The 72089-nt window shown below is 36.6% G+C and overlaps 1 protein-coding gene across 2 annotated transcripts; it reads right to left on the bottom strand.

Moving 5' to 3' along the window:
* Nucleotides 1-34471: 34471 nt before the first annotated feature.
* Nucleotides 34472-38885, bottom strand: LOC131154085 (ENHANCER OF AG-4 protein 2-like). 2 transcript variants are annotated; one of them, XM_058106589.1, is made up of 3 exons: nt 38505-38840; nt 37056-37132; nt 34472-35379 (listed from the first exon to the last, which is right to left on the bottom strand). In XM_058106589.1, exons 1-3 carry the CDS (start codon nt 38613-38615, stop codon nt 34815-34817), a joined length of 753 nt encoding a protein of 250 aa, XP_057962572.1. In that variant the 5' UTR covers nt 38616-38840; the 3' UTR covers nt 34472-34814. The 2 variants fall into 2 exon arrangements, 1 of the variants encoding a protein (XP_057962572.1); XR_009136325.1 differs by having other exon boundaries at nt 34717-35359; nt 38505-38885.
* Between the last annotated feature and the right edge of the window lie 33204 nt (nt 38886-72089).

Raw genomic sequence — 72089 nt, 5'->3', positions numbered from 1 at the left:
TGAACCTTTGTAAAACATGGCTAATGTACTCTAATTGAGATAACTACAATGTTCCTTGTTGCTTATCTCTAGAGATCCATATCCCAAGAATCTGCTTTGCAGGACCTAAGTCTTTCATATCAAATTCCTCTGACAATTGTTGCTTCAATTTTATGATCTCTTCTATATTTGATCTTGCGACTAGCATATTATCAACATATAACAGTAGAATAATATAGCTAGCACGATACCTTTTGAAGTAGCAATAGTGGTCGGCATTACACTTCTGAAAAATGTTCCTTTACATACAGTTGTCGAATTTCTTGTACCACTGTCTAGGAGCTTGTTTGAGACTATACAAACTCTTCTTCAATTTGCATACAAGATTCTCTTTACTTTTTACTAAGAAACCTTCTAACTGTTGCATATAAATTTTCTCATCAAGATCACCATGAAGAAATGCCGTCTTCACGTCCAACTGCTCAAGATGTAAACCCCCTGAGGCAATAATACTCAGAACAGATCTAATTGTTGTCAATTTGACAACTGGTGTAAAGATGTCAGTGTAGTCAATTCCTTCCTTTTGCTCGAAGCCTTTAACTACCAATTGAGCCTTGTATCTCCTGGATCCATCATGCTCTTATTTGATCCTGTAAACCTATTTGTTGTGAAGAGTCTTCTTACCATTAGGCAACTTAACTAGTTCCCATGTTTTGTTGGAGGTAAGGGACTTCATCTCGTCCTTCATCGCAAGCTCCCACTCGCTCGCTTCTCCTACTTGACATGCTTCAACATGGCATTCAGGTTCTCCTCCATATGTAAGAAGTAAATGGTTCATATACCTTGTGTTTGGTACGTGCTGCCGTGAAGATTTTCTAAGCTCTGGTGCTGGAGTAGGAGGTGATGGTGCAATAATATGCTCCACATGTTCCTCTCCCTGAGGAATCTCAATATTCTGCTGAGGATTCTTAGTGTTCTGTTGACGTGTCCTTACACCTTCTAAAACATCGTCCATATCTACAAAGGTCGTTTTAGACTTTGTAGATTCTGTTGTGTGTCCATCTTTGTACATCACCTTTTCATCAAAAATCACATCTTTGCTTCTGATCACCTTTTTGTTTTCCTCATCCCAAATGCGATATCCATATTCATCTCCACCATAACCAATGAAAGTGCATTTTCGGGATTTCGGATCCAGCTTATTCCTGACATGATCATTGATATGTACATATGCAATACAACCAAAAACTTTCAAATGTGAAAGTCTTACCTCTTTGTTACTCCAAACTTCTTCTAGTAGACTATAGTCCAATGATACTGATGGACTCCTATTAATCAAATAAGCTGCTGTGTTGATTGCTTGCCCAAAACATCTTTGGCAAGCCTGACTGCATACGCATGCTTCTAGATTTTTCTGTCAACGTTCTGTTCATCCGCTCGGCTATGCCGTTGTGTTGATGCATACCTGGCGCAGTTCTTTCCATTCCGATACCATGCTCATAGCAGAATTTCTTGAACTCGGTGTCAATATACTCACCACCGTTATCTGTTCTCAGCTTCCTGATTTTCAAACTAGTTTCGTCTTCTACCATCACTTTCCAAATTTTAAAAGCATAAAAAACATCTGATTTATACTTCAGGAAGTAAACTCATACCTTCCGTGAATGATCATCGATAAACGTGACGAAGTAATGCTTTCCACCTATGGACAAAACGGTTGTTGGTCACCATACATCTGAATGGACTAGCTCAAGTCTTTCCTTCTTTGGGGTACTGGTGTTTGTCTAGAAATTGATTCTCTTCTGTTTCCCAAATATGCAATCCTCACATGTGTCAATCTTCACCGACTGTGAATCACTCAACATACCCTTTGAGTGCGTCACCCTGAGTCCCTTCTCACTCAGGTGTCCGAGTCGTTGATGCTATAAGTTGCTATCATCATTTCCTATAGCAACTGTAATAGACATACATGCATCAGAAGTTACATAAAGAGTACCACTTTTCTAACCTCGAGCAATTGTCAATGCACCCTTCGAAATCTTCCATTCATCACCAATGAAAGATGTGTTATATCCTTTATCTGCCAATTGACCAACTGAGATCAAATGCTTCCTCAGGTCTGGAATATACCTGACACCTCTCAGTTTCCATACTGACCCATTCATTTTGATCTTCACTGTCCCTTTGCCGGCAATGTTGCAAGGTTGATCATTGCTTAGATATACTTTACCAAAATTACCTAATGTATACTCATCTAGGCAATCTCTGCTACAAGTGGCATGGAATGAAGCTCCAAAGTCTAACACCCAAGACTCCTTTTTGCTCTCCAAAGAGCAGATCAACAAATCATCATTTTATGAAGCAACATTGGCTTCTGTCTTTGCCCTCGTGTCGTATTCTTTCTTCTGACTTCTATATTGGTTCTTGTAATGACCAATTTTTCTACAGTTCCAAGACTCAATAATTTTTGTGCTCTGGGAACCTGTGTCCTAAGAACTTCTGGGATTTCTGAATTTAGATCGTTTGGGCCTAGATCTGCCGCGGTTGTTTGATCATCCATGTATGTTTTCTCTGTCTCGACTTTCCATGTTCAAGGCTGAACTCGAAGTGGAGTCGTGGTTCAACTGCATTCTGATTTCCTCCATTAAAATCATGCTGACGACCTCATCGTATACAAGCTTTGATTTTCCTACAGAACTACTGATGGGAGCAACAACACCATTCCAACTTTTGGGCAACTAACTGAGAATCAGTAGGGCACGAATCTCATTATCAAACGTTATCCCGACTGAGGCGAGTTGATCCGACAACTCGTTGAAATTATTCAAATGTCTGCTAAAACTTTCACCTGCAGATATGCTCATGGTAAATAGTATTTTCATGAAATGTACCTTGTTTGTGGCTGAAGGCTGCTTGTACATATTAGAGAGCACATCCACCAGAGACTTGGCAGATGATATATGCTTGATATTGAATGTCACAGACTTTGACAACATCATTCTGATGGCTCCGAGAGCTTTACGATCAAGCAACTCCCACTCGTCCTCATTCATAGATGCTGGCTTATCCTTCAATAGTAAGTGTAATTCCTTCCCAAACAAATAATCTTCTATCTGCATCTTCCAAAAACCAAAATTGTTGCCATTGAACATTTCGATTTTTGAGCTCTTTTCATTCAACATCTTGATTCGATGATTTAGAGATGGAATTAACTCAAATGGATAGCACGATTGGATCTAGAACGATCGAAAACCTTATATATGGTTCAAGTCGCTCGAAAAACGGACCTAAAATGACTCCGAAAAGCTCGGTCAAAGTTAAGGTCAAACTAGTCAACTATGCTGAAGTGGCAGTGGGTCCACCTACTGACGTGGCAGTGGGGTCCCTCGATAGATGTGGCGGTTGACTCAACGCCATTGACGTGGCTAGGTTTTGAAGCTGCGGATCGGATCCGGGTCGAGGACTGGGTCTGGTGGTGATCCGATTTGAGTGAGTCACCGATTCGAATCGCCGGGTCAGAGTCGGGTTTTTGGGTCGGGTTGAGGCGGTCTGGGCGAGGAAGAAGCATAGCAATGCGTGGGGCACGTGAGCACCAGGTCATCGGCGTGTGGCGAGGCGTCTTGCTCTGGCGAGGCATGTGAAGGCGCGTGCAGCTTCGTCTGAGTTCTTTTCGAGCTCCGAATTGCGTGGTTGGCTTCATCTCGGCGAGCTGAATGTGATGGTGGCCTCAAAACTCAGTTTCGAGCCACTAGATTATGCTCTATTTTTGGTGTACCACTCTGATCTTGCTTTCTGCTCCAACTAGGCTCTAATACCACTTGTTAGGACCCTGTGAGTAATCAGAAAAATATGACATTAGAAATTTAACGTGGTTCGGCCAAGATCGACGTACGTCGATGGAGCACACCACAAATTCACTATTCGCCGGAAAAATACAACTCTCTCTTCCTCTCACTCTCTTCCTCCTATCTTTCTTCTCTCTGCTCTCTGAGCTTCTCTTGTACATCTCTCAACTCCACAACTCCTCTATTTATAGGGTGTTGGAATCAATTACAAATTTACTACAATAAATTACAAATGGGAGGTTTCATCCATCAAGATAAATGGAGATAAAATACAAATCGTGTTTCTAACTCTTCATGCGTCTCTAGCTTCTGGCTCCAGCTATATCTCCTCTCTCCAACTACAATAGTTGTCCCACTAGGTGATGCAACATTGTCCTTGAGCTCACCTAGATGCTTTCTAGTCTTGGTAGTGATGGACGCAGTCCCTAAAACAGTCTAAGAAGTAAGACCCAGTGCAATTTCTCTTGGCAAGCCGCCTGTTGCTTGTTCTACCCCTCAGGCCATTGATAACATCAAACAATTTCTCATCAGCTCTCTATATCTTGTCAATAGCTCCAAATAAACTAGATATTTGTTCTCCATCTTCTACTGTTGCAACTACTCCCAAGTTCATGATTGAAGTTGCCGCACCAACAATAGCAAGCGTATTTGGCATTACCCTAACAAATCTGCTATGACGAATCCATTACTGCAAAACTTTAAATTTAACCTATGCAACAATTGTCACCAAAGTTGCTTCTTTGAAAGTAGAGGCCTCAACTGCAAGACAGCATCCTTAACAACTTGACGGAATTCTAGTCAGAGGTAGAGGCTGTCATGGCCACTCCTACAGCTACTTCCACAGTAGATTAGATTGAGGGATGCTGTTTAAGCTAGAAAAAATTTATGCTGGAAATCTATTGGAATTTAAAGCCATATTAAGCATGATTATAAAAAGAACATGATTAGAGACTAGAATATCTTGAGTTTAAAGCCATCTTAAGCATCGCAAGCTTGAACACAAAACTGAAGCCTCTTGAGTGTAGCAAGCTAGAGCAAAACACAATAGCCTCCAACCTATCTTTAACCAAGTGAATTGAATATATCTCATACTAGTACACTAGATACAAATCTTCAATGCTCACATTAGATTACACTTAAATGTGCAACTATTAGAGATGTACCATGAAAATTTTACAATCTTTGTGTTGACTCACTTGTAGGATGCATGCTCTGCCTCTAGCTCTTAAGCTTTTTGACTAGTCTTACTTGTGGGTTAGGTCTTCAATTTTGGACACGCTCAATTACCAAATACAACATGCATGGTTTGCCTTTGGCTGTGGCGATTGGACTTGGAAGTCGTATATATTACAATGAGTTCTTGTGTTGCATATGCTTTATTCATAGAGTATGCTTAGCTGATGAGTGAAAATCATTGAAATTCTTGGGTGAAATGCTTATTTTTTCTATCATTGTGAGTCCATATATGAATTGGTGAAGTGCCTATACCATTGCTTAGGTTATTATAGGTTTGAATAATATATATGGATTGCACAAAAACCTTTAGGTGATATTGCCAAAATTTTGGTAGCTCATGGTTAATAAAATTAGTTTAAATGCCATGAATTTTATTCATTTGAGTTGACATTTTGCAGTTCATTTATAAAAAAATTGATAATTATTTATTTAAAATTAAATGAATCATTACAAAACTTTGATGCCTTATTTTATTTGTTATTTTTTTTTTCAAGCCTTTGACAAAGTGGATGATGGAATCATTCTTGACTTCCGAATTTATAGCAACTTTTTTTATTTACTTTTATGACAAAAATCCTTTATGAGTTAACTTTTTAGACTATGGAATTAGCTTATGTATGACTTTTTTAATTGATAGAAATTTTGAATATTTAATGCTTTCTTTAGTCACTGACTTTAATATTAGTTATATTATATGCTTTCATTAATTATATGTTTGTTTATCATATTTAATAGATAAATGGGTATAAATAATGCTGTAAATAGCATTAAATTTTTCAACACACATAACTTTTTGTTAACATAAGATGAAATGGTTCTTGTAATTTTTTTTATGGAGGATTTTTTTTTTTTGCAAAAAAGATGATGATAATTAATTTCAGGGATGTTTACATTTACAAAAACTTCCCTTGTAAAATTTGGTATCTTTGGCGGCAAGTACTAATTTTTTAGCAAAAAAGTTGCTTGTATCATGAGTATTAGCAATAAATATAAGTTATTTGCTATGATTTTTTCACAAGTAGCAACTTTTTTGGGACATATGTTGGTTGTCTTGTATAAATATGTTGTTTACCTTCCTACTTAAAAGTTATAAACTTGTAGTTCTACGTTTAGAGGAGGTGGAATAACTTATATTTAGGAGTATGAATAACTTCTTGCCTCGGTTTTATATTTTTATAGCTTTTAATGAAGTTTAATGTATTATATTTAATTTAAAAGCACACAATTTAAATTAACTCTTAAGGATAATATTAGGTAGGAGTTAAATGGTGGAGAATTCCAAAAAATGGGAGTAAAATGTCGTATTTCAAATACTAGCCACAATTTTTGCCTTCTTGAGAGATATGGCTTTATCACAGGACCTAGGTTCATAACATACAATTTGACACTATGATGACATATAGTGTACTTGCTTAAGTTAATATCACACACAAACACAAATTTATTGGTTAAGTTCAGCATGTATAGTAATTGAAACAAAATTCATAAGTCAACAATATTTATACGAGCAATACCTCCTAACCTTTTCTTTTATTCAAAGACAAGAATTACATCCTTTAACATGTCCAGGAATATTATGCATGGATTCCCCTGTATCCCATGCAATCGACATGTTATGTTAATACACAATTAACAATCCCTAATTGCTTAGATTTTGCAATCGACAATCCTAATTGCTTAGGTTGTGTTGGACGCAGCCAACAACTATGGTTTGATTCCATCTAAACTGCCTTAATGGATCAAGTAATAAATCGTTTATGTTTTTGTTATTATATTTTACCTCGTTATACCATTTCTCTCTAATTCGTGGATTGTTATTTCATTCTTAGTCATCGTTAATAGACAATTGTAAGCGTAAGAGACGGGTGGACTGCGACAGGGTAAGTCAAGAATACTTAATAGCGGTGAAAATTTTTCTCGAATTTGCATTTGCTAATGAGGCATGCGATAATTTATGTCCTTGCAAAAAAAAAATGTGTGCGTCACCATCAAAGAAACTGATAGGAATCGTATGAACATCTTGTGGTCAATAGTATTATGCTAGGATACAATCCTTGATTTTGCCTTGGGGAGTCAATCCCCACATTTGTTTCTACTCAAAATGCTCGTATGGAAGATGAGACATACAATGACGATGATATGGTGGGGGATGTTAATGATGCATTTGGCATGTTTAGGCATGCCATGAATATGGGAGCTGATGAAGGGATTGCAATAGAGCCAAATATAGAGGTGTTTACTACACAGCATCATTTATAACAACCTCCTCCAAAAGTAGAGAAGTTTAATAAGCTGATGCAAGATTATAACAAAGAACTATATCCAGGGTGTCATAATTTTTCCAAACTTTCATTCATATTGCATCTTTATCATACAAAGTGCATTTTTGGGTGATGCAATGAATCCTTTGGGGCGCTGCTTAACATCCTAAAAGAAGCATTCCCAAAGGTGAGACATTGTCATCTTCCTTCAATGCAACAAAGAAGATTGTTAAGGAGTTGGAACTTAATTATGAAAAGATTCATTGTTGTCCAAATGATTGTATGCTATTTAGGAAGGAAAAAGGTAATGATGATGTTTGCTCAATATGTGGGGCTTCTCGGTGGATGAATAGTGAAAATAGTTTGTAAGATCTTGGATCTAGTTCAAAGAAAAGAAAGAAGAAAAGAATTCCTTCGAAGGTGTCGAGGTACTTTCCTTTAAAAGCCAAGGCTCCAAAGTCTATTCATGTAATCTAAAACATCGGAATTGATGAGATGACGTGTTAAAGACTGAAGAAGGAGGGCGTCATGAGGCATCCAACATATCTAGAGCATGGGAGAGTTTTGAAAACCAATATCTAAACTTTGGTAAAGACTCTCGCAATATTAGATTGTAGCTTGCTAGTGATGGATTTAATCCATTTAGGATGATGCAAAGTGTTCATAGCACATGGCCAGTGATTTTAATGCCATAGAATTTCCTACCATGGTTGTCCATAAAATGACCGTAGTTTATACTTTCTTTGCTCATCCCTAGACCGAAAGGTCCTCGAAATAATATTAATGTGCACTTGCAACCTCTTATAGAGGAGTTGAATGAATTATGAGAGGTAGGAGCAAATGCATATGTGCCTCAATTAGAGATAATTTTCAAATGCATGCTAACTCACTCTAAAAATGAGTAGCGCAAAGGCTGTCCCAAGTAGAGGAGTTACGTCGTGTAATAATTAGCCCAAAAATGTCAGATCATCTCCTCAGAGAATGCAGTTCGATTTCAAACTCGTGTAAAACACAGAAAGAAGAAAACAAGAAAATATTTTACTAAACATGGTTCAGATTCAAAATCTTGGGGTTTTCGAAAATTCGTGATGAAATTAAATGACACGAAATCTAAAATGTGAATCTAACACGCATAAAACGACCAAACATGTAGAGACCCAGAAAAATTGAATTATAGAAAATGATAAAGAAAGGAAGAATGGGAAAAATTATAAAAGGGAAACAGTAGGCTTCGTCGACGAATCCCCTGTTTTCGTTGACGAAGGTCTTTCAGTGGTTCGTCGACGAAGTGCAAACATCGTCGACAAAGAGATCCCGAATGAAAGAAATTTCAGAATTTGGGTTTGTCGACGAAGTCCTTCTTTTGTCAACGAATGTTCTTCAGTAGCTTGTCGACGAAGACGTCATCTAGTCGATGAGGGTGGCCGAGTATAAATTGAATTTTTCCTTTCTTATTCATTAAGCAATCGAAACCCTCACTCTCTCTCTCTATCTCTCTCTCTCTCTCTCTCTCTCTCTCTCAAAAATGTCATTCCTCACCTTCTCTCTTCAATTTCTTGTCATTCGTCACTTGATTCGACGATCGGAAGCCGCTATGAGGATTTAGGGGAAATTCTCTACAAGTCTAGTGGAGTGGATTTTCAAACGGGGTCTTTTCAGGCTTTACCCCAAAGTTGAGGTAAGGGTAGAAATGAACTGTTTGGTTAGTATATGATTATTTAAAAGGGGTGTATGGGCTTAGGGAGGTCTAATAGTTGTTGATATTGGGTTTGATTTGATAAGCTAGGGTTTTGGATCAAGGTTCGGGTGAGCGTCCCTGCTGGTGTAATTTTTTGAAACCAGGTAAGGGGAACAGATTAAGTCAGTAGTTTTTATGAATTTATTGGTTTAAATGGAAAATATATGTATTTATAAATGTATATGATTATCATGTAAGTTTTTAAAAGAAATGTCAATCGTTTGAACTATGATTTTGAGCTTAGGGATGTATATATATTATTTGTGAAAATGAAATGTTGAAAGTAATGAATTTTTCTAGATAATTGTGAAGGATATTAAATGTGAATTTTCAGTAATTTGAACGATGAACATAGGTTGGCTTTTGTTATTTTAAAGGATATGATTATGCGTATTATTTAAATGGCGCGACATGAGTAAAATGAAAATACTGTGATGAATTGAGATATATTTATGAGATGTTGGGAATACTGAAATGTGATGAGAATATATATTGCATGTGTATTGTTAATCAAAACAGGATATGAATGTTAAATTGTAATGTATGATTTGAGAACTTCGATGGACCATGGTAAGGCACAGTACCGTTGGATATGTTTTTTTGGTAGAGATTAGTGCGCCCACACGTCTTAGAGAGAGTGTGGAGATAGGATAGTCAATTGTGCTGTGTAAGGTAGAGATTTCTCCTAGAGTCTAGACCAGTGTGGGAAAGTCAATCGGACTTACAGATTGAAGAGGTTGTTTTTCTGATTTAGCTCTGGTGGGTCAATTAGGGTTAAGTCTAACCTTCGGACCACACAACTCATCATGGGGGGAAGCATGACAATGATCATCCATCCGGTAGTGAGTTCTAAATGTATAATTGTTTAAATTAACCAATGAATTATATGACATGAGATTCACGTGATGTGAACTATACATGAGATTCACGTAATGTGAACTATATACGAGATTCACGTGATATGAAATATACATGAGATTCACATAATGCGAACAATACACGAGATTCCCGTGATGTGAACTAGAAACGGAATTATATGACATGAGATTCACGTGATGTGAACTATGAAAATGAATTATAAGATATGAAATACTGAGAACACGAAAAGATAAGTATTACAGATATAATAGATGTGGAGTAAGTATAAATGTATTGTATATTATAGTATCATATTTAATTCGGGCGAGGACTTGCTGAGAAAGGCGAGTGCCTTGATAGGTATCAGATGTAACAATATCAGACTGCATAACGTAATAGGGCAGAGGAAAGCTACTTGTATGAGCGGGTAATCTTCCCTATTCTCGGGAACTTCTGCCAGTAAACTTTTGTGTGAATGTGTGTGTGTACGAGATAAACTATCCACCTGAGGGCTTACTGAGTAAAGTAAGTGTCCTAATATGCTTCAGTTGTAGCCATGAGTTGCATAAGATATCAGAGTATAGGGGTGTTACTTGTATGAGCGGGTAATCACCCAAAACCTTGGGAACTCGATATGGAATTTTATCTTTTTCAAGACCTTTGCGTGATCGAGCTTAGTGAGCTCGGGGACTGGTGTAGCATTTTTGAAAGAGAGCGAGAGTATAAACTTTGGTTATAATTTTTAGGGTTGTAATATATTTATATTTTCATAGTTCTAAATATTTGTGAATACTAGTTGTTTGAAGAATACCTTTTGAGACTTTAGATAGATGTAGAAACTCTGGTATATTTTTAAGGAGTTGATATTATTTCTGCTACGTAATTGATGTGAGAATATCAGATATAGGTAAATGGAATACGTGGCATCCAGGCCCCACTCAGTGGGTTTGGGACGTCACAAGGTGGTATCAGAGATATATTTCAAATAACACTCCAGACCCTAATTCGGGTTCGGGGTGTTACAATTTGGTATCAGAGAATTAGGTTTGGGTTTTGCAGACTTAGGTATGATTAATACCAGAGTATAGGAACAAATGGCAATGAAGATAAGAAATGGGTAGGCTAGGTGTTGAGAGTTGTAGAATTTTGTCTTGTAACTTGGAGGCGAAAGTACGTCATGGCTTTCTGTGATTTTTTTGAAGCAGTCGATGGTTTCAGACAAACCACAACAAACCTTAGATGATTCTGTTTTTGAACTGTGAGACTGGTCCTTAAGTTGAAAATTTGGATGTATTTTGGATTTTAGTTTAATGATTGTGTTGAGAAGGTTATGATAATGAAATTCTTATCTTTTTTTTGTCCTACTTTCAGGATGGATCCAAGGGGTGAGGATGTAGAGGCCGAAGGAAGGAATGATTCAGAGACTTCTAGTCAAGAGGATATTGATACCTCCATGATGTTGCGGTGTAATGCCCCGAACCCGAAAACCAGGCTTGGTGCGTTATACTTGATTAATCGTGCTTTATGGCGCCCCGAACCCGCTTTACGGGACCCAGGTGCTACGTCATTCATTTTCCTGTACCTGTTATTCCATTAATATTTACACAGCGAAAAACATAATTACAATCCTTAATTAGTATAATACCAAGTTTTTTATATCTATCTATAATCCAACATAAATCATACATCCACCTGTATCCACATATATACATAACTCCAAAATATACACCACAACTTCCAGTATTCACATTCATTCATTTCTTAGATGACTTAAAACATAAAACATGAAACATAAATTTATACAACCCGAAATATCATCAAAATTATACCATTTCCTTTTTTTATAACCCAAAAATGTTGTAATAACCTCGAGTTCTCTTAGTTCGATCTTATGGAGGTCCTGAAAAAGATAAATTTGTATTCGGGTGAGACACAGCTCAGTAAGGGAAGAAACAATATATATTAAATCAGCGTGTGCCCCACATGAGTTTTGTATATAACATATAAAATTTACATTTACATTTAATCATAATTTATAAAATTCTTTCCTGTACCTGATCAAACATATGCAAGGTATTTTACCAACGAGATTTCCTAAGAATAGGGGTTATTAACCGCCCATACACATAACACCCCCCTGCTCTAATACTTTCTCGAAGGTCACAACTAAAACATACCAGGGCACTCATCTTACTCAGCAAGCCCTCAGGTGAATTAGGAATCTTGTACTCACACAATTCATACAAAAGTTTACTAGTAAAGGCTCCCGAGAATAAGGAATGTTCCCGCTCATACAAGTAGTTTTCCTCTGCTCTAGTACGTTATGCAGCATAATGCTACATCTGATACCTACTAGGACACTTGCCTTTCTCAGCAAGTCCTCAGGTGAAGAGTTTGCCCCGCCCATATAAATACATATCATAATAACGTGAATATTGATACTGCAATATACAATTCATTCTTACTTTACTTGCTATCTGTTATCTCTTCATATACATCTTTTTATGTTATGAGTAGTTTATATTACATAGTTCACTTTCATAGTTCACATTACATAAAACTCATATAAAGTCCACATTGCAAGGATCTCATATAAAGTCCAACCTACGTGCATCTCATGTCAAGTCCAACCTACGTGGATATCATATAATAGTCCACATTACGTGGGTCTCATGTAAAGTCCACATTACGTGGGTCTCATGTAAAGTCCACATCATGCGGATCTCATGTTAAGTCCACATTACGTGGGTCTCATGTAAAGTCCACATCACGTGAGTCTCATGTAAAGTCCACATTACGTGGGTCTCATGTCATATACATCATTTGTAACAGTTCACATTGCGTGGATCTCATGTAAAGTCCACATCACGTGGATCTCATGTCATATCAAACAATACACATGCAATATATATTTTTTTCACATTTTAGTATTCCCAACATCTCATAAATGTACATATCATAATTCACCACATATTTTCCATTTTACTCATGTCACACAATTTAGCAGTATGTATCAAATATATTTTGTAAAATAAGTTAACCCTCATTTATTATTCTTATACTGAAGTTATACCTTTAATTCCTTACGTAATTATTTTGAAAAATCTTTTACTTTCATCAGTCCATTTTCACAAATACATATCTAATAAAACAGCCATAGGCTCAGAAATCATAATTTAAACGATTGACATTTAAACACATACAAAAACATATACATGTATATTCATAACATATTTCATTCTCCAATTAATGCATAAAAATCTGGTTTAAAATATATTCCCCCTTACGCATTTCTTGAACTATGCCAACAGGAATCCCCAAAAGATGCCTGTGACGCTCACCCGGACTCTAGTTCAAAAAACTTAGTTTAATTAAATAAACCCCAAACAAACTACTATTTCTACATTTTCTCAACTCATAAATCTTAAATAATCCCTTACAAAACTTAAAACTGAGAATCTTAACCCATACCTCAACTTAGGAGCATTTTCCGAAAAGTTCAGTTTAGAAAACTGCTCTGCTAGACGTGTAGAGAATCTTCCCTAGAACACCGTAGCGGTCTCCGATCGTTGATTCGAGCTGAATCTGGGCTGGAAAGCTAGAGAGAAGGCAGAGAGACGTTTTAAAGAGAGAAAGAATGGAGGAAAATGTAATTTCTTTGCCAATAAGCTTCCCTAAACCCTTTTATACTTGACTTTACCACGTGGCCTCGTTGACGAGTAGAGAGAATTCGTCGATGAGTCACAGAAGGAACTTTGTCGACGAGGAGATTCATTCGTCGACGAGTCTTAAAACTTGAAATTTGCTCATTCGAGATCTTCTTGTCGACGAGGAACTGAACTTCATTGATAATCTTTAGTAGAACACTAGTCGAGGAGGACATGAAACTTGTCAACGAGGTCTGTTGTTCCTTCTTCCAAAATTTTCCCCCTTTCCCTTTATTCCTTATTTATCCATTCCATCTATCATTTCCTAATTATTTAATCATTGAAAATTTTTTTTGGGTCGTTACATGCAGGGTATAGCCCGATACGTCAAGGCGGAAATAAGGAAGGATCCTAAAGAGCAGAATTTTCCAGCCGTAGATCAAAGCTGTTGCATTAAGGAGTTTATGAGGTTGAACCGTCTGACTTTTGAGGGAGGACCTAATCCAGTGATTGCAAAGAACCGGGTTCCACTCGGCTGCACAGATGAGTAGAAGGTTTGTTATGCCGCATTTAAGATGACAAGTTATGCGAAACATTGGTGGCTTTCTGCGAAGCTGCTAGAGGGACAGTGGGTAGTGAAAGTGGCACTGACCTAGGAACGATTTAAGGAGCTGTTCTTTGACAGGTATTTTCCCTCATCCATTAGAGAGGAAAAGATTGAGGAGTTTATCAACCTGATCTAGGAAAATATGACTGTTGGGGAGTATACAGTGAAATTTGTGGAGCTATCTCGCTTTGCACCCTTTATGATTCCGAATGAGGCGAGAAATGCCAGGATGTTCGAAAAAGGCCTCAGACGAAAGATCTTTAAGCTTGTAGTGGGGTTCCTGGTCCAGAACTTCTTGGACTTAGTGGATAAGGCTTCAGTACTAAAGAAGAGCATGCAGGGCGGTAGAAAGCCGTCAGAGTATAGAAAGAGGGTTGCACCTTCCAGTTTTTAGGCTGAGCCTAGTCAGGGCTTGTGGAATAAAGAAAGGGACACAGTGGGCCAGAGGCAGGAGATGAGAGATCGTGGTTATTTTGGGTATTAGAATTATTTATCTTACCCTGAATGCCATCGATGTAACAAGAGACAGAGGGGTGAATGCCAAGTTGGGGGTCCTAACTGTTATAGGTGCGGTAAGCCGGGGGCATGTTATACGGAATTGTCATGTGCTGCTCTCTAATACACCTGCACCGAATTAGAATCGGAGAAACTAGCAAGTACCTGAGGTGGAGGTGGTCTAGCACGTGTTTACACAATGATCCCGAATGAGGCAGATATTGCCAAGGGGGCGGGTATGAAGGTTTAATTTGATTGTAGTTAATATAGAAATTCAGATGGTGATATATATATTGAATTGTATGTGATATAGTGAAATGTAGAAATGAATGATTAGCAAAATTTCGAGGACGAAATTTCTTAAAGGAGGGGAGAATGTAGAGACCTGAAAAAATTGAATTATGGAAAATGATAAAGAAAAGAGGAAAGGGAAAAATTATAAAAGGCAAACAGTAGGCTTCATTGACGAATCCCCTGTTTTCGTCGATGAAGGTCTTTTAGTGGTTCTTCAACGAAGTTCAGACGTCATTGACGAAGAGATCCCGAATGATAGAAATTTTAGAATTTGGGTTCATCGACGAAGACGTCATCTCGTCGACGAGGGTGGCCGAGTATAAATTGAAATTTTCATTTCTTATTCATTAAGCAATCGAAATCCTCACTTTCTCTCTCTAAAAAACGTCTTTCCTCACCTTCTCTCTTCGATTTCTTGCTGTCCGTCGCCTGATTCAACGATCGGAAGCCGCTATGAGGATCTAGGGGAAATTCTTTACAAGTTTAACGAAGTGGATTTTCAAATGGGGTCTTTTCAGGCTTTACCCCAAAGTTGAGATAAGGATAGAAATGAACTGTTTGGTTAGTGTATAATTATTTAAAAGGGGTGTATGGGCTTGGGGAGGTCTAATAGTTGTTGATCTGGGGTTTGGGTTGATAAGCTAGGGTTTTGAATCAAGGTTTGGGTGAGCGTCGCAGGCATTGTCTTGGGGTCCCTACTGGCGTAATTCTTTGAAACTAGGTAAGGGGAATAGATTAAGCCAGTAGTTTTTATGAATTTACTGGTTTAAATGGAAAATATATGTGTTTATAAATGTATATGATTATCATGTGAGTTTTTAAAAGAAATGTCAACCATTTGAACTATGATTTTGAGCCTAGGGTTGTATAGATATTATTTGTGAAAATGAAATGTGGAAAGTAATGAATTTTTCTAGATAAATGTGAAGGATATTAAATGTGAATTTTCAATTAATTTGAACGATGAACATGGGTTGACTTTTGTTATTTTAAAGAATATGATTATGCGTATTATTTAAATGGTGGGGCATGAGTAAAATGAAAATACTGTGATGAATTATGATATATTTATGAGATGTTGTGAATAATGAAATGTGATGAGAATATGTATTGCATGTGTATTATTAATCAGAGCAGGATATGAATGTTAAATTGTAATGTATGATTTGAGAACTCCGATGGACCATGGTAAGGCATAGTATTGTGCATATATATTTCTGGCAGAGATTAGTGCACCCACATGTTTTATAGAGCGTGTGGAGATAGGATAGTCGATTGTGCTGTGTAGGGTAGAGATTTCCCCTGGAGTCTAGACGACTGTGGGAAAGCCAATCGAACTTACAGATTGAAGAGGTTGTTTTTCTAATTTAGCTCTGGTGGGCCAACCAGGGTTAAGTTCAGCCTTCGGGCCGCACAACCCGTTATGGTGGGAAGCATGACAATGATTATCCATCCGATAGTAAGTTCTAAATGCATAATTTTTTAAATTAACTAAAGAATTATATGACATAAGATTCACGTGATGTAAACTATACATGAGATTCACGTAATGTGAACTATATACGAGATTCACGTGATGTGAACTATACATGAGATTCACATAATGTGAACAATACACGAGATTCATGTGATGTGAACTAGAAAAAGAATTATATGACATGAGATTCACTTGATGTGAACTATGAAAATGAAATTTAAGACATGAAATACTGAGAACATTAAAAGATAAGTACAAATATAATAGATGCAGAGTAAGTATAAATGTATTGTATATTGTAGTATCATATTTAATTGGAGCGAAGTTTACACTCCGCCAATAGCTTACTGAGAAAGGCGAGTGCCCTGATAGGTATCAGATGTAACCATACTAGACTACATAACGTATTAGGGCTGAGGGAAACTACTTGTATGGACGGGTAATCTTTCCTATTCTTGGGAACTTCTGTCAGTAAACTTTTGTGTGAATGTGTGTGTGTGTACGAGATAAACTAACCACCTGAGGACTTACTGAGTAAGGTAAGTGCCCTGATATGCTTTAGTTGTAGCCATGAGTTGCATAAGGTATCAGAACAGAGGGGTGCTATTTGTATAGGTAGGTAATCACCCCAAACCTTGGAAACTCTCGTTATATTAAAATATGCTGCATGTGATGCTTTCATGAATGATGATATATATTTGTACACAAACCTCATGATAGCCACACTCTGGTGCTAATCTATTCCGACTTACTGAGATGTGTCTCACCTGATTTGAAATTTTATCTTTTTCAAGACCTTCGCGTGATCGGACTTAGTGAGCTTGGGACTAGTGTAGCATTTTTGAAAAAAAGCGAGGGTATAAACTTTGGTTATAATTTTTAGGGTTGTAATATATTTATGTTTTCAGAGTTATAAATATTTGTGAATACTGGTTGTTTGAAGAATACCTTTTAAGACTGTATATAGATGTAGAAACTCTAGTATATTTTTGAGGAGTTGATATTATTTCTACTGCGTAATTGATGTGAGAATATCAGATATAGATAAATGGAACACGTGGATCTCGGGCCCTACTTGGCGGGTTCAGAGCGTCATAAGGTGGTGTCAGAGATATATTTCAAATAACACTCCGCACCCTAGTTTCAGGTTCGGGGTGTTACAAAACAACTCATTAATTAAACATTCAAACAACAGCTACAACAAAAATAATTAACTTCAACACTGACTTAGGAATTATAAACCAACTCAACATAATAATAACCTAACCAAAAAAATAAAGCAAACAAGACTCATTCAATAATAAACTAAACTCAACATGATAATAACTAAAATAAAGAAATACGACAACAAGATCTTAAACAAAAACAAACTAAACTATGTAACAAACTCAAACAACATGATGAAATAATAACTTAACAATACTTAAACAAAAATGTTGAATTCAATAACCAACCCAAACTAAATATTAAAATAAGCATGACAATGATAATGAAGTAAAACAAAGTAAATAGGCAAGGACAAACTAAACTCAAATTAGGCTAAAAAAAGTTCTTCAATAATAAAATAACTTTAACACACAATTTAAACAAATATTTAGATCCAACATTTATTTTAAACAAACGCAGCATAGCAAGCTCAACGAATAATGTAGCTTAAACAGGATTTAATGGATTTAAATAAAAAGAAAAAAAAACAAACTCAGTCCAATAATAAAAACAATCCAAATAAAATTTCATTCCAACAAGATTTTAAGTAAGAAGAAATAAAGACAAGTTGGATTTAATGATGGAAGAAACCTAAACAAATGTTTAATTTCAAACAAAAGAACTTTAAATAGAAACAACAAACTAAAGTTGACACAGGTATTTAAATTCAAGAAAGAGAGAGAGAGAGAGAGAGAGAGAGAGAGCAAATGGAGCCGTCAGGTTGGAGAAGCCCATAGCAGCAAGGTTGCTCTCTGTTGAACATGTATCCTAAGGGAGAAAAATCCTCCCACAATGCGGCGCTCGTTCAAAAAAAAAAAACACCCCCTCACGCAAAACCCTCTCGCTATCTTTTTTTTACCCTAGCCTCCCTAAAAGCACACCCACGGGTCCTCCCACACGTGCATCCTCGAGTTTGCCTTTCAAAGCCCAAGTTGGCTTCTCAGGGCACTCTTGCATGGATACGTCACATCCATGCGACCCTTCAAGGCTTCACGCGCAGGATGCCAGCTCACCCCGCAGGTTCCCTCTTGCTCACACATAGGCCCAGCTACTCGAGGCTCTTCACACTTGATTCGCATGGCCTTTTTGGCATGTTAAAGCCCAACACATGGCCCCTGCTTTTTGACCTCACTCGAAGACCCTCTAGCGCATAGATCTTCATGCACCTCTCTTCACGTGGGCTTGTTGCATGGACTCCATGCTCGTATATTGAAGCCCGGATACCTTCATTCAAGGCCCACACGCACGCCTAACTCTTCACACATGCACGACCTTCATGCATGGCATGGTTTTGTCACCCAAGCCCGCATACACGTGGCTTTTCATTCACACACACACACATGACTTTGATTTGGAATCCAGCTTACGTACATGACTCGACCTTGTTCGTTCTTCACACATGGTGTAACGGCCTGCCTTTTTTACCATAATAATAATTTTAATTTTTTTAAAACATAGTAATCCTAATAAAACATAATCAACCTGAACCCATGGGTACCAGAGATACACCTGAAATACAACATTGATATCTAAGCAGCGAAAAACGTAAAATCATATACATATCAAATCATCCATCCAATACAATACCAGAGTTTTACTACAACTGTCATATACATACACACATCCTAAAATATCAAAAAAGTGTCCTAGGGTTGCCACCCAAAAATCAGTAAGACCCTAGCAAAATGACTTACCCTTCAAACATGGTAGAACAGTTGAACTCTAATGCTGCGGAGCTCTATCCGCTCTTCTATCTAGGACTCCTGAAATGTTTATATAGCTAGGGTGAGACACCTCTCAGTAAGGGAAATAAACTAATATCAGTATGTGGCAACACGAGTATTTTGGTGTTATACATATAACAGTACATAAATTATATTTGATAAAACTATATGCATCATATTTGGGTAAAACATAATTTATTATAACATGGTATAACATACTGAATTTCTACACATAAAAATCATCTCATATAATTGTACATGAAATAACACCCTAGATGGATAGTTGGTTTGTGTTATGTCTTACCCCCACATGACTAGATTGTGCGGCCCGAAGGTAGGACTTAGTAATGGTTGGCCGACCACGCTAGATCAACAAAAGTCCGTAAGTACGATGGGTCTGCCCCTCCTAGTCCGGACACCAGAGGGATGTTTGCACTACCAAAAAACTACATCGACTGTCGATCTCCCACTACCCCTTATGACAAGTGGTAGCATTAACATATACATGATCGTGATCATATAGCTACGGTACTGTGCTTCATAAAAGCCTAAACCAAGTTATCCGAGTTTTGATAACATATAGTATATTTCCAAATAATGATACATGATTATTTCATAATAATATCTGTCATGTTAACATTTTCATAAAACTTTGCATAACATATCATATAAAATTCACGGCCCTTACGCCGACATTTTGTATCTTGTAAATCATGACCCTTACACTGGCATAACATATCTTATAAAATCTGCGGCCCTTACACCGATATATCATATAAAACCTCGACCCTTACGCCAGCATATCATAACATACTGAAACATGAAATCTCTGTACTATTTAACATAATATTTAGAACATAATTCCTGTACTGTTATAGAGTTTTTCTTGAAAAACTGGTAATACATGAATATTCTGGAAAAATATAATATTTCATCATCATAATTTTTCATGGTAAATGTTACTTATGCCACACAAAAGGGATAATATTCAGAACATAAAATCTGTTCTAAAATCATATTTCTGATATCATACATAAAAATCATATTTCTGATCAACAACATTATTTCCAACATAATCTACAATATACATATTTACCTGAAATTAAATGCTGTAAAATAATGAATATATTTTCATAAGAAAGCTAACTTAGTTTATCCCCTTACCTGACTTGTGAAAAACCTACGAATTACTCGAAAAATCACACCCGTGTGGTCCCCAACTCAACACCTTGAAATTGATATTTTCCCAACAAAACCTCAGCATTATCTTACCTAACTTATTCTTCTCAGTCCAGAAACACCAACAACCTAAAAAAACTGAAATTAACTAACTTATCCAAATTTTGTGATAGTACCCAAGTAGGCCTAATCAACGATCTACTCTAACAAATATGAAGAGAATCTTCCCAAGAGTAGCATGGTAGCTTTGGATCATCGAACCGGCGAAGAACCGGCTCAAAAACTTAGAGAGATGGGGTGGGGGACGAAATGTAGAGAGAGAGAGAGAGAGAGAGAGAGAGAGAGAGAGAAAAGAATTGCATGCAGGTTTCCTTGCTGAAGACTCGAGTTTGAGCTATTTATACATCTGCCTTCGTCGATGAGGCCAAGTAGAGAGTTCGTCGACCAACACTTATTCATCGTCGACGAATTTCAGGTCCTGTAATAGCCCTCTCGGTAATTCCTCGTCGACGAGACGCGTGTCCCCATCGACGATCCCAATAAGCCGCAAAGCGTTCATCGACGAGATCCTGTTGTGACCCCCTTAGAAATTTCCTTTTCCTCTCCTTTCTTTTATTATTTAATTACTATAATTCACTGGGTCTCTGCACATGGCTTCACACAGCTTCCCACAAACACGATTCGCATGCATTTTAATTTCAACATTAATGTCCAAAAATTATCTTGTAATAATAAAACACGAGTGTACACAAATTTTTGACAAAAATAAGACAATTATCTAAAAATTATCGAATAAGCTCATTAATTAAAATAATGGACATAACCAGGCATTTAATTAAAATTATAATCTTTTATGCATGAATTTAAATGCCTAATTACGCAACTTTGACGTGTAATTACACCCCCCAACTAATGTTTTGCTAGTTTCTAGCAAATAACGTGAATGTATCAGACCAAGGAGAGAAGCAACTAAAATTCTAATACTCACGAAAATAACATGCCATGAAATATGCTTAATGAGTTTAGGAACACAGGACATAGATTAACCCAAGTTACGTATTAATTGAAAGATTTATACTCCATTTAGTAAAACAACCAAGATAATGGAGTGTAACAAGCTTACGTGTACAAGAGATGATCATAATTCCAAGATTGACCTCTAGCAAACATTAACGGTTTCAAACACATCAATTAATCTAAGACAACCGCATGGTCTTACTCTAATTCAAAACCATTGTACTGGCGGCTTTCACACTATTACACTTTAAAAGGCACCCACTTTCTTGATTAGTTAGGACCCCAGTAGTAGGTAGCCGTTCCAGTGCATGAATGTACAAAGGTGACTTTCACGCTACTATACTTTAAAAGGTACTCACTTTTTGTTTAGTTAGGACCTCGGTAATAGGTAGCCCTTTCCAATACACAATTGTTTTCCTCTGTTTGATTTTTTTTTTCTCTCTTTTTCTTCTTTTTGCAACTGATCACTGACTTGTTTTTTGTTTTCATTTGCTTCAAACTTTTTTTCTTTTTCTTTCTTTTCTTTTTCTAAGTCATTAGAATATGGTTCATTAGAGTCCAAAACAACTGAAGTGTATATCAACCAAAAATGATCTAAGGTAGTCTTTCTAAGTCTTCTAACCTGTGTAGTGTGGGTAGCAAGACTTTCAACAACCTTCCCTTGGTTGAAACTAAGTGAAATGGATAAAATTTTCTTTTAATTCAAACTCTAATTTGCACTACATCCTACATGTTCCATATCCTCAAAAAGAGAGAAAAAAAAATTGGCATGTAACGTTCACAAATAAGGTATTTAGCATGCTCTGAACTTAATACTAGTATTTTCCAAAAGGTGGACCTAACTAACATGTAAACATCACATGCATTTTTCACATTAAAATTCTATCACATGAAAGCACACAATTACACATGCAAATTCTCTCTCCCCAACTAAAATGAAACATTGTCCTCAATGTGAAAGCATAGGGAAAATGGAAAAGATATGCACGGGGGAAACAAACCAACAGAAAAAACAAAATAACAGAGTCACAACCAACAAACGCAGTAGAAAAAGAAAAGAAAGATGCAAATAAGAACAAATAAAACAAAAAGAAAGACAGTAAAAGAGAAAGGTCAGAGGACTCCCCTGGGGTCTTGCAGAAGCAAAACCTCTTTATGTGGATCGAATTGAGTCATGAAAGGCTTGAAACGTTGTCCATTGACTGTGAAACTGTTGTCATTCTTTGGATCTTCAATTTCTATCGCGTTATGAGAATGACCTTTTTTAACAATGTACGGGTCACCCCATCGAGACTTCAGTTTCCCAAGAAACAAATGCAATCTGGAGTCATAGAGAAGCACTTGCTGAGTAGGGAAAAGTTGTTTGTTTTTTATTTTCATGTCATGCAACAGTTTTGTCCGCTCCTTTGCTAAGTGGGCATTGTCGTAAACTTCCCTCTTGGATTCTTCAAGCTCACATACCTGCAATTTTCTTAAACCTTTATCATCAAGTGAAAGTTATTCTATTTTATAGCCCATAAAGCACGATACTGAATCTCAACAGGTAAATAACAAAACTTACCATAAACTAACTTGTAGGACAACCCTAAATTTGTCCTGAATGCAGTTTGGTAGGCTCAGAGTGCATCAACCACTTTTTCTAATAAGTCTTTTCAATTAGGATGAGCCATCTTCCCAAGTATGATTTTGATCTCTCTATTGACCAACTCAGCTTGACCATTAGTCTGAGGGTGGTATGGAGCAGAGACCTTATGAGTCACTTTATACTTTTGCATGAGTTTTTCAAATGATTTGTTATAAAAGTGCAACCCTCCACCACTAATAATCGCCTTGGGCATGCCAAAACGTGCAAATAATTCCTTGAGAAATCGGATGACGACCTTATGGTCATTTTTCCTACAAGGTATAGCCTCCACCCATTTTGAAACATAATTCACAGTCACTAAAATGTAGTAGTTTCCAAAAGAATTTGGGAAAGGTCCCATAAAATCAATTCCCCAAAAGTTAAAATTTTTAAGAGTCAAGATAGGGGAAAGAGGCATTTCATTCTTTAATGTGATTTTTCCAAGTTTCAGACAAGCCTCACAAGTTTTACAAAAATTCTTCATATCTTTGAACATGGTAGGCTAGTAGAGTCCACTTTACAAAATTTTTGAAACAATTTTCTTTACAACAAAGTGACCTCCACATGCTCCACTATGACAATAATGCATCACGAAAGTAAATTCGTCATTGGGCACACATCTGTGAACCAATTGATTAAAACAATATTTAAACAGATATGAATTGTCAAAATAGTAGTGTCGTACCTCTCCAAGGAACTTACACTTATCCTGAGTTACCCAATGGTCTGGCATTCGGTCAATGACAAGATAATTCACAATATCAGTAAACCAAGGAGCACGCAACACTACAAAAAGACACTCATCAAGAAAATTATCATTTAAGGAAGAAAGGGATACAGACACATCAGGTAGCTGCAAACGAGAAAGATGATCAGTTACAACATTTTCTATTCTCTCTTTATCTCAAATGGTGATGTCAAATTCCTGAAGAACTAGAATCCATCTGATCAACCTGGGCTTAGCATCCTTTTTTGCCAACAAATATTTCAAAGCAGAGTGATCAATAAAAATAATGACAGAGGATCCAATGACATAAGAGCGAAATTTTTCTAAGGCAAACACAACAGCCAACAATTCCCTCTCAATGGTGGTACAATTTTTTTAGGCATCACTCAAAGTACGACTTGCATAATAGATGACAAAAGGCTTGTTATAGACTTTTTGACCAAAATCGGTGCCAAGAGTGAAATCATTAGCATCAGTCATAATCTCAAATGACAAGTCCCAGTGAGGGGGTTGCATAATGGGTGTCATAGTCAAATGTTTCTTCAGTGTTTCAAAAGCATGTTGGCATGCATCAGTACGTAAAAATTCAGTCTCATTTTGCAATAAAGAACACAGTGGTTTAACAATATTACTGAAATTCTAAATGAAATGCCTATAGAAACCGACATGGCCAAGGAAAGAACAAATATCCCTCACTTTCTTAGGGACAGGTAATTGGGAAATCAACTCTACCTTGACTCTATCGACCTTTATACCACACTCAGAAACTAAATGGTTAAGTACCAAACCATTACTTACCATAAACTGACATTTTTCTCAGTTTAACAATAAGTTTTTTTCTTCACCTTTTTCAACATAGCAGTCGAATTTTTCAAATAGATATCAAAAGACTTACCAAACACAGATAAGTCATCCATGAAAATTTCACACATATCATCTAACATGTCAGAGAAAATACTCATCATGTAGCGCTGGAAAGTAGCAAGTGCATTACATAATCCGAATGACATTTTGCGAAAGACGTAAGTACCAAAGAGGCAAGTGAAGGTGGTCTTCTCTTGACCCTCTAGTGCTACGAAAATTTGATAATACCCAGAAAAACCATCCAGAAAGCATTACCAGCTACTTTTTCAAGTATCTGATCTAGGAAGGGTAACGAAAAGTGATTTTTCAGCTAACCGAATTCAACTTACGATAATTAATGCACATTCTCCAACCCATTACTTTCCTAGATTGAATCAACTCTCCACTAGCATTCTCAATGACAATCAAACAAGATTTTTTAGGTACTACTTGTGTCGAGCTTACCCACTTGCTATCGGAAATAGGATATATGATGTCAATAGCTAATAATTTCAGCACTTCTTTCTTTATCACTTCTTTCATGGTTGGATTATCAAGAGCTTCAAAAGTTGGCTTATGGCAACTACTCATATAACCTGCATCTAACAACTAAGGGGAATCATCTATCTTTGTGAACTGCCCCTTTGATTCTGTCAACTTAGAGACAAAGGAACTGTCTCATAAAAAACATCAAATTGCTTTAGAAAGTTATTCTCAAATGCACTGTCAGAATCAAACTTTGATAACAACTTTGAAATATCAAAATCATCTATCACATCAACTGCACGTACCTCAGAGTCATCACAGCCCCTCGACATCTGACAAGCATTGAACACGTTCATCTCCAATGTCATATTCCCGAATGTGAGCTTCAGTACTCCACTTTGAAAATTGATCAACGCATTGGAAGTAGCAAGGAATGACCGTCCAAGTATGACAAGTGTCTGGGAAATGGTGGACACAGACTGCTGCATATCCAAAATCACAAAGTCCACTGGGTAATAAAATTTGTCGACTTGAACTAATACATCCTCAATAACACCCCATGGTACCTTCACTAATCTATCAGCCAACTATAGCACAAGGGAGGTCTTCTTTAGCTCACCTAACCCCAACTGCTCATATATCGAGAATGGTAGCAAGTTCACACTACTCTTCAAATCAAGTAGAACTCTCCCAATGTGAGATTCACCGATCATAATGGAGATGGTGGGAGAACAAGGATCTCTGAGTTTCTGAAGAGTTTTACTCAATATCAATGGACTGACTTACTCTGTCAAGAAAGTCTTCTTCTTTACATTCAGTTTCCTCTTCACTGTGCACAAGTCCTTCAAAAATTTTGCATACAAAGGAACCTAATGTATAACATCAAGAAGCGAAATATTAATCTTCACCTGCTTGAAGATTTCTTGAATCTCATTGTGATACTTGTTCTTCTGGCCAACTGTCAACCTATGAGGATAGGGTACCACTGGTCGGTACTCCTTACTAGTCTTGGCCTCCACATCATCTGACTTCTTCAATTCAGAACTTGCTTCCTTTGATTTTTCATTGGCCTCATCTGACTCAATTGTAACTTCAAGTGTCGGGGCAATTGTTTGTCTCTGACTGGATATCTCAGGTCGGCAAACTTCTTTCCCACTTCTTAAAGTAATGACGACCTTTGTCGTCTCAATAGAATCCTCTGAAACATTATGCACTGGCTGCTATTGCTGCCAGTATACTTAAGGATTAGGTCGAGATTGTGCTGAAAATTTTCCTTTTTCTAAGGTACTCAACTGTGTACGTATCTTATTAATAGCGTCTCACAGTTCATTGTTAATTGTGACTTGAATCTGCATGAACTGCTAAAGAGTTTCCTCAAGAGACTTCTTCGGTAGAACGGGTGCGACATTAGATGGAAATCTTGGAGGTGAGTAGTGATGAGAAATTGGATGTGGTTGATACGGGTGCTAAGGCATTGGTGCATAAGACTGAGGAGGCTGCCGAAACTGCAAAGAAGATTGACCAGACTGATCATTTTTCCATGAAAAATTCAGGTGATTCCTCTATCCCGGATTGTAAGTGTTCGAGAAAGGCTGATTTGGAGCTATGTTAACCCAATTTGTTGATTGAATCTAATTAGACCTACTCTCCTGTAATATCGGCATAATCGGACAATCCTAACTCTTATGGCTAGAGGTGGCGCATAGAGAACACACCTCAACAGATTTCACCACTCTCACCTTCTCTAATTCCATAACCTCTACCCTCTTAACTAACGCAGTAATATGAGTCTGGACATTAGTTTGCTATTTGACCTCATATTTACCTCCACCACCAATTGCCCTGAGAGGTTGCATTGCCATTGGTGCCCGATCAGATCGTGTATTCTATTGTTGTGCACTTTCAGTTAAGTAATCAAAGAATGATAGTGCCTAATTTGGTTCCTTACTGAAGAACTCACCATTACACATAATCTGAACAAACTTCTTACAATTAGGAGTGAGAACAATGTAGAAATTGAAAATAGGACATAGTTCCCAAGAGGGGGGGGGTGAATTAGGTTTTAAAAAAAATATGTTCTTTTTAAAAGTTTTTATATTACAACAATAAACACAACCCAAACATAATCACAAAGTACTTGTAAAATAATCAATCCAAATCAACCACAATCAATATAAAATAACCAAGCACTTGATTCTTGTAACAACAACCCTGTAATAATATGTAATGCTTGTTGGATTTTTATAAGCCCTGTGTTGAAATTCACAATCACACTTCTTCCCAAGGTTCAACTTTTAAATAAACCTTCAGTTTAATAAGTTTAAGATGATCAACCAACGTAATCCCTCTCGGTTTCCACAATCAATGCTGATCAAACCAAAACAAATTATCTTCTAGTCTATTTAATAACCAAACACTCATAATTTAAGAATTATAAAGTATCCACGTAGTTTGTAAAGTATGCTGAAAAGTAAAGAGTAGGGAAGAGAGAGAGGAATGCAAGGTTTTACGAGGTTCGGCTTATACCTAACTTACGTCCTCGCCTTTGGTAAACCACCAAAGGATTCACTAGGTCAGTTCCTTTGTCGAGCGGAACAACACCATTTACAACACTCCTTCGATTAGGCTAGAGTCTGCCTCTCCAACTGATATCCCCTCGCTTGGCACAACGATCAAACAATCTTGAATAATCTTGAAACAAGAAACAAGTAGAGAAAGGTTTGTATACAAGAGACACTCTCACAACAAAGCTGGTTAGTACAATATTCAACACAAATATACTTCAATGTAAATCAATATAAAGAGTGAAGCTCAATTGAATTTAAATCACCGAATATATCTTCCGTGTATTGAAAGATTCTGACTTTGAAGGCTCAAATTCGGACTTAGGATTTATAGTAATTCAGTAGTGAACGTAGGATCAGCGCAAAAGAGATTGAGAGCTTTGAGAGTACTTTGATTGCTGGAAAATTTCTTGGTGTGTAAAATCATTATAGTTTAGGGTTACTTATAGATGTTTAAAAGATAATTCCTTACCCCCCAAGTTTTCTTGATGTAAACACCAAGTTTTCAAAACGAGTAGAGCCCAGGAAATGCATTTAAAAAATCTTCCCGTTAAGTTTTCTAAAAATATGTTCGAGTGGTAGTCGCCTGCCATGACCTAGCAATCACTTGCCATAGTGAAAACCAAATAACCAGAAGGCTGACAGTCGCCTAGCTTGATCACTCAGGCCCCTGATAGGGTTCAGGCAGTCACTTGGGACCCTACTGCCTCCCAAGTTTAATTTCCTTAATTTTTGGCAGTCTACTGTCTATATTGGGCGGTTGCCTGGCTCTCAGAAATCTATTTTTCACTTTGAAAACTTTCTTCCTTTCTTGAGACCTTTATTTTGATTTAAAACATAATTTAAGGTCTTTCAAAAATTTGTTTCTTAGTGTCTTTTTATTCGTACGAGTTTCAATTCAATTTATATTGAAGTTTACATGAAGTACTTACATAGAGACACTCTTAAAACTCTAAACTTCTGATCTTCTTGTAAATCTTTACTTTTCCATGATCATATATCATCTTTGAGCTTTCAATCATCTTCCATTCTTCAATCTTTTATAAAGTATATCCATCATGAGCTTTATTGACTTTAAAGTTTGGCTATGAAATACTTGAGCTTTGTCTGCTTCCTAAAACAGTTTAACTTGAAAATCATATCAAACTTATCTTGATTTATTATCATCAAAATAAGAATTGTAAGCCTTGTTAGGTCAACAATCTTCCCTTTTTGACTATGACAAATCTAGATCAAAAATGAGAAAATACTCCTTAAAGTACTTCCCTTTTACAATAGTCATTACTCCCCCTTTCAATAAGCATGAATGAAAATGTTTTTAATCATAAATTACATTCATATTTCTCAAGTATCAAGCATCAAACATATGCATAAAGTATCATCAAGTATCAAGCATATATGCATCAAGTATCATCAAGTATCATAGTCAATCATATGTGTCTTTTTGCTTTCTCTCAAATACTCTCCCCCTTTGGACATCAATCAAAAAGGAAAAGAGGGTGATCCATCATAAAGCATAGTTAAGTTTTGAACTACAAAATACTTAAGGCCATCCAGAATATAATACAAACAAAAAAAAATGTTGGCCGGTGAAATACATAGAAAGATTAAGTACTAATACATAAGATAAAACATCTAAAAACTACAATGATCAAGCACGCCATTCAGAATCTTCCTTGGATCCACTCTCATCATCTTCATCTTCTTGTTCCTCATAATTTTCAGCAGATTTATTGTCACTAGATGGAACAGAGCTGATATCCATTGGTGTTGTACCTTTAAAAGAGCTGGCCAAGTGCTTTTCAATTTTATCAACTCGCGGAGTAAGGGTAGAGCAGTGAGTTTCCACAGTGGTAACCTTCTCCTGAAGTGTACCAAGATTAGATTACATCCCACCACTAAAGTTCATATAGTAAGTGTAAAATGGTAGAAACCAAGTGGGAGTATTTGGGTCTGGCTGTGCTAAAGTAGCTGGCATAGAAGGCTGAGGTGGAGGCTCATATGTGAGGTGTCGACGACCCTTGTGAAACCAACCTTGAGTAGTTTTCTCATAACCCATGTGCTTAAGAATTGTGTCAGAAAATATGTCGTAATGCGTTTTTCGAATGAAGTTGAAAGATAGTGTGAGGACGTTAAAATTTGTAAAGACCATATTCAATACCCCAGCATATGGTTGAATAATGCAAGAAGTGTCGACTTTCATATTAATCCATTTGATGAGAAGACTAGGAAGATTCAGCTTTTTCCCTTTCAAAATACACCACATGATGAAACAATCTAAAAAAGAAACATAATCATGTGACCCAGGTCATGGTAGGATATTATACGTAATGAGTTTATGCAAAATTATAGCTTGAAGGTTCAGCTGTTTATAGATCGGTGGGTTTCCAAAATAAGTGGATGTTTTAGTCATCACAAAAGATAAGAATGCCTCTAGGGTAAATCCTTGTCATTATCCATTGTTTTTCAACAATTTGAACTTCGAAATCTCTCAGTTTAACACGAATGATTTTTCCTAAAGATATGGGAGTGAGGTGAATCTTTTGCCCCAAGAGGTTCGTTTTTAACCCATCGTCTTGTTTTTCCATGTTTGCATAAAAGATCCTTACCAAATTTGGATAATATCCTTTGACTTGATAGGTGATAAATCTTTCCCATCCAATTTTTTTAAAAAACTCTTAAGATTTCAGGAAAATCAAAATTGAAAAATGCAACATCGATTACTTTACCTAGAATTGGTTCCGATGAAGCGATTTGATTTTGATAAAAAAGTTTGGCTTGAGGAGTAACTAACCCTTTTTCTACTTCGTCGTTGTTGAAGCGCGTGGAGGAGGAAGCACCCTTGTTAGCAACCGATTTTGTTCATAACATGTTTGCTTTGAGATTTGAATCTAAGAAACCCTAGAAATTTGGTGAGAATAATGTAGGTTTTAAGTTTGGATCCTAATTTTGTACGGATTTGGAGGAGAAATAGGCTTGAATATGAGTAGGAATGAGAGGATTGAGAGTGAGAGGAGAAATGGCAGGCGCCTGAGGGCTGTTAAAATGAGACATAATAAGGTTTTAAACCCTTAACCGCCGCGAGGCATTCGCCTGCCACAAGAAGGCAGGCGCCTGTTAACTCAAAAGGCACCAAGTCAGTAGCATGGCAGTTGCCTGACACCCAAGTGGCAGTCGCCTGCCAAGCAGATTTTAAAAAAGACCTTGTCTTCAAACAACTTGTCGAACATGTATCATTCATAATTCTCGTCTAATGAAAATAAATCGATCCTCAAAGAGTGGTTTTGTGAATATGTCCGCTAATTGGTCATTTGTATTGACGAATTCTAAAATTATTTCCTCATTTTGTACGTGATCTCTCAAGAAGTGATGTCTTATGTCAATATGTTTTGTTCTTGAGTGAGATACCGGATTTTTTGAAATATTTACGGCACTTGTGTTGTCGCACTTTATTGGAATTATTTGATATTGAATTTTGAAATTTCTTAATTGTTGTTTCATATATAATGTTTGGGCACAACAACTCCCAGTTGCTATGTATTCTACTTCAGCTGTGGATAATGTCACAGAGTTTTATTTCTTTGAAAACTAGGAGACTAGTGAGTGTCCTAGAAAGCGACAAGTCCCACTAGTGCTCTTTCTATCTATTTTGCACCTAGCATAATCCGCATCTGAATAACTTATCATTTCAAAATCAGTTCCCTTTGGATACCACAAGTCTAGATCAAGTGTGCCTAACAAGTACCTAAGTATTCGTTTAATTACTATTTGATGTGATTCCTTAGGTGCTGATTGAAACCTAGCACACATGCATACACTAAACAATGATGTCGGGTCTACTTGCTGTTAGATATAATAGGCTTCCCATCATTCCTCGATAATGTTTAGTGTCTACTTGTTTTCCTTTTTCATCTTTGACAAGGCTTGTTGAGATGCTCATGAGGGTTTCTATGGGTTTACTTTCTTCCATATCAAACTTTTTCAACATATCCTTAATATATTTATTTTGATTTATGAATGTTCCATTCTTAACTAGTTTAATTTGTAACCCTAGGAAGTAATTCAACTCTCCCATCATACTCATTTCAAATTCTCTTTACATACATGTGGCAAATTCTTTACATAATTCTTCATGTGTTGCACCGAATATGATATCATCAACATAGATTTGTACTATTAGCATATCTTTATTTTTAGTTTTTATGAATAGAGTGTAATCTATCTTTCCTCTTGAAAAATCATTTTTGAGTGAAAATTTGCTTAGCTTTTCATACCAAACTCTAGGAGCTTGTTTCAATCCATACAAAACTTTTGTTAACTTGAATACATGATTGAGATTTTTCGTGTCTTCAAAACCTGGAGGTTGTTTAACATAAATTTCTTCATTTATATATCCGTTTAAGAATGCACTTTTTACATCCATTTGATACAATTTAAAATCCTTATGGGCTGCATAGGCTAGGAGCATCCTTATTGCTTCCATTCTTATTACGGGTGCAAAGGTTTCTTCATAGTCGATACCTTCTTCTTGATTATAACCTTGTGCTATTAGTTTAACTTTGTTTCTAACAACTACCTTATTTTCATCTTTCTTATTTCTAAAAATTCATTTAGTTCCTATGATTGAATGTTCTTTGGGTTTAGGTTCTAGTTGTCATACTTGACTTCTAACATATTTCCACTCTTTCGGTATTTCTTGGTTTTCTATGGGGTTTTTATTTGAAGTTTCATCATTATTTTCTTCTTTTATTTCAAGATTTTCTTCTTTTTGTGAGATATCTTCTCTTTCATCATTCTTAATTTCTTTGACATAGTGATTTGATTCATCAAAAGTTATATGCATGGATTCAACGATAGTGAGTGTTCTTTTATTATAAACCCTATAGGCTTTACTATTTGTAAGATATCCTAAGAAAATGCTTTCATCTGATTTTGCATCAAATTTACCTAAATCATCTTTATTATTGAGAACAAAATATTTACATCAAAATACATGAAAGTAAGTTATGTTGGGTCTTCTACCTTTCCATAGTTCATAAGGTGTTTTATCTAGACTTGATCTAATAGATACCCTATTTATAACATAACAAGCTGTATTTACGGCTTCAGCCCAAAAGTACTTTGGTAATTATTTTCATTTAATATGGTTCTTGCCATTTCTTGAAGAGTTCTATATTTTCTTTCAACAACTCCATTTTGTTATGGAGTCTTAGGTGCTGAGAAGTTATGGTTTATACCATGATCATCACAAAATTTATCAACATCTTTGTTTTTGAACTCTCTACCTTGATCATTCCTAAAGTTAGTTACGTTATAGCCTTTTTCATTTTGTAGTTTCTTGCATAGAGTTATTAACAAGTTACAAGCTTCATCTTAATTTGCTAAGAACGATACCCAAGTATATCTTGAATAATCATCTACAATCACAAAGGAATATTGTTTGCCTCCTAAGCTTATTGTTCTGGTATGACCAAATAAGTCTAGGTGCAAGAGTTCTAAGGGTCTACTAGTTGATATGTACTTTTTCTTTTTGAAACTTGTTTTGACTTGTTTTCCCTTTTGACATGCATCATAAATCTTATTTTTTATAAATTTTGTATTTAGTAATTCTTTTACTAAATTTTTCTTGGATAGTATAGATAAAAGGTCAATGCTTGCATGTCCTAGTTTCTTATGCCAAAACCAACTAGTTTCATTCATGGCAGCCAAACATCTCACATTTTAATTAACTAGATTATCAAGATTTATACAATATACGTTATTTACCTTATGAGCTGTGAATAAGGTTTCATCATTCTTAGGATTTTGAATAATGCATTTGTCTTTCTTAAAAATTATTTCAAAACCTTATTCACTTCATTGACTAATACACAAAAGATTATGTTTTAGACCTTCTACCAACAACACATCATTAATTGTAAGAGAGGGTTCTTCACCTATTTTACCAATACCAACAATTTTACCCTTGGCATTGTTACCGAAAGTCACGTATCCCCCATCTTTTTGTTTTAGTGTGGTGAACTTGATCCTATCTCTAATCATGTGTCTTGAACACCTGCTGTCCAACAACCACTTTTCCCTTGATGGTGTTGTCCTAAAACACATCTACAATGAAGGATTCATGGTGTTAGTTTTAAGAACCCAAATCTTCCTAACTTTCTTTAAATTATTTCTAGTTCCATTGTTTACTTTCCATTCATTTTAAACTTTAACATATTTCTTTTTGAGCGGGCAGTTAAACACCACATGTCCTTTATTCTTATACATGTAGCAAGTAATATGTTCATGTATATTAGTTGAGGAAGTATTAGCATAGTACTTTGCTTCTTTAACAAAATATCCCATGAATAACTTCTTACTTCTTTTATTTTTCTGTTCCATTATATCCAATTCTTTCTCTATTTCAATGCAATCTTTGTTGGTCAATCATCTTTTCAAAATTTTCTTTACCTTTGGTAAAGTTATAAATGATTTTCTCTTTATCACTTCTTAAGTTCAATTATTTCTAAATCCTTTTTATTTTGATCATCTACTTGTATTTTGACTATTTCTTGAGTCATATCTTCTATTTTCTCTTCTAACTTTTCAATGAGATTCTTTCTCTTTTACAGTAGATTTAGAAAATTCAAGTTGTTTCATTAGTTTTTCATTTTGTTCTTTCAAGTTTATGTTTCTTTTGGACACTTTGATAAACCTTTTATGTAAGACAAATAACTCAACTTGTAGTTCTGTTGACTTTTTGGTCAGCTCCCTATTTTGATTATGACAAATCACAGTATCTCATCTGTGTGCTTCGAGTGTATGAACATGATTACTTGTCTAAGCACAGATGATAGATAAGAGATGTAAGCTAAGACGCACTTAGTCAATGCCCTATGGCCACCACTAGCATGACGAACACGAACTGATGCAACTAAAGATGGAGAACCTTTTCTTTTATCATCAACCAGGTCATAAAAGGAGTCTCTCAGTGTCGGATAAACAGTTGTTTCCTTTTGTATCAGACACTACCTGTTCAGCATGATTCGCAATATCTTCCTTTTTATCGCCAAAAATTCTTCCTTCATACAAGAAAGAGTGGCAGGACTAGATGCTGACACTGCCTCCTTCTTTGGTAAACATAAACCCTCATTAAATGCTTTATTCTTTTTCTTAGTTGTTGCAACTTGAGAAGAAGTATTATTTTTGTTACATGATATGAAAGGCTTCACATCTTGACCATCTTTCTTGCCTTCTCTATGCGAGGTATACTCCAACCTTGAGCCACCATTGGTTAGGCCCTCTAACTCTAATTCTTCATTTGGCCCAGTCACACCAACCCCATCTTTTAAGTCAAGCTCCACTCCATCATCATCTAACCCATCGACAGAAGGTGCCTGACACCCAATGGCAGATCCATTAGTATCAACTCTCAATTCCCCTGATTTTTTTTGCTGTAAATTTTCAAAAGCTTCACAAATCTCCTTTACAGCTTGAGCAAATGGCTTAACTGTTTTGCCTTGGCACCGAGCGGACAATTTGTTCTTCACCTCACCAGTAAATTCATGAATTTCTGCAGGGGCAACAAAAGCTCTGTGAATGACGGAAAAAGGAGAGAGAACTAAGAAGCTAATACAAGCCGCAGTCAAGTTTATTAACAAAAAAAAAAAAAAAAATACAAGACACAGTTCAAAGGGAAAAAAACACAGATGCGAGTAAAAGCAACTTTACTTTACTAAAAAGGTAAATAACACTAATTACCATCCATTCAAACAATTCTTATAAACTCTTAAAACATCAAAACAGATGCATACATACAAATATTAAAGTAAATATCAATAAAGCACAATCCCAATAGTCACCTTGTAACTACAAACAAAGTAATAACTTGAACGAAAATAAATTGGCCACCATGACTAACCAATTTATTCACCTAAAGAGGTCATTTTTGCAACAATTCATTTATAAAACATTTATATTCAAAAATCGTATCATTTTATCATTCTGTCTGTGTTTCAAGAAATAGGATAAGACATCAACTAGTTAAAATGAAGTCGAGAACGGAAAATAAAGCAATTAAATAAAAAATTAACTTTTAACATTAAACAACTTCTATCACAAGATCACTCAAAATTTTGGAGGTTAATTTCCCAAAAGTGTCCCAACATAATTACAAAGGAGAGTCATTATGTTATTCGCTATACCATGAATGGTTAATTCATTGTGCATGTTTACAAAATGCATCAATTTTACAAAATTAATAATTCCAAGCCAAGTAACAAAATTGATAATTGAGCACATGCCAAACTAAAGTCTGCAGGCAGAACACTAAATCAAAAAAGACAGCACACATGAAATCTCTTGCACACCTTGTTTTTGGCCTATAAACACTATACAAAATTACTAAGGACCCAGCAACGTCATCAATTCTAAACATTGTTGCACCATGAACGAATGTTCAAAGGCAGAAAAATCTACCACAGGGATTGCCATGGGTTACCCAAGCCACCATTCTAAAATCAAATTACTTTATGATTACTTAAAGGTTGTGTTTGGGAGGATGGATTTTTAGTTTCGGATTCAAATTTGGGTGGTTTTGGACAAGACTGTACAACTTTATATCTCATTGTATCCAAAACCACACAAATCCAAATCCAATGTCCAAGCTCTAAGCTCCGAGACTCAGGAATACCACATTCCAAAATGCTTCTTCTGCCTTCTGTTGAGGGAAGCAAGCAACAAATTTCCATTTTGTTTCAGATTATAAAGAAATTAAGAAATAATACTGCACAATTGTTTCTGAAAACAGATGTAAAAAACAAGAACATTTCAAAATCCAAACATGCCTTGAGTTTCTAACTTACATATCATAACCAATCAAACGATACCATGCAAGCATTGCAAGAGGTACCATTAACTGCAATCTATAAAATCTGTCCAAATTCATTTGTAAAGATCATACTAAGAGACTCAAGATCTTATTGCAATGATGCAACACCTCCTAGGTGATAGATAGAAGTCAATCATCAAATAAATTTATAAAGCACATAAAAAAGACAAAGCAGAAGAAACAAACAGCGTAGGGTAATATGGATAACTTGGGAAGTGCATTGATAAATGGGATAATTACTATCAACAATCTATGGATAAAAAAATCCAGCTCTTTCTACACTAAAAATAGTCTCTGTCATACATTTAAGGAATCAAATGACCATCCAAGCCATTCAATACGCATGACAACACATCATAACCATATGTTATGTACTTACATTTCTTGAGTTCCAAAGAATTGGACAAAATACTTCTTTGGGTCAGGTGTTCGATCCCAATCTTCTGGTCTGCTAATCTGAAAAATGCAAAACCGACCAAAAATTCCCTCAAAATCAAGTCAAATCACCAAATGAGTTATCAACATTTCAAAAAGCACACAAAAACAAAAACAAAAAATAGAAAAAAGAAAAAGAAAAATCAGCACAAAAGAATTTGCAAACCACCCTGCAAATAAGTCAGACAGCTGTTACAGAAAGCCGACGATCGAAAAATTTTTCTTGAATCTAATTACATGACTGCATAAAATAAACCAAAACCTAAACCCACAGAGATGCTAATTATAAGGGAGGGGTGATCTTGTTCATATGACAATAAATATCTTTTTTAGGAATAACATATACCCAACTACATATACACGTACATACAAAAAATACTCTTCAGTTCATGCAAATGTGCAATGAGCTGAACAAAGTGTAATCAAACTAGAAACAAAATGAACCATCTCAGAACATATTATAATCTATTTCCAAATTAAATCAACCCTCAACAACGCTATCAAAATAAGAGTCAAATTGCCACAGAAACCAACTGTGTGACTGATGTAAAGAGAAATAACCAAAAAATCAAAAAATCCTTGAAATCCGACATGATAGAATTTGAACTACTTCCAGTTGTTTCATTCAACAGCCCCAACAGAAATTAAATTAGCTTTGAAACAAAACAGACCTTCTTATAGCTAACTCAGATCACACTTTGAACTAATTATAATTTTGGTTTTGCTAGGCTACACAAAACATGCAGCTGTTTTGGGGTTGGAGGCACAATAGCATCCCCTCATTCCAAACCCCTTCACACCTTTCCAAACTTAAAACAGAGACCTCTAACATGAATGTACCATATTGACCCAAGACCTAACTATCCCCTAAGGGACAACTTTGAATTAAACTAACAGAGAACCCCACTTATGTTCCATATAGGATAGAAATACAAGCACAGAACAAATAGACCACTAAGGCCCAGGCAAATACCTAAATTACAACCGCCCATCTCATCAAATTCATGCAACAAAACCAAAATACTAAACTTAAAACCATGTATACCCATATAGAGAAAAGTAATGCACACCAATTACCAACTGCCAAAGAAGAAGTTCCAACAAGTTTGAGTTAAGTCTAACTAGCCAATCAAAACAAGGTTAAATCTAACTTTCCTCAACCAAACTAATATTAATCTTCTCATAAGAATGATAACGGCAAAAACTAGCTAAGAAAAATAACAACAAAAACTAGAGAGAAGTGAGCCCCAATTACCCTCAAAAGAGTGCCCTTGGGTTTGCTCATTCTTTAATCATCAAACAACATTGATTAAATCATGAATTACAAACAATATAATAGCGAAAAGAAGCGCAGTAACCAAAGAAAGGCAGCGTGGATGAGCCGAAGCCACACCTTCGCAGGCCACGCAGGGAAGCCCTTGACCTTGGCAAGAATGAGCTCTCCCAAACTCAACTGAGTCTTGGCCTTTGCTTTGTTCGCTCCTCGTTTACGCCAAGGAGCCATGGCGGTAAGAAACACTAGAGACCAAACCTTCAGTACGTTTTTTTAAGGCCGATCCAAGAAGAACCGTAGAGAGAACCTCTCAAATAGGCGGTAGATAGTGATTGTCGGCGGCGCTAGGGCACAGAGGTAATCAGCGACGGAGACGTTGAGCACTGCATTCGAATGCTAGGGAGGTTACAGAGAGAGAGAGAGAGAAAGATTGTGGCAGTCGAATAGAAGGGGGAGAGAGGAAGAAGGAGAGAGGAAGGGCACAATGGTAATTTGGTTAGCACTATGGGAATTTGCTTACCCCATTTTATAACCGGGCGGTAATTTCAAACAATTAACCATGAATAGCGACTATTATAGATCCATGTTGCAAGCATGTGTTACAGAGAAATTAGACAAATACTCTATTTCGTTTACTTTTACCGAATACTCTGCTTCGTCTATTTTCATTGAATACTCTGGTATATTTATGACACTTATCCTTATTTCTTTCACCGAGTACTCTATTTCGTCCACTTTCACCAATTACTCTGATATATTTATGACACTTATCTTTCTTTTATATTCTATTGTCCCCTAACAATGATTATCTTTGAATCCATGATTATGTCATGTTTCGAAAACTTTTAACTACTAAAATAAACGTTACACGACAACGCATAAACTTAAATTTGTTAGTTATAAATAGATAATAACAATAAAATTGAGGAATCATTTGAATGATTTATGAAAAAGTATTTTTTCTATGAAAAAGTTTTTTTTTTTTAAATATTTATTTACATAAGTACTTAATTAAAAAAAAATAGTAAAAGTCAAGAGAATGTGATACTTGTAAGTAATATTTGAATATTTACTTTTATTATAAGTATTCTATGAATATGTGTGTGTGTGTGTATATATATATATATATATATAATATTATTATATTTCAATATATATTTTTTGTATTATAATACATAAGAAAATAAAATATAGTTATTAATCTATGTTAACAATTTTAATTAATATTTTTAATAAAATTTAAATATTTTTTAACTAACGAGCTAATAAATATTGTATTATAATACATAAGAAAATAATATACAATTATTAATTTATGTTAACATTTTTAAGTAATGTTTTTATTTAACATTTTAAAAGTTTTTAATTATCAAGCTAATTAACATTCATGTTAATTGATATTTTCAATACTGCCAAAAAAATTGACATTTTCAATTAACATTTTTCATTAATAATTTTAATAAAATTTAGATATTTTCTCATTATGAAATTATATTAATAGTTTTAACCAAAATTTTCAAATTAAATATCAATTAATATTTATCATAATTAACATTTTTAATATTATCTAATTAAATTTAATATTATCTAATTAAAAATTAATTAAAATTTTAATTAGCACTTTTAATAAAATTCTAATACTTTCTAATTAAAAATTTAATGAAAATTTTAATTAGAGCTTTCTAATTTATTCTTTTTAGCTAATTTTTTTCTAATTGAAAATTTAATTAAAATTTATGTTAATTAACATTTTTAGTAGACTTCTTAGATAATATCTGACTAACCAAATAATTAAAAGTTTAATTAAAATTTTTAGTATACTTCAAACATAATTCGAATTAAATAAAAAATTTAATTTTTAATTAACATTTTCAGTTAAAATTTTAATTTTTTTCTAATAAATAAATTAATTAGCTTTTTAAATTAAAATTGAATAACTAATATCTTTGATTAACATTTCAAATATTTTCCAAGTAACAAAATAATTAATATTTACATTAATTTAAATTTTCTAATTGACATTTATATTATTTTCTATTAAATAGAACTATATATGACTATTATTCTAATTAAAATAATATTTTATATACATATAACACCATAAATTATTTGTAATGTAAAGTTTAATAATATGCCTATAATTTGTCATTAGTTGGTAATTTATAAAATGATCATCCATGCCCATTAACCGTTTATATTTACAAGTTATCCATTTGCTTTGAACAATAACTACTTTTAAGTAGACAAAAGTAATCCTTGGTTACTTCTCCGAAAAATACTTCTGATGTGAACTCATGAGATTGGAATTCCTTGAACCCACAAACAAATTGAAAACTTACCCAAAAAGGCCAAAATTCAAGTCAATATGATTTAGACCCATTGAAATCTTGTTTCAATAACCTAGTTTTGGTGAGAATGCCACAAAGGTTTGGCCTTTGATAAGTTCTTAGATAATTCGAGAACAAGAAAATTGAAAATTCTCTATGAAGAAAACTTCATTCACGTTTAACTTGTGGAGAATGTGGCTACAAGTATGTTTTAAAACCTTTCCATGAAACCTTACGTGTAACATCTTCAAAATTTCTCCTTTTTTTTTTTTTTTTTGTATTTATATAGTCATACCTAAGTAGCAGAAATATAAGTCATACAACCACATATACTATACAATACCAAAATTCTATACATACAGACTATAACCATAAAACATTTCCCTTCAATATCATCTATCTCAAAAATACATCTCTATGCAAAACTTACAATACAACTAGGGCAACAAAGTAGTCACTCTATCTGCGAGCCTACTTTGCTCGCCTAGCTGGCTTCCCTGAAAATGGTAAAGTAATAGGGTGAGACAACACTCAGTAAGTAAAAATATGCTACTACTAGTGTGTGGCGACCGAGTCGTAAAACTATAATGTTAACATAACGCCCTGAACCCTCAAACTAGGGTTTGGTGTGTTATACCTAATAAATTCCTGATAATCCATAATTCATAATATACATACGCAGTGGAAAAAGAAACATTCATATTCGGGTGAGACACATCTTAGTAAGGGAAGAAGTGTACATATTAAAACAGCGTGTGGCTAACATGAGGTATATAGACAACATTTTAAAATACATTTGCAAATCATTAACATAACTCTAAAATCATTTTTTGAACCTAAACAACCACATGCAGAAATTTAATCCACGAGATTACTTAAGGATATGGGTGATTACCCGCCCATACAAGTAGCACCCCTCTGCTCTGATACATAGGTAACCCTAAGGTCACAACTAAAGCATACCAAGGCACTTACCTTACTCAGTAAGCCCTCAAGTGCTAGATTAATCTCGTATTCACGCATTCAACAATAGTTTATCGGCAAATGCCCTAAGGATAGAGAAATCTACTCGCCCATACAAATAGGTTCCCTCTGCCCTAGGACATTATGCAGCTACTGCTACATCTGAAGCTACTAGTGCACTCGCCTTTCTCAGCAAACCCTCAGGCGAAGAGTTTGCCTTGCCCAATCGTAACATATTCTACGAACATACATACTTCTAATATCGTAATACATCATTCTTTTCTGTCATTATACATTCATACACATTCATTCATGTTCATAACTTAACTTTGCATTTCGTTTCACTTTAAGTGACTCTTTCCCATTCGTGTTGTTCACGTTTCACATTTCATTTCATTGCATTGTCATTCCATTATCATTTCGTGCATAACATTTCATTTCATTACTTCGTACTACAGTTGGTCTTTAGCCATCATCAGTTAGTCTACGTAGAAATGTGCTAGATCTGCTAACACAGCTCCTTTTAGCTGTCATCAGTTAGTCTACACAGAAGTGTACTAGATCTGCTAACATGGCTATCTCTCAGCTGTCTTACATTTACATGGTTGCATTTAACATACACAAGCATCATTATCCATATCATATTTTATTCATAAGCTTTACTTACTTAACCTGCATCTCATATATTTAACATATATTTGCACAGAATCTCATGCCACACAATTTTAGTAGTAAAATTCATATACATTTCTTACAAAATAAGCCAACCCATAATTAACATTGATATATTGAAAATACATCTCATTTCTTACTTAATTTCTTAAAAAAATTCATTTCCACTTCCATTCGTTTACTTTCACATATACATAATTATATAAACAATCCTAGGCTCAGAAAACATAAATTTCATGGCTGGCATTTTAAACCCACATATAAACATATATATTTAAATAATATATAATCTATTTTTAATTCATGAAAAAAAACCTGATTTAATATATAAATTTCCCCCTTACCTGACTTTCAAACTACACTTGTAGGATCCCCGAACTGATACCCACACGGCATTCAACTGGACCCTGTATTCAAAAATCCTAACTTAATTAAAATAAATTCCAATTAACTTGAATCTTAAGAAAAATGCTTATTTACTACTTCCTAGGCTTCATACAACATTATTCGTTAAGGAAAACCCAAAATAACTAACTTACCCTGATTTTGGGATGTTTCCCAAACCTCACAACTCAACGATCAGCTCCTACAGCCTTGAAGAGAATGATCCCACGAACCTCTTGGTGGTTCTAGATCGTCAAATCAGGTCAAAATCGGCCCGAAATTGAAGAGAGAAGGCTGGAGCTTCGTTTTAGAGAGAGAAAGAGAGAGAGGGGAGAAAGAATTCGTGAGATTTCATGCTGAAAATGAATAACAACCTATTTATAGGAAGAGCGTCGTCGATGAGACGCATCGATTCGTCGATGAGGCGCTATAGAGACTTCGTCGATGAGAAGATACCTTCATCGACAAAATTCAGAGTTCCAAATATACTCTCTCGGGATTCCTTCGTCGATGAGAAGCAGACTTCGTCGACGAGCTCAAAAGGACACTTGTCGACGAATACAGGACATTCGTCGACGAGGCCTGCTTTTCCTTCTAATTTCTTTCCTTTTTTCCTTTATTATCTATTAATCCATTTTATTTATCATATTTTCTACTTATTTAAATTCCCGGGTCTTTACATTCTCCCCTCCTTAAGAAATTTCGTCCTCAAAATTTTACTATCTAATCATCATTTTACATGACTTAAACTCATTTACTACATACCATCATAAGAACTTAACATGGATATAATCACATAAGTCATTTGATCATCATTCATTAAATTAAATTATCTCATACCTGCTTCTCTGATGGCATCCTCCTTAGTTCGAAGTGTATACAGCCGAGGCGGACCACCTCTTCCAAGTGGTATCTGCTACTTTCCCTTGTCCTGATTCTGAGCAGGTACCATAGGCAAGGGTTCTCGGCAATTTTTTTTATATGCCTTGGCTTGCCGCACCTATAGCAATTCAGAGTGCCATACCAGCATTCGCCCCTATGCCTCTTATCACACTTCGGGCATACAGAGCCCATTACTTCTTTCCCTTTCTTCGCTGATCCTTGATTGGCCTCAGACTGAAAGCCAGATGGTGCAGGTCTCTTCTTCTGCTCTGAAGGCTCAGTGCTACCCTGGATACTCTTCTCTAACACTGAGGCCTTGTCAACTATTTTGAAAAACTCTAAACCTGAAACCCAACCACCAGCTCGTAAATACTGCGCCTTAGGCCTTTCTCAAATTTCCTAGCCTTCCTTACTTCATTTGGGACCAGAAATGGAGCGAACCGTGACAATTCTATAAATCTAGCCGCAATCTCTACAACCGTCATATCCCCTGGGGTCAAATTGGTGAACTCCTCAATCTTCTCCTCTCTGATAGACGAAGGAAAGTACCTGTCAAAGAAAAGCTCCTTGAACCTCTCCCAGGTAAAAGCTATCTTTATGACCCTTTGATCCTTCAGTAGCTTCGCAGAAAACCACCAACGCTTCGCTTCTCCTGTCATTTTGAAAACAACATGACCTTCTTCTAGTCTGTACAATCAAGTACAATTATAATTTCCTCTATCTCCTGTATCCAGTTCTCTGCTGCCACTGGATCGGGTCCTCCTATAAATACTGCAGGGTTCATCCTCATGAATTCCTTGATACTGTAACCCAATTATACAGGTGGACAGTTATGTTCCTTTGGATCTTTCTTCATTTCTGCTTTAACCTAACGAACGATACTTCGCAATACCTTAGAGGTATCTATTTCCTCCTCGCTAGAGGTCACTGAATTCTCCCTTGCTTCAGCCTCTACATTCTCATCTCCAGAATCCATCCTGAAAATAGGACAGAGAAGAGATAAGATTTCCGTATCATAATTTCAAATAACATAATCATTAAATAAAATCCAAAATCTCCATATAAGGACCAGTCTCACAATTTAGAATAAAAAACATCTAAGGTTTACCATGGCTTTTCTGAGACCGTCAACTATTTTAGAAAAATCATAGGAAATCGTCGACGTAATTTCGCCTCTAAATCACAAAACAAGATCCTATACTTCCCTACGCCAAATCTATTTCTCAATACCTAACTTATTCATCTAGTATTATTATCCTAACTATTTCCTATACTCTGGTATAAATCATTTCCTAAATCCTCAAAATTCTAAAAACTTGGTTTTGATACCAAAATGTAACGCCCCGAACACTTAAACCCGAGTCCGGTGCGTTATACCTGATAAATTCCTGATAATCCATAATTCATAATATACATACGCAATGCAAATCATAAACATAATCTCAATACAATGTAAACCATAATACCATTATACCAGAGTTTTCTATTTTCTACCTATAAATCCATAAAAACCAACCATTACCTGCATTTCCATAGATACATACTCCATAACATTCCAGTATGTTCACAAACATTGTTTTCTCCACAAACTTAAAACATAAAGATATAAAACACAAACATTTATATATTTACATCCCCAAAATAGTATCTACATATATCCTTTCTTTTACAGTTCTAAAAAATGCTAAATACCCTCGGGCTCCCTAAGCCCGATCTCAAGGATGTCCTGAAAAAGAAACATTCATATTCGGGTGAGACACATCTCAGTAAGGGAAGAAGTATACTTATTAAAACAACGTGTGGTTAACATGAGATATATAGACAACATTTTAAAATACATTTGCAAATCATTAACATAACTCTAAAATCATTTTCTGAACCTAAACAACCACATGCAGAAATTTAACCCACGAGATTACTTAAGGATAAAGGTGATTACCCGCCCATACAAGTAGCACCCATCTGCTCTGATACATAGGTAACCCTAAGGTCACAACTAAAGCATACCAGGGCACTTACCTTACTCAGTAAGCCCTCAAGTGTTAGATTAATCTCGTACTCACGCATTCAACAATAGTTTATCGGCAAAAGCCCTAAGGATAGGGAAATCTACTCGCCCATACAAATAGGTTCCCTCTGCCCAAGTATGTTATGTAGCTACTGCCACATCTGAAGCTACTAGTGCACTCGCCTTTCTCAACAAGCCCTCAGGCGAAGAGTTCGCCTTGCCCAATCGTAACATGTTCTACGAACATACATACTTCTAATATCATAATACATCATTCTTTTCTGTCATTATACATTTATACACATTCATTCTTATTCATAACTTAACTTTGCATTTCGTTTCACTTTAAGTGACTCTTTCCCATTCATGTCGTTCACGTTTCACATTTCATTTCATTGCATTGTTATTCCATTGTCATTTCGTGCATAACATTTCATTTCATTATTTCGTACTACAGTTGGTCTTTAGCCATCATCAGTTAGTTTACGTAGAAACGTGCTAGATCTTCTAACACAACTCCTTTTAGTTGTCATCAATTAGTCTACACAGAAGTGTGCTAGATCTGCTAACATGGCTGTCTCTCAGTTGTCTTACATTTACATGGTTGCATTTAACATACACAAGCATCATTGTCCATATCATATTTTATTCATAAGCTTTACTTACTTAACCTGCATCTCATATATCTAACATATATTTGCACAGAATCTCATGCCACACAATTTTAGCAGTAAAATTCATATACATTTCTTACAAAATAAGCCAACCCATAATTTACATTGATATACTAAAAATACATCTCATTTCTTACTTAATTTCTTAGAAAAATTCCTTTCGACTTCCATTTGTTTACTTTCACATATACATAACTATATAAACAATCCTAGGCTTAGAAAACATAAATTTCATGGCTGGCATTTTTAACCCACATATAAACATATATATATATATATATATATATATTTAAATAACATATAATCTATTTTTAATTCATGAAAAAAACCTGATTTAATATATAAATTTCCCCTTTACCTGAGTTTCAAACTACGCCTTTAGGATCCCCAAACCGATACCCACACGGCGTTCACCTGGACCCTGTATTCAAAAATCCTAACTTAATTAAAATAAATTCCAATTAACTTGAATCCGAAGAAAAATGCTTATTTACTACTTCCTAGGCTCTATACAACATTATTCGTTAAGGAAAACCCAAAATAACTAACTTACCCTGATTTTGGGATTTTCCCAAACCTCACAATTCAACGATAAGCTCCTACAGCCTTAAGGAGAATGATCCCACGAACCTCCTGGCTGTTTTGGATCGTCAAACTGGGTCAAAATCAGCTTGAAATCGAAGAGAGAAGGCTGGAGCTTCGTTTTAGAGAGAGAGAGAGAGAGAGAGAGAGAGGAGAGAGAGTTCGTGAGATTTCACGCTGAAAATGAAGAATAGCCTATTTATAGGCAGGGCTTCGTCGACGAGATGCGTCGATTCGTCGACGAGGCGCTATAGAGACTTCGTCGACGAGAAGATACCTTTGTTGATGAAATCCAGAGTTCCAAATATACTCTCTCGAGATTCCTTTGGTGACGAGAAGCAGACTTCGTCGATGAGCTCAGAAGGACACTCGTCGACAAACACAGGACATTCGTCAATGAGGCCCGCTTTTCCTTCTAATTTCTTTCCTTTTTCCTTCATTATCCGCTAATCCATTTTATTTATCATATTTTCTACTTATTTAAATTCCCAGGTCATTACAGTTAATATATAAAGCTACATGATCTGGAAATTTGTAAAACACATGCATAGTAGCTTAAAACATTTGTATCATCTGAACTTTCTATCATTCATACTGTTATATCATAGTATATACGACAAAAGCTATAAAATTGTATACATATACATAACTATGCTCTTTTCTTGGGACTCTGTATGTCATGATTTGACCCCTCATGATAGGGTTGTGCGGCCCGTAGGCGGGACTTAACCTGATTGGCCCTCCAGGCAAGTCATCATACTCTACACTACCTCAGCCCGGCCAAACTGCATCCACTCCTAAGCTTGGGGTTGGCTGCTACCTCGTTAAACTAGCCCCCTCAACCTAGTGAACTAGGGAGCTGCATCCTCTCCGAGCACAGTTTGACGGTACCAACACACTATCTGAGATATGTGGTTGCACTCTATCTGTATTAGCAATGGTACCGCGCTCTATAAATTGTGTCTGTCTGTAATCTTTCCACAGGGATATGATACTATATGCATACATACATATATATATATATATATATATATATATATATCTTTACTGTTTTCATCATGTTTCCAAAATAACCATAACACCATGATTTTGTGCTGTAAATACTCTGACATCTAAATAACATTAACATCTTGATGTTATAACTATATAATCTGTATTTATAAATTTTCTGTATAAACTATTTGTATACTCTGAGTGTTATGTCATTTAGGAAAAACATAGCTTTCTATATAAATTGTATATACTGTTCTGAATAATTATATGTATACTTTTATATATATCTGTCTGTACAAAATTTGCAAATATCTAACTATATCGGTATAATTTGAAATACTGAAAAACTGTATAAAACTCCATATCAATATCATGTACTTAGGCTACACAAGCTTTAAAAATTCATATTTTGTATTATATTTGGTATACATACATACATATATATATATATATATATATAAAATTTTTGATAGCATAAGTAAATTTCGTAGCATAGCATATTTCTCTTACCTTAAAACTGAAAAGCCTCTCACGGAACTCTAGCCCTACACCCGCAGGGTTCTCCACTCAACACCCTGAAAACAACATCCCCCAGAGCAAAACATCAGTATTTTCTTACCTACAACATTTCTTATAACTAAAAGGAAGACATAATCTGAATAAAATGTCTTACCTTGGATTTAGGATGAATTCCAAACCAACTTCTCCCACGATCAACTCTGGCAGACTTGTAGAGAACTTCATCAGGAGCGTCGTGGTGGCCTCAGATCTTCAATCCGGCGAGAAATGGGGCCAAGATCGAAAAGAGAAGGAGGGAGAGGCGTTTTAGAGAGAGAGAGAGCGAGAGAGAGAGAGAGAGAGAGAGAGAGAGAGAGAGAGAGTTTGCATTCAATTTTCATCAAAATATTCGAGTTTCAACTATTTATAGGGTTGGATTCGTCGACGAGACACGTCATCTCGTTGATGAGTCCTTAAGTAAATTTTTCGATGAACCCTACCTCCTCGTCAACGAAATTCAGACTGTTCAAAAACCCCTCTCGGTATCTTCTCGTCGACAAGGCATGGCTTCGTCAACGAGACCTACTTATGTGTTCATCGACGAGACCCCGTGTAAAAATTTTTCGGGTTATTATATTCAAAATTTGCGTTAGTCGACGAAGCTTGTTGCGTCCTTCTATTTCTAAGTCCATTTTCCTCCCTCTTTATTATTTAAATACCATTATTCTTCGGGTCATTACATTCTCCCCTCATAAAATTTTGTCCTCGAAATTTACTATCTGGATTGAACACCATTATACACTCTATCATCCCGTAAAGGTAAAGGGTCTACTTATTTTATTACTTACCCTCACTTATGGTGGAGGAATACTGTGGTTACATTCTATGTTCTGGGAGATTACACAAATAAAATTAAAACTACTTACTATCTAAATAGTACATGTACCTACAAAAGAAACATTTCCTAACTTTTTACATTATCTGATTACTCTTGGAACAAATGTGGGTATTTCCTTTTAATTTCATCCCCGAGTTCCTATGAGGCTTCTTCCATAGCATGGTTCCTCCACAAAATCTTCACTAGCTGAATTTCTTTAGTACGCAGTTCTTGTTTCTTTCTGTCTAAAATTTGTACTGGCGTTTCTTCATAAGCTAGCGAATCCTTAATTCTATCTCTGCATAACTGATTATGTGGGATGGGTTTGGTACGTATTTCCTTAACATAGCAACATAAACACGCCATGAATTTGAGCCAAAGATGGCGACAAAGCTAGCCTATAGGCAACTGACCCTATTCTCTCTAACATCTCAAAAGGGCCAATATACCTAGGGCTCAACTTGCCATTCTTTCCGAACCTCATAACTCCTTTCAGAGGAGTTATCTTCAAAAATACTCGATCTCCCACATCAAACTCTAACTTTTGGCTGCGAGTATCTGCGTAGCTTTTCTGCCGACTCTATGCAATACTGATTCTTTCTTTAACTAGTCGGACCTTGTCATAAGCTTGCTGTGCTATCTCTGGACCCAAAATTCACCTTTCTCCTACCTCGTCTCAGAAGAGAGGAGAACGACATCTCCTACCATACAATGCCTCGTATGGAGTCATGTCGATACTAGCCTGGTAGCTGTTATTGTAGGTAAACTCGACTAATGGCATAAACTGAGTCCAGCCACCTCCAAAGTCTAGTACACAAGCACGAAGCATATCTTCTTGTGTCTGGATTGTCCTCTCGGTTTGTCCATCTGTTTGGTGATGGAAATCAGTGCTGAATGCTAACTGTGTACCTATAGCCTCTTGAAAACTCGTCAAAATTGTGAAGTGAACCAAGGATCTCGGTCTGAAACTATGGATACCGGTACACCATGGACACGAACTATCTCTCAAACATATATCTCTGCCAATCTATCCATGGAGTAACTAACTTTAATCAAAATGAAATGAGCGGTCTTCGTCAGACGATCAAAAAACACCCAAATTGCATTCAACCCCTGACGTACAGGTGGTAACCCCATAATAAAATCCATTGAAACGTGATCCCATTTCCACTCTAGAATGAACAATGATTGCAATTGTCCTACGAGTCTCTGGTGCTCAGCTTTAACCTGCTGACACATCAAACTTTGCTAAACAAACTCGGCTATCTCCCTCTTCATTCCACTCCACCAGAAATACTCTCACAGATCCATGTACATTTTAGTACTGTCGGGATGAACCATGTATAGGAATCTGTGAGCCTCCTCTAATATAATTCTCCTAATCTCAGTATCTGCAGGAACACATAGCCTAGTATGGAATCGCAGGGCTCCATCATCTGATATGCTGAACTCCTCTCCCTGACCATCCCGCACTCTAGCCATCACCTCTGCTAACTTCGCATCATCACCCTGAGCTGCTTTAATCCTCTCGTATAGTGTAGGCTGAACCACTAGACTGGAAATAATTGCATGAGGACTCTTCTCTACCAATTCTATACTGAGCCTCTCCAAATCCATCAGAATTAATTGCTGAATCTCCATAACTGCTAGTACGGGTCCCCCTAATTTTCTACTCAAAGCATCTGCCACTACATTTGCTTTCCTAGGTGGTATCAATCGTGCAATCATAGTCTTTAATAAGCTCTAGCCACCTTTTTTGCCTTATATTCAACTCTTTCTGGGTAAAGAAATATTTCACACTCTTATGATCCGTGAAAATCTCGCACTTTCCACCATATAGGTAATGCTTCCAAATCTTAAGAGCATACACCACCACAACAAGCTCTAAATCATGGATAGGATAATTCTTCCCATATTCTTTAAGCTTCCTAGAAGCATATGCAATAACCCTATCGTGCTGCATCAACACGCATCCAAGACCCTTCAAAGAGGCATCACTGTATATTACAAACCCTTCCTCCTATAATGGAATAGCTAATACCGGAGTTGAAACTAACCGCCGCTTTAACTTTTGAAAACTCTGCTCACAGTCATCAGTCCATTCAAATTTTACATTTTTCCTCGTGAGTCGCATCAACAGACCTGATAAACTGGAGAATCCATCTACGAAGCGCCGGTAGTAGCCTGCTAATCTTAGAAAACTCCTGACTTCTTGAATACTTCCCGGCCTTTCCCAACTCACCACAACCTCTGTCTTACTTAGATCAACTGATACTCCTGCTTCTGAGATCACATGGCCGAGAAAAGTAACCTGCCTTAACTAGAACTCACATTTCTTGAATTTTGCATATAATTTCCTTTCCCTTAATACCTGCAACACTAGTCTCAAACGATGCTCGTGCTCCTCAAAACTTCTTGAATAGACCAATATATCATTGATGAACACAACCACAAACTGATCTAAGTATTGATGGAACACCCGATTCATCAAATCCATGAATACCACTGGTGCGTTAGTCAATCCAAACAGCATCACCAAGAACTCATAATGCCCATATCTGGTTCGAAATGTGGTCTTCGAAATGTCCTCTACTCTAACTTTCACCTGATGGAACCCCGACTGCAGGTCAATTTTAGAGTAAACCTGGGCCCCCTGAAGCTGATCAAATAAATCATTGATCCTAGGGAGAGGATATTTATTCTTTAATGTCAATTTGTTTATCTCCCTATAATCGATGCACACTCTTATGGTTCCATCTTTCTTTTTCACGAACAAAATTGGCGCACCCCAAGGCGACACATTGGGCCTGATGAAACCTTTATCTAGTAATTCCTATAATTGTTCTTTCAATTCTTTTAACTCTACTGGGGCCATACAGTATGGTGCTTTCGATATTGGTGCAGACCCCAACAATAGATCGACGTCGTAAACTCAATCTCATTATCAGGCGGAAAACTAGGCAATTCTTCTGGAAATACATATGGGAATTCCCTCACTACTGGTATGTCAGCTTGCCTCAATTCTTCTTTTGGAAATTCTTTTATGTATGCGACATACCCCTAGCAACCACCCTGTAGCAGTCTCCTTACCTGAATAACCGACACTAGCTATGGTGAGGCACGTACACGTGAGCCCACGAATTTGTATTCCTGCTCATCCGGGGGTCTGAAAATAACTTCTTTCTTATGGCAATTTATACTGCCATGATGAGTAGCTAGCCAATCCATACCCAATATTACATCAAACCCCTACATATCTAGAACCACTAGATTAGCTGATAATACCCTCTCTTGAATACTTACTAGAAGATTCTGAAGTATCCTCCTGCATCTCACCACAGACCCCATCGGCATACCCACAGACAGTTCTATATCTAATGGTTGTCTCTATTCTAGCTATTTTCACATATCCCGCTGATATAAAGGAATGGGTGGCACCTGTATCAAACAAAACAATAATTGTATATGGTAAAGTAGTAAGGATACCTATAACCACGTCTCTAGCTGTCTCGACGTCTCTTGGCATCAACGCATAAACCCTCGTCGGCGTGGTATTTCTCTGCTGGCCTTCGCGGGGCGCCTAGTATCATCCCCAAAATGGCCTAAAAGCCAGTACATAACCTAATGTTATCTGACAGGATCGAACCATATGACTGGGTCTCCCGCAGCGGTAGAAAACATTCTCCGCCAGCCGACATTCCCTCGGCTGTCTCCATCCACATCTGGTACATATGGCGGGAGGCTGACCATCCTGAAATCCACCTTGCTATACCATCTATCTCTGACCTCTGCCAGATCTACCTCCTCTCCGAGGGCCTCAACTGGAACCTGCCTGAAAGCTCGAGGGTGCGGTCCTCTTCTTCTGACTCTGTGTCTTAGTCTCTTTCGACAGACTCTCCTCTGCTATAATGGCCCTGTCAACCAACTCTGCAAAATCCTAGATCCTCTGTACTGCCACTTGCCTGTAAATATCTCGCCTTAAATTCCTCTCGAACATTCTGTCCTTCTTTACTTCATCGGGGACGATATATGGGCAGAAACACGAGAGCTCGATAAATCTCACCGCATACTGCTGAAGTATCATCGACCCCTGGGACAGACTCAGGAACTCTTGTACTCAGGCCTCTCTGACTGAGGTAGGATAGTATCTATCGAAGAATATATCCCTGAAACGGGTCCAAGTCATCGGTACTAGAGTCGTCCTCTACTCCTCCAATAGTCTAGTGGCCATCCACCATCTCTCAGCCTCCCCTGCCAGTCTATACATAGTGTATAGAACTCTTCGCTCGTCGGTGTAGTGAAGTACTGTCAGGATCTTCTTTACCTCCTGCACCCAGTTTTTAGCAACTGCAGGGTCAATCACTCCAGAAAAAGCTGGTGGATTCATCTTCATGAATTTCTCTATGGTGCATACCTGAACTGGAGATGGACCTCCCTGTTCTCTAGAGCTCTGCGCTATCTCAGCCATAACTTGCTGAGCCACACTACGTAGCACAGCATCTGAATCCGCACCTCCTACATCAGAAGTGCCGGCACCATCATCCCCACTAGCGTGAGTGCTACTGCCTCCTGGGTCCATCCTGCAAATATAGAGAACACCGTTTCAAAATCCTATTTCTCATACAGACCTAACTTATTCCATTTAACTAAAACTGCAATTCTCTATTAACCATCCCTTATGATCCTAACCCCAAAATCCAATCCTGCAACCCAAACACATGACTCGTTGATAGTTTACTATGGTTTTCCTGAAATCGTCACCTCAGGAAAAACATAGAAACCACCACGAAAATCCTGTATCTAGACCATAGAACAAAACCTCAAATATTTTTTTTCCTATAGTCTAATATTGTTTTCCACTGCACTCTAGAGTCTGCAAAACCTAGCAACCTATGCTCTAATACCAAAATGTAACATCCTCAAAATTTCTTCATTTTTTTTTTGTATCTATATAACTATACCTAAGCAGCGGAAATATAAGTTGTACAACCACATATACTATACAATACCAAAATTCTGTACATATAAACTATAGCCATAAAACATTTCCCTCTGATATCATCTATCTTAAAAATACATCTCTGTGCAAAACTTACCCTACAACTAGGGCAACAAAGTAGTCACTCTATCTGTGAGCCTACTTTACTCGCCTAGCTGGCTCCCCTGAAATGGTAAAGTAATAGGGTGATACAACGCTCAGTAAGTAGAAATATGCTATTACTAGTATGTGGCAACCGAGTCATAAAACTATAACGTTAATATATAAAACTACATAATATGGAAAATCTGTAAACACACATGCATAGTAGCTTAAAACATTTGTATCATTTGAACTTTCTATCAATCATACTGCTATATCATACTATATATGACAAAAGCTGTAAAACTGTATACATATGCATAATTGTGCTCTTTCCCTGGGACTCTGTATGTCATGATTTGACCCCTCATGACAGGGTTGTACGGCCTGTAGGCGAAACTTAACCTGGTCGAGCCCTCCGGGTAAGTCATCATACTCTACACTACCTCAGCCCAGCCAAACTACATCCACTCCTAATCTCGGGATTGGCTGCTACCTCGTCAAACTGGCCCCCTCAACCCAGTGAACTGGAGAGCTGCATCCTCTTCAAGCACAGTTTGATGGTACCCACACACTATCTGAGATATGTGGTTGCACTCTATCTTTATTAGCAACGGTATCATGATTTATAAACTATATCTTTCTGTAATGTTTCCACAGGGATATGATACTATATACATACATATATATATATATATATATATATATATATATCTTTACCATTTTCATCATGTTTCCAAAATAACCTTAACACCATGATTTTGTGCTGTAAATTCTCTAATATCTGAATAACTGTAACATCTTGATGTTATAACTATATAATCTGTTTGTATAAACTATTGTATACTCTGAGTGTTATGTCATTTAGGAAAAACATAGCTTTCTATATACTGTATATACTGTTCTGAATAATTACTTGTATATTGTTATATATATATCTGTCTGTATAAAATCTGCAAATATCTAACTATATCTGTATAATTTGAAATACTGAAAAACTGTATAAAACTCCATACCAATATCCTGTACTCAGGCCACACATACTTTTGAAATTCATATTTTGTATAATGTTTGGTATACATACATACATACATACATATATATATATATATATATATAATTTCTGATAACGTAAGTAAATTTCCTAGCATAGCATATTTCCCTTACCTTAAATTTGAAAAGCCTCTCACTGAACTTTAGCCCTACACCCGCAGGGTTCTCCACTCAACACCCTGAAAACAACATCCCCTAAAACAAAACATCAGTATTTTCTTACCTACAACATTTCTTATAACTACGAGGAAGGCATAATATGAATAAAATGCCTTATCCTGGATTTGGGATGAATTTCAAACCAACTTTTCCCACAATCAGCTCCGGCATACTTGCAGAGAACTTCGTCAGGAGCGTCGTGGTTGCCTCAGATCTTCAATCCGGCAAGAAATGGGGCCAGGATCGAAGAGAGAAGGAGGGAGAGGCGTTTTATAGAGAAAAAGAGAGAGAGAGAGAGAGAGAGAGAGAGAGAGAGAGAGAGAGAGAGAGAGAGAGAGAGAGAGAGAGTTTGTGTTGAATTTTCATCAAAAATTCAGGTTTCAACTATTTATAGGGCCGGATTCGTCAACGAGACAAGTCATTTCATCGACGAGTCCTTAAGTAATTTCGTTGACGAACCCTACCTCCTCGTTGACGAAATTTAGACTATTCAAAAACCCCTCTCGGTATCTTCTCATCGATGAGGCATGGCTTCGTCGACCAGACCTACTTATGCACTCGTCGATGAACTCCCTATGTTGGTCGACGAGACCCCGTGTAAAATTTTTTCAAGTTATTATATTTAAAATGCAACGTCGACGAACACTTTCTATTTCCATTTCCCTCCCTCTTTATTATTTAAATACCATTATTCTTCGGGTCGTTACATTATGGCCCATTAAGGCATACAACAATTAAATGACATGGGCTGAACATCTCAAACCCAAAACACCTTAAACTATACGCCTATAACTAATAAAAGAAACTCGCCTAATAAATTAAGTAGGCCCAAACGCCTACAACCATAGAAACATAAAATAGGCTCACACGCCTATACTTAATGACCTGAGGAATAATGGTATTTAAATATTAAAGAGAGAGGGAAATGGAAGGTGGCAACAGATGTGGCAACTTGGGCAACTCTGAATTTTGTTAACGAAGGAGGAGTTCGTCGACAAATTATCTATTAGCCTCATCGACGACGTGACGTGGCTCATCAACGAGAAGATACCGAGAGGATATTTGGGGTGACTCTGAATTTCGTCGACGAAGGAGAGAGCTCGTCGACGAATTTCCTATTGACCTCATCGACAAGGTGACGTGGCTCGTTGACGAAGCTACTAATATAAATTGTGTGAAATTCGGATTTAAATGCAGAAAATTGGGAAAAATCACACTCTCTCTCTCTCTCTCTCTCTCTCTCTCCTCTACGGTTTCTCTCTCCTCTCTCTTCGATTTCGGCTCCGTCGTTTGCTGGATCGACGATCTGAGGCCACCACGACGCTCCTGGGGAAGTTCTCTCCAAATTTGTCGAAGTGGATCGTTGGTGGAAGTGAGTTGAAATTCACCCCTGAGTTGAGGTAAGCTTTTTATGCCAAATTTGATCTTTTTGTAGTTATAGGAAATGATACTCATGTGAAAATATTGAAGTTTAGTTCTGAGAGTTATTGTTTTTAGGGAGTTGAACGGGGGACCCTGCGGGTGCAGGACCAAAAATTTTAGGGGGTTTCTTTCCATTGTTAGGTAAGGGAATAAAGTAAAGTAGTTATTTTCCACGGGTATTATTTTTCATTATTAGCAAGCTAATTTTCAGGGAAGGATGTATTATATTTGGATATTATTGAGAAAATGTATATTACTGGGAAAATACTGTTGTTATACAGAAAATGTGATTTTAGAATGAAATGTACGGATTTACTCAGCTTTGTGTGGCATGAATGTTATTTTTCATGAAAAGTATTATGATATGACAATTTTACGAATAAGCATGTTTTCAGGAATTATGAAATAATACAGTACGTTATGATTTTGAATTACATGATAAATGATTTATTTATTCAGAATGATATGTATGAGATAATCGGCGCAAGGTCGTGATTGATAGCCAGCATAAGGTCGTGTATGATATATGATTTCAGCGCGAGGCCGTATTTATGAAATGTTCGGCGCGAGGCCATAATTATGAAATGTTCGGCGCAAGGCCGTATTTATAAAATTATAGAAATGGTATCAATCAATTTATGTTAAATGTTATATTATCATGTACTATATGTTATCAGAACTCGGATGTTAGTTTAGTTCAATTTCAGGAGCACGGTACCGTAGTTATATAGTTCAGATATCTATATTCAGATTGGTGCTAACCACCCCACAAGGGGGTGGGAGATGGATAGTCGATGTGACTTTCAGTATAGAGTTGTAAACATCCACCTGACAGTCCGAACCAGGGTGTGGCGGGCCCATCGTACTTACAGACATTTTTGACTCGCCAGTGGTCGACCAGCCATTGTCGGGTCCCCTCTTCGGGCTGCATAATCCGTCATGGAGGGTAATACATGACATCAGTTAGCTATTCATCCTGGGTATGTTTTCAGTGTTATTAGTTATACCAGACAGTTATGATTAGTATGATTTATTAAAAATATGAAGGTATACGTTTATGCAATTATTAAATTATTAATGTTTCTGGTATGGAAAATGTACTGTATATCTATATTATCATTAAATATTCATGTTGCCACACAACTGTATTTAGTTTATTTTCCCTTATTGAGAAGTGTCTCACCCCTGAACATTAAATGATTTTCAGGAAACCCAAAAGGACCGGCGGGTCGTGGCCGCCGTTAAGATAGTGTAGTTCTACCCGACTAGGAGGGTAAGCTTTTTTATCTATGAGCCATAGATTGGTGTGTTAGGTTCCTAGATATGAATATATTTTGTATTTTTGGAGATTGTATATAAACACAGATAGTTGGGAATGTAGTTAACTCTAGTATTTGGATTTTATGGTTACGGAAATATGATTTAAATTTACTGTTGCTTAGGTTTTCGCTGTGTATGACAAGTGTCCCCAATACCCACGGGTTCGGGTTGACTTTGTTATTAATTATGTTTTATTATATGAATATTTAAGCAGGTCATTACAAAAAACATAACCAAGAAAAACAACTTTTCCCATACAAAAGGTACATTTCTTAAAATTAGCATACAACTTTTCACATCTCAACACATTGAACACGCATCTCAAATGCTCAATATGTTAATCTAAGTTCTTGTTGTACACTATAATATCATCAAAGTACATGACTAAGAATTTTCCTATGAACGCACATAATATATGGTTCATTAATCTCGTGAAAGTACTAGGTGCATTTGTAAGTCCAAATGGCATAACCAACCATTCATAAAGTCCATATTTAGTCTTAAATGCAGTTTTCCATTCATCTCCCTTTTTCATTCTAATTAGATGATATCCACTTTTAAAATCAATTTTACCAAAAATACATGAGTCATGCAATTCATCAAACATATCATCTAATCTAAGAATGGGATGACGATACTTTACCGTAATATTGTTGATTGCTTTGCAATCAATGCACATCCTCCAAGTTTCATCCCTTTTTGGCACTAGTTGTAGAGACCCAAAGAATTATGGTAATTAAATAATAAAAGAAAGGAGAGAAAAGATTTTTCAAAAATGGATTTCAGCAGGGTCTCATGGAAGAGTAAAGAAGTGCTTGTTGACGAGCAGTGCTCTTAGGCTTGTCGATGATAATTTGTGCCTCGTCGACGAGAACTTACCGAGAGACTGTCTTCTCGAGCCTAAAACTCGTCAATGAGAAGAAGGTGTTCGTCGACGATACTATTGCTTGGACTCGTCGACGATGAAATGTGACTCGTTCACGAGGCCACGTGGACAAGCTTTCTATATAAGCTTAAACATTCATTTTCCTACGACACAAATTTACAGAAACCCTCTCTCTCTCTCTCTTTCTCCCACAACTCCCTCTCCTTCTCTCCTCGATTTCGGTTCCATCTTTCACCTGTTCGACATTCCGAAGCTGCCACGTTACTCCTGGGAAGATTCTCTACAAATCTTTTGGAGTGATTCGTTTGTTAGGCCAACTTGGGCACCATCCCAAAATTTAAGTAAGTTGATTATTTTAATATTATTAAGGTATTTGGTATTTCTAGGCTAAGGAAAGGTAATGGATGAGTTTATACTGAAGTTTGGTTAGGGAAAATGTAAATTTCAGGGTGTTGAGTTAGGAACACCACGGGTGCAAGATAGGTTAATTTGTGGGCTTTCAATAAGCCGAGTAAGGGGATAAACTAAGTAAGTATTTCCATGAAATTATTTATTAATATTCAGCTTTTATTTTCAAGGAAATTATATATGTTATAGAACTGAGTTTGGGAAATACTGCTGTTAAGAGGAAAATGATTTATATATAGTTCAGCAAGGAATATGATTCTGTGTAGATTTTATGAATAGAACAATATTCAATTTTGTATGGCATGAGTATGAAATTATATGATTTTATCTAATACTAGAATATTATGTTTTCAGAATAAGCATGTTATTACTTTTTAGGAAGATATTTAAAACAGTACAGGGATTTCAAACTATGAATGTTATATGATATGTCAGCGTAAGAGCCGTGATTTTTATATGATATATTATGCCGGTGTAAGGGCCGTGGTTTCATGTTTTACTATGCCAGCGTAAGGGCTATGAATTACAAGATACAAAATACCAGTGTAAGGGCTATGAATTTTATATGATATGTTATGCAAAAATTTATGCAAATATTATCATGATAGATATTATTATGAAATAATCATGTATTATTATTTGGAAATATACTATATGTTATCAGAAACTAGATGGCTTCGTTTAGGCTTTTAGGAAGCACAATACTGTAGCTATATGTTCATGAACATATATATATGTTAGTGCCACCACACGTCGTAAGGGATTGTGAGAGATCGGTAGTTGATGTAGTTTATGGTAGTGTAGGCATCCCTCTGGCATCCGGACCAGGAGGGGTAGACCCATCGTCCTTACAAACTTATGTTGATCTAGCATGGTCGGCCAGCCATTGCTAGGTCTCGCCTTTGGGCTGCACAACTTAGTAATGTGGGGGTAAGACATGACACCAAACAGCTATTCATCCAGGGTATTATTTCATGTACAGTTACATATATATATATATATATATATATATATATATATATATGAGGATTTCAAGTATAGAAACTCAGTATGTTATACCATGTTATGATAAATTATATTTTTCCCAGATATGATATAGACAATTTTACCAAATATGATTTATGTACTGATACGTTTATAACACGAAAATACTCATGTTGACACACACTGATATTAGTTTATTTCCCTTATTAAGAGGTGTCTCACCCCAGCTTACAAAACATTTCAGGGAATCCAGCTAGATAGGCGAATCGAGCTTCGCGTCAGTAGAGGCAGTTTATACCACCCCGGTGGGAGGGTGTGTTACTGAACTAGGGTGGTCAGATGGTTTTTGAATTATGATCCTAGATTTTTCTTTATGGTCCTTTGGGATGTATTTATATATATATATATATATATATATATATATATATATATATATATACTTGACAGATTTGTAGTACTCTGGTATTGTAACTGTTGGATGGTATGTATGTGATTATGTTTCTCGCTGCTTAGGTATCAGAGTTGTATTTAAGGTATATCCCTGGTACCCATGGGTCCAGGTTGATTATGTTTTATCAGGATTATTATATTAAATGTTATTATGAAAAAACAAATTTAAGGTAAAATAGGCAGGTCGTTACACTGGTAGCACTGGTTGTAACGCCCTAACCCGCCACATGGCTTGGAATGCTAGAAAACATAACACAAAACAAAAATACTCTCTGATAACATAAATAAGAGGGTCCAACCCCAAAGGGTTCACAGTTTCCCTTTCCATAAGCAACATACAATAAAGCAGCGAAAAGGTTTCATTTTCAAAATACCATACCAGAGTTCTAAGTCATTACTATTACATAAATACTTCTAATGTTTCTATTACAACCCAAAAAGATAACCTGACCATAGTCCAGTACTTACACAAGTACTTACAAAACTCACAAAACACTTTGCTCCATAACCCACTAGAACACTAGGTCTGGTTTCCTGCAGGATTTGAAACAAGATTTGTATATTGGGGTGAGACATTTCTCAATAAGGTGGATCAGATTACATCAGTGTGTGATCATATGGCTTTATTCCAACAGAAAACAATAGTAAGTTTAACTGAAGTGAATTACACATTTAAAACAATTTCAACCATGTAATATTGAAGATATATATATAATTCCTGCAAAAGATAGTGTGGCTTATTACAAGCGAGAGTTCCCGAGGTTAGGATAGGATACAGACCCATATACTTTAAAATCCCTCTGCTCCATACTCAAAGCTGTAACTTCGTCCATTTTGTTTTTAAATCATGTATATGCATATCGAACTCCTCCCTGCCTTGGAACACCACATGAACACCATTTACTTCCCCCATGGTGCGAATTGTGTGGTCCGTAGACCCAATCTAACTCTGGCGGCCCACCAGTCTAATCACTTGAATTCTACAAGTCCGCTTTGGTCAACCCCACCCTAGATCAAACACTAAAGCCAATCGCCAATCAAATTTTCAGATACCCACCCTTACCAATAAGGTGTGGTTGTACTGTATCACCCACTAGCAATGGTACCGTGTTTCTATAGTAACCAGTTTCTCAGGTGGTTCATACATCATATATACAATTTATAATGAAAGCATAGTAACCTGTTTTCATTCTATAAAACATTTAAGCAATTCCAGTATTTTTCACAAACTAATCCATTCATTGGCATTACCAGGCATTCACAGCCCTCAATCTTAAACTGGCATCTTATTTTCCACAATTCTTGAAAACAATTTGGAACTCCAGTTCCCATATCTCGTACAGATATTTCACCAGTTCAGCTCATTCACATTTACCATCTCATATCACACTCATTTGATTAAATATGTTATAATATAATAAATGGTTCATAAATTATCATTTAATTTAAAAACAAGGGTTCAAGCATCTCCAACCTTTAATATAATAAGAATATATAAGCTTAAAGAAAAAAGGTAATTTTCCCAAAACCATAAAATACAGTTTAATCGGTTCAGATTTCAAAAGTAACTAATGTAAGACAAATCCCTTTACCTGGCTTACAAGAAAGCCCATTGGAAACCCCAAACTCCATGCCCTACAGTGTTTGCAGTTCAAAAACCTATGCAAACTCTAGATTAGCAACCATTAATCATTTTCTAGGCCTTCCTATAGTTCACAACAACCATAAAGCCTTAAAATAACCTATTTACCTTGATTTTGGAGTAATGCCCGAAAAACTCAGATCAAAAATCTGTTCTGTTAGACTTGTAGAGAATCTCCCTTAGACACTCATAGTAACTTTCGATCATCGAATATGTCAACGAATGACAAGAAATCGTAAAGAGAGAGTGTGTGGGCGCGGGTTAGAGAGAGAGAGAGAGAGAGAGAGAGAGAGAGAGAGAGAGAAATTATGTTTTTTAATGAAGAAGCAAACAAAATTTCTATTTATAGACCCCTTAACCCAGTCAAATTCGTTGACAAATAGCACCTTCATCGATAAACGAAGGCTTCGTCGACGAACTCTAAGCCTGATATTTTCGGTAGTTCTGGATTTCTTCGTCGATGATGCTTTGAAATTCGGCGACGAACCAGTAAAGGGCCTTCGTCGACGAACACAGGGGACTCGTCGACGAAGCCCGTTGAAATCCCCATTTTTTATCTTCCCTTTCCTTTTTTTCTCATTTATTTCTTTATTTTCCAGATTTAGGTCTCTACACTAGTACTGCACATGGGCTTATGCTCTCTCTCACATAATCCTTACTCATTAAATCTTCAAATTGCCTTTGAAGCTCCTTTGTTTCCTCTCGATTACTCCTATAAGCTGGTCGATTTGGAATAATGGCTCTAGGTATGAAATCAATTTGATGCTCAATGCCTCTAATGAATGGCAACCCACTTGGCATCTCCTCCAAAAATACATCTTCGAACTTCTACAACAAAGAAATAGCCAAACTAGGAAGAGATTGGTTAGTTTCATCAAGATTAAGATAAGATTCTTTGTAAATAAGAAAAATCATAGGCTGGTCTCCTAAGAAGGCCCTCTTAACCTCACTCTCCTTTGCATAAAAACTCATCTTTGTCTTCTTCTTTTTTCTCTTTACAGGCTCTTTGTTTTTTTTCTCTTGTGCCTCCACTCTCTTTTCTTTATTCTCAAACACCTCTCTATTTTTTTTCACTCTTTTTTTTTTCTTTCTCGTGGCTCCACTCTCTTTTCTTTATTATCACTCACCTTTCTATTTTATTTTTCACTCTTTTTTTTCTTGAGGTTTCAGCCTCATCCTCATTTTTATTTTCTCTCATTTTTCTTTCTCTTTTTTCGGCCTCACCTTTTCTTTTTTGCTCAATCTCACTTTTCAGCTTCAGTTGGTCCTCATAGACTTGTTTTGGGGTTAAAGGAGCAAGCTTGATTGTTTTTTCATCCTTTACAAAGTTGTACAAGTTCCTAAACCAATCATGAATCGCCCTCCTGTCATACTACCACGACCTCTCCAACATAATATGGCCAGCATGCATAGGAACGACATCACAAAGCACCACATCACTATATCTCCCAATGGCAAAAGCTACCAAAACCTACTTATTGACCTTGACCTCCCCACATTCATTTAAACACTGCAACTTATAAGGTTTAGGATGCTTCAATAAAGGTAAGTCCAACTTCTCAACTAGGGTAGTACTAGCTACATTGGTGTAAATTCCATCGTATATAATCATACTACACACCTTGTTGTTTACATAACATCTAGTATGAAATATATTCTCTCTCTAATGCTCCATTTCATCTACCTATATTTGCGTATTGAGAACACACCTGGAAACAAGAGATTCACCTTCTAAGAGATATTCCACTTCTTGATCATCACTGGCATCGATCAACTCAGGCATATCATTACTATCGTCCTCACTCTTAGTCATCACCTCCCCATTGTCACGCATAACCATCACCAGCTTGTTTGGACATTGAGACGCAATGTGTCCTGAACTCAAACATTTAAAACATTTAATATCTCAATTCCTCAAAGGTTGGAAATCTACCTTGGGTTTGTTCTTGCTAGTTCCCTCATCTTTTCCCTCAGGTGGTTCGACCTTCCCCTTTACTACAGCTCGATCATTTCTATCCCACTTTGGTTCCCAATGAGTGCTAGAAACTAAAGTATACCTTGCTGCCCTGTTTCTTTTTAACTGCCTCTCCACCTTCATAGCTATGTGCACCATCTCTACACTAGTTATATCCTTATTCAAACCACTTAAAAATCTGGCCATTGTGATCTCCTGATCCTCTTCTTCGTTAGCCCAAATTATAGCCACCTCCATCTCCTTATGGTAATCCTCTAACCGCCTAGACCCTTGTGTAAGGTTTTGTAATTTTTTAACTATGCAGCAACCTTTGAATACACTGCCATTTATATATACATATACAAATTCCAAAAATTTTCGAAAACTATTGCAATTTTAGCAACAATAATTGCAATTTTTGAAAAAATATGGATTTGATTTCAACAATAAGAAACGAAAATAGAAGGAATCATAGTAAATATTACAAATCTGAAAATTTCAGATCCAAAAATTAAAGCAAATATTCGTGTCATCAATTAAAGAATTTGCATATCTTAATTCTTGAATCAAGAACATGAGTAATCAATTGTGAAAATCACATATTTGAATTCAAACACACGAAATTAGCCAAAATGAAGAAGGAATCGTAGATGAAAATAGAAAACCCTATAACACACCTAAGACCAAAAAAAAAAAAAAAACCAAATGCAAGAATTAAATAAAAGATAAATCAGACTTGATTTGGAGCCTGAGCTCTGATACCAAATGATGTGAATTCGTGAGATCAGAATCCCTTGAACCCACAAACAAATTAAAAAACATACCCAAGAACACCAAGAATCAAGTCAAAATGATCTAGACCCGTTGAAATCTTGTTTCAAGAACCTAGATTTGGTGAGAACGCCACAAAGGTTTGGCCTTTGATAAGTTCTTAGTTCATTCAAGAACAAGCATAGAAAACTAAAAATTGTCTATGAAGAAAACTTCATTCACATTCAACTTGTGGAGAATGCGGCTACAAGTTTATTTTTTAAACCCCTCCATGAAACCCTAGGGCCCACTTAGGCCTACAATAATTAAAAGACATGGGATGAACATCTCAACTACACACCTATAACTAATAAAAGAAGCCCACCTAATAAATTAAATAGGCACAAACGCCTACAACCATAGATTTATAAAATAGGTCCACACGCCTATACTTAATGACATAAAGAGTCTACACTAAACCACTAGTGTAACAACCTGAAAAATTATAATGATTAAAATAATTAGGAAAGATAATAGGTGGAATAGATAAATAAAGGATAAAGGAAAAAAGGGGAAATTTTGGAAAGAAAACAACAGATCTCGCCGATGAATATCTTGTCCTCGTCGACGAGTAGTTTACATAAGATCGTCGATGAAGTTCAGTCCCTTGTCAACAAAGAGATCCCGAGTGAGTGAATTTTGAATTTTAAGTTTCATCGACGAACACATCCTCTCATTGACAAAATCCCTTCAGTTGTTCGTCAACAAAGTCCCTGTCTTCTTGTTGACGAAGCCATGTGGCAACACCATGTATAAAATGTAGAGACCCAAACTTGTAAGAAGCTAGTTTCATCAACGAAGGAGTCACGTTCTTCGATGAAGTACTTCAGAGCCTCATCAACGAAATTCAGAGCCTCGTCGACGAGAAAATACTGAGCTGGTTAGAGAAATATCTGGAATTAGGCTCGGTGACGAAGGGATGGCTTCGTCAACGAGCTGTGTGGCGGATTCTTCGACAAAGACGCCGCCTCGTGGACGAGTTTGACACTTTCAAAGGCTCAATAAATATCCATTTTGGTTGCTTAGAAGTTAAGTTTCTTCCCAAATCTCTCTCTCTAAATGGAAGTTCCTGTGGGGATCAGAGGAGGAAGTTCTACAACTTTAGCGGATCATATCGTTATTTTGAAGATTTTCGAGTTTTCCCAAAAATCTAGGTAAGGATCTGATTTCAATTTCGATTGAATATTCGGATAGTAGTCAAAATTATAGTAATATTATGTTCTGTGGTTTTTAGGTTTTGAGGATCAAGGGTTGTCGTTTTGGATCATTTTCGTACGGAGTTTCGTTTCGAGTTTAGGTAAGGAGAATTTGATTACAACAGCATTTTTGGAAAACTAAACTGCTAAAAAGCTAGTTTATATTTATATGTATGATTTAACTGCTTATTTGCTAAATTCTATCGAGTAGAAATGCCGGTTTTACGATTTTATTGTTTTTGGTAAAAACGAGGATTTCGGCGTATGATCTCCAAATTTTACAAAAATCGCCTATTTGCATTTATATTATAGTAGGAGATGCTTGAATCCTTTACTTATCCATTTAAATGATGTTTACTGGATTTTTATCATTTAGCGGACTTTTGAATTAAACTCGTATGATATATGTTGAAATGGAAATGTATGAACTTTTTATATTATTGATATGGATTATAGGAACGGAGTTCCTATTTGTTATACTGTTCCAATTTGTTATACTGAGAATGTGAAAAACAGAGGCCAGTTATACACCGAACTGTATTAGTGAAACAAAAAGGGGTGAACCGAGTGGATAGGCGCCGGTTTGAACCCGATGTGATTATTTGAATTTGTGAAAATACTAGAATTGCACAGGTTACTATATTTTATTATAAATTGTATATATGATACCGGAACCACAGCTTGCGACCAAAATGAGTTGAAAAAAACTTTAGTGATGGGGTTGAAAAATACTTTAAACTATTTTAAACACTGTTCCGATGCTGGCAGTACAGTGCAACCAAACATGAGGGATCAGTATGGGTACTTTAGATAGTTAACCTACGAGGAGTTAGTAAGCTGCTGGTAAAAATAAACCAGGGGGCAATCGGACTATAAAAGATGCTCGACTTTGTCTGGACGAACAGGACACTGTCAGAGGTATCAGTGCACAACCCATGCCACGAGGGTAAAAAGGCAAATTGTCATACCAAGATGGAAGTGTTCTAATAATCATATGCATGATTTAAATACTTGAATGTGCAGATAAATTTTATATGTTACAGTATTATAATGGAATGTTCCATATGTATAAGTTTGTATGAAATATGCATATATGCAGTCACATACTGTTGTAACACTTTCTTCCTCATTGAGAGGTGTCTCACTCCATTATACAACCTTTGTTTTTAGGTCGATCAGTACGTCGGTCCTTGTAGCTAAAGGGATCTAGGGGATTGTTTTTGGTTTAGCTTACCTAAACGTTCAAATCACGTATTAAACTTAGATGAAGTTCCTTTTTAGAGGGTTGTAATGATAGGTTATATACTATGTTTGGATTTATGTACTAGAGGATGTAATAGTAAGCTCTGGTATGAGTCCAGCATAAATATCAATGAACGTTTATGTTTTCCTGCAACATTTACATTGTAACTATGTATAGTTTACACCCATATGTCCCTGTTTAGAGCGGGTTGTCTACATATCTTGAATAGGCATAAGTACTTTGTATTTGGGTTAACGGTGCTGGTTCGTATAAAGTGCTGGGTCATTACAGTTGGTATTAGAGCCCTTAACCAGTCAGAAGTGTGTTTTGATGCATGCTATCTGGTTAGGGATATGTTTAGGACTTAAGAGTTGTTAGTTCTGTAGTCTAGAATATACCAAAGTATAGGACAAAGATAAGACCTTGAGTTTTGCTTTGTATATCTGGATATGGAATTCATTGATAAACTTCTGTGTTTTTCTGGATCAGTTGAAAGGTTCAGAAAATCACGGCAATCCATTGATGGGTTTTGTTTCCTAGTAGAAGGACGGAATTCGAGTTAGAATGATAATTTCAAATGAATGGAGTATGTCAATATTGGGGATATGAATTTAAGGGATTGAGTCTATAGCATGATAGTATCAGTCGATTCTTAGGCTATTACCTTTCTAATGGATTCACATAATTGTTTTCAGGATGGAATCCAGAGATATTACTGCCAACGTGGGAGGTAGTAGTAGTGAGGGTGCTGGCCCTAAGGCTGGTAATGATTCTACTAGCGTATTGCGAGAGTTTGCACAACAACTTATGGCTGAGGTAGTGCAAACGAATAGAGGGCAAGATTGTCCTACGATTGAGTTGGGTTGCTCCATTAAGCAGTTCACTAGGTTGAAGCCCTCGATTTTTGTGGGCAATGTAGATCCGGTCTGTGCTGAGAATTGGATCCAGGAGATCGAGAAGATCCTGGACGTTTTAAACTGCACTTAGAGGCAGAAAGTCACCTTTGCCACATTCAAGTTGGCAGCGGAGGCTGAGAAATGGTGGGTGTCTATAAAGCAGATAGAGGAGCACCGACCGATACCAATAGCGTTGACATGGGACCAATTCAAAGAGCTCTTCTTTGAACGTTATTTTTTGGCCACGGTTAGAAACGCGAAGATGGAGGAATTCATGAATCTGACTTAGGAGTCGCTGACAGTGCAGCAGTACACTGCCAAATTCCAGGAGTTGTCTCGATTCGCTCCATTTTTTATTCTTGATGAAGCAAAGAAGGCTTGGAAGTTTCAGAGGGGTTTAAGGAATGAGATCCGTAAGCAGACAGTGATCTTGCAGTTGCAAGACTTTGCTACGTTGGTTGATAAAGCCATTGTAGTAGAGGAGTATTTACTGGAGGACGCAGAGGTTGAGGTCTCAAAGAAAAGGCCAGCGCCTCCTAATTCTTCGTTTGGTGTAGGACAGGGTAAGTGGAAGAAGAACAGTGGTGGTACGTCTCAAAATACTGCACATGTTCAATGTTGCTCTTTGTGTGGTAAGAAACACCATGGGCAGTGTTGGTTGTCTACGGGGGCCTATATATGGTGTGGTAGGCAAGGAGATCAGATGAGAGATTGTCAGATGCATAGGAATAGTGGAACCTCACAGCAGCCATACAGGGGTAATACTTAGGCACAACGTGGTGGTCAACAAGGGGGTATGGCCCAAGCTAGGGTTTATTCTCTGACTCCAACCGATGCTAAGAACGCGAGCGATGTTGTCACAGGTATCATTTATATGCTTTCTCATAAAGCTGTATTATTATTTGATTCTTGGGCAACGTATTCTTTTATTTTCCGTGGATTTGTGAAACTGTGTGGATTAGAGGTGTAAAAGTTAGATTATAAACTGGTAGTAGCTACAACATCCGGGTCTGCGGTTGGGTGTAGCAGTGTAGTCTATAACTTCCTGATTGAAATTCAAGAAAGGATACTACCAGTTGACCTTGTGGTGTACGACATGTTTGGCTTTGATATCATCTTTGGGATGGACTGGTTGTCATCTAGTTATGCCAGTATTGACTGCCACAGAAGGGAGGTGTTGTTCTAACTGCCTGGAGAGCAAAAATTTCAGTTTTTAGGTTGTGTGTGCATTCTGCACCACGGATCCTTTCTGCTATGCAAACTAGGAGGCTACTCCTTAGGGGGTGCCAAGGGTATCTAGAGTTTGTGAAAGACACGCTAGTGGAAGAAAATAAACTGGAGATGATTGTTGTAGTACGCGAGTTCCCTTACGTGTTTCCAGAGGACTTGCCAAGTTTACCTCCAGATTGTGAAGTGGAATTTGCCATAAAATTAGCTCTAGGTACGGCGCCGATATCGAAAGCTCTGTATCATATGGCTCTAGCCAAATTGAGAGAGTTGAAAGAACAACTTTAGGAGCTGCTAGATAAGGGGTACATTCGACCCAGTGTTTCTCCTTGGGGAGCACCGGTGGTATTTGTGAAGAAGAAGGATGGGTAGATGAGAATGTGCATCGATTATAGAGAACTGAATAAGGTGATGGTAAAGAGCAAGTATCCGCTACCCAGGATTGATGATTTGTTTGATCAACTCCAGGGCACGCAGGTCTTCTCCAAGATTGACCTACGGTCTGGGTATCACCAGTTGAAGGTGAAAGCGGAGGACATCTCGAAAACTGCATTTCGAACCCGGTATGGCCATTTTGAATTTCTAGTTATGCCTTTTGGTTTGACTAATGCACCTACAGCATTTATGGATTTGATGAATAGGGTCTTCCATGAATATTTAAAATAGTTCATTGTGGTATTTATCGATGATATCCTAGTGTATTCTAGGAGTGCTGCAGAGCATGAAGTTCATTTGAGATTGGTATTACAATTGCTTAGGGATAAGAAGTTGTATGCTAAATTGAAGAAGTGCAAGTTCTAGCTGGAACATATTGCATTTCTGGGGCACCTAGTGTCTAAGGGTGTATCCGTGGACCCGAGTAAGATTGAAGCAATAGTGGACTGGGCGAGACCGAAGAATGTTCAGGAGGTTAGAAGTTTTCTAGGTCTTGCAGGTTACTACCATCGGTTCGTGGAAGGGTTCTCTAGTTTAGTAGGTCCTTTGACAAGACTCACGCGGAAGAACTTGAGGTATGATTGGATAGATGAGTGCGAGCTGAGTTTCCAGGAGTTGAAACGGCGACTGATCACTGCTCCTGTTTTGACTCTTCCATCTAGTGATGGTGGTTTTGTTATTTATAGTGATGCTTCGAAAAAGGGTCTTGGATGTGTTTTAATGCACCAGGGTAAGGTAGTTGCTTACGCTTCTCATCAACTCAAAGAATACAAAAAGAACTACCCGACGCATGACATGGAATTAGCAACAGTAGTGTTTGCACTGAAAATTTGGAGGCACTACTTGTACGGTGAAAGGTGTGAGATTTTTACCAACCATAAAAGTCTTAAATACTTTTTCACTTAAAAGGAGCTCAACATGAGACAACGCAGATGGCTTGAGTTGATTAAAGACTATGACTGTATTATTAGCTATCGTCCAGGAAAGGCTAATGTGGTAGCCGATGCTCTGTGTCTGAAGTCTGTGGATGCGTCAGTCTCAGCAGAGGAGGTTCAGCATTAGATCTGTATGGACCTTGAAAGGTTGAATTTGGAAGTAGTAGAAGGAAACCATAAGACTGTTCTTGCTAGCTTAGTGGAATAGCCAACCTTGCAGGAGAGGATTCGTGTGGCACAGAAGAAGGATCCCGAGTTGGTTGAGGTTATGGAAGGAATTCAAAAGGGGTTGAAGCCGGATTTTAGTGTCTCCGGCGATGGGGTATTGAGATTTTGCGGTAGGGTTTGTGTACCGAATGATGCTACGATTAAACAGGTCATTCTGGAGGAGGCGCATCGTTCACTCTACACTGTACATCCTGGTAGTACGAAAATATACCGGGATTTGAGGGAATCTTTCTGGTGGTCCAACATGAAAAGAGAGATCGCCCGTTTTGTAGAGCAGTGCCTGACATGTCAGCAGATTAAAGAGGAATATCAGAGGCCGGAAGGACCACTTCAACCACTCGACATCCCTGAGTGGAAGTGGGAACACGTCTCAATGGATTTTGTGACGGGTTTACCTGCGGCGGTGCATGGGCAGAATTCTATATGGGTTATAGTGGATCGGATGATGAAGACTGCACATTTCATTCCAATTAGAGTCAGCTACTCTTTGAATAGGCTGGAAAAACTTTATGTGCAG

The sequence above is a fragment of the Malania oleifera genome, chromosome 4 (assembly GCF_029873635.1).
Source record: "Malania oleifera isolate guangnan ecotype guangnan chromosome 4, ASM2987363v1, whole genome shotgun sequence".
Lineage (NCBI taxonomy): Eukaryota > Viridiplantae > Streptophyta > Magnoliopsida > Santalales > Ximeniaceae > Malania > Malania oleifera.
The sequence above is the reverse complement of the archived record's forward strand: the minus strand, read 5'-3'. Positions and strand labels throughout refer to the sequence as shown.

What these genes read in the sequence shown, in the direction of transcription:
- LOC131154085 (XM_058106589.1), bottom strand. Translation starts at nt 38,615, where the DNA reads ATGGCTCCTTGGCGTAAACGAGGAGCGAACAAAGCAAAGGCCAAGACT. An exon ending in TCCCTGCGTGGCCTGCGAAG is followed by an intron (nt 37,133 to 38,504) that starts GTGTGGCTTCGG and finishes TGCATTTTTCAG; the next exon opens with ATTAGCAGACCAGAAGATTG. An exon ending in TTCTTTGGAACTCAAGAAAT is followed by an intron (nt 35,380 to 37,055) that starts GTAAGTACATAA and finishes CGTCATTCACAG; the next exon opens with AGCTTTTGTTGCCCCTGCAG.